The sequence below is a fragment of the Protopterus annectens genome, chromosome 1.part0 (genome assembly GCF_019279795.1).
Source record: "Protopterus annectens isolate FY-2018-M chromosome 1.part0, PAN1.0, whole genome shotgun sequence".
In the NCBI taxonomy this organism is placed as follows: Eukaryota; Metazoa; Chordata; order Ceratodontiformes; family Protopteridae; genus Protopterus; species Protopterus annectens.
In genome coordinates, this window is record NC_056725.1 from 854,524,797 (window position 1) to 854,596,885 (window position 72,089).

General features: G+C 41.6%; 1 protein-coding gene across 2 annotated transcripts; it reads left to right on the forward strand.

Annotated features, from left to right (window-relative positions):
- The first annotated feature begins 17,205 nt into the window (after positions 1 to 17,205).
- LOC122795320 (cytochrome c oxidase subunit 7A2, mitochondrial) lies at positions 17,206 to 58,105 on the forward strand. 2 transcript variants are annotated; one of them, XM_044063675.1, is made up of 4 exons: positions 17,206 to 17,341; positions 40,609 to 40,698; positions 42,036 to 42,120; positions 57,906 to 58,105. In XM_044063675.1, the coding sequence occupies exons 1-4, from the start codon at positions 17,324 to 17,326 to the stop codon at positions 57,959 to 57,961; spliced, it is 249 nt and encodes an 82-aa protein (XP_043919610.1). In that variant the 5' UTR covers positions 17,206 to 17,323; the 3' UTR covers positions 57,962 to 58,105. The 2 variants fall into 2 exon arrangements, with proteins under 2 accessions (XP_043919610.1, XP_043919611.1); XM_044063676.1 differs by lacking the exon at positions 17,206 to 17,341 and adding an exon at positions 17,557 to 17,575.
- Positions 58,106 to 72,089: the final 13,984 nt, after the last annotated feature.

A 72,089-nucleotide genomic window follows, 5' to 3' on the forward strand; every position in this document is an offset into this window, starting at 1 on the left:
AATGGATATGCTCCACCTATGGGAATCCATGTCACAGTGAGCCACACACTGTAGTGAGCTGAACCTTGCCACAACAACTGGAAGATGCTGGAGGGATGGATTCCTGTCAGACACTCCCCATACTTTGGAACAACATCCCTAACTACATTATACACAGCCCCTCACTAACACTCTGCAAGAGAAACCTTGAAGAGTAGATGGGGAACAGCAGATGCACCCCAGGGATCCCACCATTGGCTCTGCTCCACAGAGGGACAGTTAATGAATCAATGGGGTGGCAAAAGCTGACACATTTTGGCTATGCTTACGAATGGCCTCTGGCAGTTGGCCAAGTACCTACCTATGAATCTATACATACAGTATCAGCACATGCTGATAGCTTAATTTACTGTTCAGGTGTTGACTTACCTTGTGCCAATGGCAGTTGTGTGTTCAATAGTTGAGGGCTGCCTATGTTGGATGCATACAGTAGTAGTATACATGACAATTTATAGGTAGTCTTGTCTGTGTCATCCATTTTTACTGTGTGTGCAGGTGGAAAAAGGTGTCAGTCCCTAGGTGCCTACACTGTTAGTGTGTGCTATATGTTCCCTCCTTGCTAAGGCATGGGCATACTTGGCATGCCTCCGTCTGCCTACTGGGGTTGGCTCAGGGTGTTCGTGGTCTGAGTACCTCTGTGCCTGTGGAGCACCTGGCAATGGTGATGGGTTGTGAGGGCCTTCACCATTCTGTCCCTGCTGCAGCTGTTTCCACAGGATCATATTGTGTAGCATGGCACATACTATGAAGATGTGGGCACACATGCTTGGAGAGTACTGCAAGGCTCCACCAGATATGTCCAAGCAACGGAACAGTGATTTCAGCATCCCAAACACATGCTCTATGATAATTCTGGTTTGTGCGTGTGCCTCATTATGTTGTTGCTGCATGGGTGTGTGCACATTTCTGATGGGTCATCATCCATGGTTCCAGTGCATAGCCAGCATCCCCCACCAGGTGGCCATTTGAGATGTCCCCCCCTGGCAAATAACAGATACAGCTGTGAGGCATGCCTGATGTGGGAGTCATAATAGCTTCCAAGGCTGCAGCACACACATCCATAATAATGCCCTGGGCATTGCACACGACCTGGCAGTTGATGTAGCACCTACCCTGCTCACTGGGTGGTGACTTGATGTGTATGTGCATACAGTCTATTGCACCCAGTACCTCTGGGTATTCTGCCACACGGCGGAAGAGATGCATATTGCTGGCCAACTTCTCCTGCGTTTGGGGGAAGTATATGTGCTCATTGGCATGTGGTAATATGGCATCCAGGAACTGGTGTAGTACCCTGGATGCTGATGCTTGTGAGATCCCCATAATATCCCTAGTTGTTCTTTGAAAGCTAGTATTCTCTGGCTTACACATCCCTTTGTATCCACTGAGATGGGTTCCCCTCTGTTTGTTCTGGCTCTGAGGCATGGTCAGCACAGCTCCACAAGTTGCTGTAGGATGTCCCTGTCCACCCTGCAATGCTCTATCTCCAGATCATGTAGCCCCTGGTAGGTTACCCTGGGTCTGAACACTCCTCCTCTGGTGCCAGAGGTGGTCATGTGCATCATCCTCCACACCACCTTCAGTCTCCAACACATGCTGGTGGATCAAAGCTATGGCAGCCCCTAACATGTACATATTAAAAGTTCCCCATCTGTATTTCACCACAGGTGCAAAGTGTACGGGAATACACAAGTGTGTGTGGTGCTTTCACACTTTATACTATTGTGCTATGGATGCTGCTGATGTGATTGGGTGTGTATGAGCTATTCCAGCTGCAGAGTGTCTTAATTATGGGTTTTACAATGATTACTGCATGTTTTGGGCCTTTACTATGAAGTTATGCTTGTCTGTCTTGATTAATCTGTTGCCCTTTAATTCACTTTTAAACCTGGATCCCCTCCCATTATCAGGCATGCATCCACCTGCCGTCTTTCTAGTTTTGTACTATCCCTACCCAGTCATGGCAAAATGTGTCTTGTAGCCGATGTACTGCAAACTGGCTTTGTTCTGCTTTAACACTTCACTGTTTTCTTTGCAGTACAGCCCCCTCCCCTTTCCTGTTCTGCAGGTAGCTACTTGCTGCCTTGTTAGCTGGTGTCAATGGCCCACTGTAGGCTCCTGGGGGTTAGTCGTTTATACTCCAATTTCCCTGCTGCAGCATTTCCTTATTTCTTTCACATATCCTTCCCATTTCAGCTGCAGTGCACGCAAACCCGTTTACAGGGTTTGACGCGTTTTCATCTCCATTCACATGCATACTTACGTTACCTTGTGTACTCTCGGCTAAGCAAAGCTATGGCCAGTTAAACACACCCCTATCCTGCAGTTTTGTCTAGCTAGGGGCAAACCGGTTTAGCAATGCTCCAATGTGCTTACAACAATGGCAACACACCCCTCTCTTGATGTCATCTTTATCTCAAAGGCACACCTCGGTGTTATAACACTATGCTGTGAGGTGCATCCTTACACCAGCGGGGAATCTGTGATTCACTATTACTCCTCTTATTTACATGGCATTGCCTACTAATTCCTAGCTACTCCATATAACACTGTCACCGCCCCTTAGCAACCCTTGCTCCATAGTATGGTGTAGCATGCCTGCCATTGACTATTATGGGGAAATCGTGTTACATTGCAGTTTTATTCTATATTTTTTATATTTTCCTTGTGATTCCCTTTGCGCGCTGCTGTCCTGCGCTTCTACGTCGCAATAGTGCGACTATATATATATATATATATATTAAATGTTAATTTTATATTTTGTACATTTTTTATGCCAATGGCTATATATTTAGCCATTGGCGTATATTACCAATATAATACATGTGTTTGGTCGGCTGTCGTGGCTCCGATTTTATGTTTGCAAAAATGTAAACAGTTTTCTACGGTTTACATTTCTGCATGCTTACAGTACACCTCCACCACTTCCTGGATTGCTACATACCTTCATTTGCATGCTGCACATGGGGTAATTAGCATACAGGGACCCGGAGTTGTGCGGGTGTAGTGTACGCAGGAAGTGCATGTAGGAACAGCTCGTACTCAGATCGCTCGGCGGCCATATTTGGTGTTAGAACACAGACAGTACACCTGCACCTGGCGCAAGCTTTATGAATCCCGGGGACTGTGTTGACAATGCATATATTAAAGAAAAAAAAAAAGAAACTAAGTGAAGCATCACAATTCATCATATTTACACTAACATCAGTGCAGTTAATAAATGTAGCCATTAAATAAGAATTGTTACAGGTACCACAGCTAACTTTCAATCTGTAAATGCACTGTCAAGTTCTTTTTGAAATGAGTGAGGGCCTGCAATTCCAAAATATGGATTGCAAGAGAATTTTGTGATGCAGGGGCTAATTTCACTCCATTTGTGATGTATCGCTTTTTTTTTTTTTTTACTGTTCCAAACATACCCAGGGATTAAGAAACACTGCATCCATGATTGGAACCATGCCAGCACTATCTACCATTGCTTGCACAATGAGCCGCATTGCATATTAGCTTTGCATGCAGCCAAAACTGTGTACAAACAGCAGCTTCTAATTACAGCTCCAGCACAAACCTGCAGCCAGATTGTGTTAAATCACCTCATGGCCAGAAGGAGACATCAGCTAAATAGAGTTGATGGGCATGGATGAAAAGGGAGGGGGAACACTGGTTTGGGGGACAGGATCAGGTATTCCAAGATGCAGCATCAGCTTAGACCTGGTGGGAGATTACTCATCACTGTGGGAAACATTAACACTGTAAACAAAACAAAAACCTCTGACTTAAGAAATGACAAACACTAACTTGTTAATGTGCGAAGCATTCAGATAAAAACCCTTCTTCAGTGCAAAAAAAAAAGTCAAGAGTTTTTTTGTTGCTTAAATATTTACTCATGACTTGGTTTACCTCAATATTTGATCCATTTTTTGCTGCAACCATTACCACTGTGTCACGCCTCAGAAGGCAGAGTCAGCACTGGGCAGTGAAGTGACACAACCAGTTCCCAGAACATTACCTCCATGCAGCCAATACAGGCATCCAACCTCCTGTCTACTGTCTCCCCCACAAGCTCTGCCAGTTTCTGATGGGTGACAAAAGTATCACCTCCCCTTGGACTGCTATCAGCGAGTACTACTGTACCACCCTCTGCTGTAGGGCTCCCTGACACAGGTGGTGCAGGAAAGGCAGGAGGTATGGGGGCAACTGTGGCATGTAGGAATCTAGTTGTGCTGGGTGCCTCTAATGTTGTTGGCAGTGTTACTACCGTCACATTGTTTGGCCTCATCAGGCCTTCTGGTGGGTTAGGCCTGCTTGCTATGCCACTGCATTTAATAGTAACAGAAATGGAGAGTAACTAAAAATGTATGAAAGAGAAAGAATTACAACAGAGATGGTGTGAGGAGAAAAATACTTAATTGTGTTGATACTGAAACAGTAAAAGCATAATAATCTTCTAATAGTAGGACTTGCACAGGTACGTCATCAGTGTTTGTCTGATTATAACAGGGGGTCTCGGCTAAAAGTCATCCTAACATGCTGCCGGACCAAATCCAAGTCAATTCTTCGAACTTGATAAATGAGAATTTGTTGAGACTGCATCTTGAAAAGAAAGAACTAGACTGGCAACTTCGACTAACAGCCTGTAGAGATCCAGGGTTAAACGAAGTTTGCTCTATCACATGCATATTGAAACTAAAAAGTTTACTTAGGTAATCAGACCTAAAGCCTAAATAGTAGTAAAAAGTAACTAGTTGAAAATTTTATTGGGATTATGAACTATATTTATTAACCTATATTATTAGAATATTTAGGATAAAAAACAAAACGTTAAAAAGACTAAAAACTAAAAGTATATAAAGGAAATCACTGATTAAATTAATTAAACTCAAAATAAGGAAGTCAATCTACTATAGAAATACTAAAAAAATGAAGTTTTTATTTTTACATAGTAATGACCTTTTTGAGCTCTTGATATGCAACATATATAACATCCAGTAAAACAAATTTGATGTAAAACCTTTTATACATTTTTTAAAAAATATTCCTTGTTGATTTCCCTTGTTTTTCTAAGACATGTAACTTAAAGGGATCTAGAAATGTTTTTACAGTTGGTTCAGCATGTTTTCGTATACAAAAAGACAAGCTTTTTACGAAAATTATTTTAAAGTTTTACTATTGTGTACAGAGGAAATATAGCATTATTTTAAACTGTTGTGTTTAATCGAACTAGGAACTGATGACATCCTGATTGATTAATTATTTAAATGTAGACTGGCGGGAAAGCCAGTGTTTGTCTGAAGAAGTTTGGACACTGTGCTAAACAAAAAACACTGGTTAGCATTTCACGTTATTTATTTTGTTCAATAAAAAGACTTTCTGGTTACTTCACATAAGTCTGTGAAGTTTGTTCGAAGACTTGGCTTGAAGAAGCGTTCCTTTTTGTGGATTGGTGCCTGTTCCTTCTTCCCTTGGTTTTCACATAGTGTACTGCAGTTTCTTCTTGGTTCTCATGCTGCCTGACATGACAGAATAATAACTACAGGATGTATTTATCAAGGCAGCACATCTGTGCTTGTGGCCAGTGATGCTATTTGACTTTTAACAATAACAAAACTGTACACACATACATACCTGTGGTAAACAAATTGATTACACACTAAATATGTCCAGCACAGGTGATATACCATGGACAAGTACTTCTGTCTGCATGTAGGATACAGAGTATAGCGACAGGGCTTTGAGTTGGTCCATGTAAGACATGTTGTTTGGGCCTTACTAAAAGGCTACAAGGCCTAAACAACGTGTCCATGTAGGACATGATGTTTACGCCTTGCATCCTTTTAGTAAAGGCTTTTTAGTGTAGGCATTCCAGTTGTTTATATATAATTATGTTTGTTGTTTTCTCATTGGCTAATCCTGAAAATGATCCATCCAAATCAGCATTCTGCAGAGATCAATAAATGAAAACAGTTACAAATTTACACACACACACACACACACAAACAATGAACTGTCCCGCACATATGAACTCTCAGAGCTTCTGGAAGTGTGATGGCCTCAGAACACCTGGATGTATAAGGAAATTTTGACCATGGCTCAGTATGGGGTCCCCATTCTCTGCCTCTGGCATTGTCCCTACCTAAACTAAAACCAGCCCTGTACATACACAAACTCACAATTGAGGGTATGATAACAGTAAGCAGGAACTGCTAATGGTTCTTTAAGTATGGAAATATCTACAGGAATGTATGGGGGTATAAGGGGGTGCCAGGCTACTCTAGAAATCAAACACTTAGTACATTTACAGCACTTAGCAAGAATTTTACTGGCAATGGAGATGAGGTACCAACATTTTTCAGATGTTGGTGAGAGGGGTTTGCAAAAACTTACAATCAGAGCAGGACTAAACAGTTAAGTTATCCTGTTAAAATGAAATATTGAACCAACAATAACTATTTTATATAGATATATATATATATATATATATATATATATATATATATATATACACACACATACACACAAATAGTGTACTGGATACTAAAACGACATTTAAAAAAAGCAGCCATTAAGCCCAGGAGAAAAGTATATTAAATCATATGCTAATATGGTTATTGTTTAATCAGGTACCCCCGGCAAGGTTCACAAAGGTTTGGGCATTCCTTTTGTGATTGACAGTTGCTCTTTTCTGGTTTAACGGAGTGCGAAAGCAGGGCACCTAATTATTACAAGTACAGTTGTGTAAAATCTTACCATAACAGTAGATGTCCCTGCCTTCATCGCTGCAGTATTCATTACTTATGGGATTCCCTGCAGTGAAGCCCTTCATCCAGCCAGTTTACCAAAGCCTACATTTTCTTTAAGGTACATTAAACATCACTGACACACTTCTTGCATAACACAGAACACAAAGGTGACGTTCAGGTGTACCATCCTCAGAACTGATTGCCTCAGTAGGATCATCAGTCCAAGGAGAAACAAAGAGAACCTGCACATCCAGGAAGGAAAAATGCTGCAGTAGTGAAGGCAAGGAGATCTACCATTATGGTAAGATTTTACGCAACTCTACTATGTCCTTACATTCACCGCTGCAGTATTCATTATGTACTATGTACAGGAGAGTGTCAAATGTCAAGAAACTTGGGAGGGGGAAGCAGCAGTAGAGCCCTCTAAGAAGCTATGAATAATGGCATTAGCAAAACCAGCTCTAGCTCTGGAAATACCAGCCAACTTGTAATGTTTGGTAAAGGTATGCACAGTGTCTCTGCCCTTAACAAAAAGCACCAGAAGAAGCCACAGCTCTAGTAGAATGAGCCTTTACAGAAGGAAGGGTCTCGGCAAGAAAAGTGTAACAAAAACAAATAGCCTTTGAAATCCAAGTAGAAACTGGAAACAGCCAAACCTAAAGACCTAGGATGAAAAGAAACAAACAACTGATCAGATTTCCTGTTGTCTTATCCAAATAAAATCTGAGCTGTCTATGCACGTCCAAGGTATGCAGCACCCTCTCACTATCAGATTGCATTGAAGGGAAAAAAGTAAGCAAATTAATAGATTAAGTGACAACTCATTAACCACCTTGGGCATAAAAGGAAGGAGTAGTATGCAAGGACACTCTGTCCTCATGAAATATCAAAAAAGGTGGACAGGCAACTCCGGACACCCGTCTGGCAGAACTAAGAGCTAACAAAAGAACTGTCTTCCATGAACAATGTTGCAAGGACGCTGAAACAGCAGGCTCAAAAGGAACCACAGTCAATTTCTCTAGAATGAAATTAAGATCCCAGGGAGGAGGAACAGGCTTCCTGGAAGGTCTAACATTAAGGACGCCTTTAAGAAAATGCTGAACCTCAAATCTAGCACTATCAGGGGAGTTAAAAGTAGACAAGCAGAAAGAGCTGATAAGTGGTTCTTAATAGAAGAACAGGCCAAACCAGCAATGAGCAACTTACACAAATAAGAGACAACCAAAGGAACATCCACAGTAAGTGGGTTCAGGTCATGAGAAAGACACCAAACAGAAAACCTCTTCCATTCAGACATGTAGGATTTCCTACTAGTAGGCTTCCTGGCCTCCTACAGGACCTGCGGCACACGTCCTCAGAAAAAAGATGTCTATGAGGGATCAGATCAAAACCCTATCACCCACAGTGTCAGGTAAAGTGTGGACAGGTGGGGATGCAGGAGAGATCCCTTGTCTTGTGTGAGTAGATCCACTCTGAGGCAACTTGTGACTGCACTTGGCAAGAAGTAGAGGGAATCAGTGCTGTCACGGCCAAAAGGGAGTAATCAACAAGATTTTGAGACCATCCTGTTGAATCTAACAGGACTCTCGGAATGAGAAGGGGAGGGAATGCATAAAGAAACATCCCCTTCCAAGAAAAGAGAGGGCATCCACCTTCCATACCAGAGGACCTGGGACTCTGGCACAAAACAGAGGAAGTTGTCTGTTCAAGAGGGGAGGCAAAGAGACATTTTGTTACATCACAATTATTTTTTATTTGGGAATTCCTATTATAGACAAAAGAGAGGTGTTGCGATGGGGTCTTCCGCAGCTCCCTCTTACGCCAATCTGGTTATGTCATGGTGGGAAGATTCCTTTTTGAACTTGCTGAAGACTAGTTTTCATATGTTATTATATTTTAGATTTGTTAATGATTTGTTTTTTATTATTGAAGTAATCAAGCTACTATTGACAATTTTCTTACTAAGATCAATCACCAGGTTGCCTTTTTGAAATTTACTTTAGGGAGTTCAGGATTGTGTGTTAATTTTTTGGATGTTGCTTTAAGGTGGGACATTAATGAATGCAGATTTAACAGTAAGATATATCGTAAAGAAACCTTTACAAATAGTTATCTTCATTTTGACAGTGCCCATCAAAAACATACCATTAGGAATATTCCTAAGGGACAAATCATCAGGGCCTGCCAAATGACTTCATCTGAAATTGACTTGATGGATGAAATTGTTTTCATCAAAAAATTGTTTCTCAATAGGGGGTATCCTTGTTCTATGTTAGACGAGATCATTACATTTGTACTGGGCAAAAGAAACACCAATTATCCGGCATTACTGGATTACAATGGGGTCAACAATTCTGTTGTATTAATTCCTAAAACATCTACTAACCAGGGGTTAGATGGACCTGTTTGTTCTTTGGGAATGAGTATTGACGGGCAGGCCATAAAGAATTTGATTGAAAGAAATTGGAAAATTATTCAAGGGAATGCTGACATTTTTAGAGTACTTGGTGAGAAACCGAGTTTTGTTTTTAGAAACACTTACAACATTAAAAAGGCATTAGAGGCCAACTATACATCGACAGTTAACACCCGTACTAGTACCAAGGGTGTTTTTCCTTGTTACAACTGTAACATGTGTAGGTTCTTGTCCGTAGGACCATTGATAGTTATTGAATCTATTGACAGGACATTCCATGTACCAGAATATGTTGACTGTTGTACCAAGGGGGTTATTTACATCGGATTATGTTGTTCATGTCCAGCATTTTATGTTGGAATGACGACAAGGTGTTTAAAAACACGTATCCGTGAACATGTATATAGTATTAAGACCCATGATGTATCAAATGCCTTATTTAAACATTCAGTTGTGTGTGGGAATTTTAAAAAAATTTTATTTACTGTTGTGGAGGTTTGTAAATCTGATGGGGGGGTGATTTTAGGAATTTTGTTGAACAAAGGGAAGCACTGTGGCAGATCAGATTAAAATCTGATCAATTTCCTGGTTTAAATGAGACAGTTAACATCAAATGTTTTTTAACGAATAGCAAATTATGTATTGACAAAAACATTACTGCATCTCTGTTCATTTGATATATACTAGCACCTTAAAGTTGTATTATTATAATTAATGAATTTTTATTATTGGTTGATTGATTTATTGATGTGTTATTTAAGCACAGGGTTTTTTTCTTATTTTGTATTCTGAAGAAGTCTTTCGACGAAAGCGGTTATTAAATTGATACTACGCTATTTCTTTGTGGTCTATGCCTTATTGAACTTTTATCCACGAATTTGTCTCCTTGTCTTGGGTTCCAGTGCTGTGATTTTTGGCAAAGAGATCTACTTGAAGAGTACCACACTGGTGAATAATGTCCAGAAACGCATCCCTGTGAAGCATCCATTCGTGGGATTGAGTGAAGGACCTGCTCAGAGTGTCTACCATAATCTTCTGATTTGAAGGAATATAAACTGCTTGAAAAGTCACTTGATACTTGACAGCCAGATCCCATACCAGAAGTGCCAGCTGGCAAAGAAAGCACAATCTTGTTTCCCCATGTTTTGTTGTTGATGGTATTGTCCACGAACACCTTGAGAGCCCCTGGAAAGAAAAGAGGATGAAAGGTCTGAAGAGCCAGCATAAGAGCTCTCATTGCTTTGACACTGACGTGCTTCCTATGCTGACAAGACAACCACACTCCCTGAACTTTCAGACAGCCAAATGTTGCTCCCTGTCCCACATCCGAAGCATCTGTGAACAGAGCCTGTGAGGGAAGGGGAGGATGAAAAGGGAGCCCTGGATTCAGAGACAACTGCTGAATCCACCACAGAAGTTCCTTCTTGAGACAAGGGAGAAAATCTACAGGATGCGCATGTTGAAGCCACAATGACTTCATAAATCACTGGAACTTCCTCATGTGGAGTTTGGCCAAAGGGAGCATCAGAATGGCGGAAGCCATGAACCCCAGCACTCTCAAACTTCCTGGCTGTAACGGAGGCATGGGGAAGTATAGTCTGAAAGTAAGAAATGAGAGTCAAGGCCTTTGGAGGAGGCAGGGATGCTAGCATTGGCACTGTCTGAATCCTGCAACCCAGAAAGACATGATCCTGAGGAGGAGTCAGGGAAGACTTTTTAAAGTTTATCATGAACCCCAGGCTCTGAAGAAGAGAAATGGTAAAATGAAGATTTTACAAAAGAACCTCTGGAAAGGATGCCTGAATCAGCAGGTCATCCAATTAAGGAAATATTTGAATCCCTTAAAACCTGCAAAAAGCAATCACAGCAGCAAGGCATTTGGTGAACACCCTTAGAACAGTAGAAAGGCCAAAGGGCAAAGCACAGAACTGAAAATGGCAGGAAGCAACAGAGAAACACAAAAATCTCCTGAAAAGAGGATGGACTGGAATATGGAGACAAGCATCACTGAACTCCAGAGACCTCAGGAAGCAAGAGAGAAAAGAGGGTCTGAAGGGACAACATCTGAAAGGAAGGCACCCTCAGAAATGTGTTTAGATGAGACAGGTCTAGAATTTGTCTCCAAGCACATTCTTTTCTGGGCACTAAAACATTACTGAATAAAACCTCTTCCCCCTTTGGGACACAGTCACCTCTTGACTAGTACACTGAGACAAGAGATTTTGAAGAACCTCTGGGAAAAAAGGAAGTTGTTCCCTAGGAAGCTGAAGGAGGATGGGAAATCTACACCATGAAGTACCCCTGATGAATAACTGACAGAACCCAAGAATCCTGGGTGATTCAAAGCCAAACAGGAAGAGAGAAAGAAGAATGTGGCTGGGAACAGGTGGATAATCAGACAACACCTGTTTTGTCAGGAAAGGAAGACTTTAGAATCCCTGCAGTCTGAGTGGCCTTAACAGGAGGAGCCCGTTTACCTCCCCCTTTAGCAGGAGGGTGAGATTGCCTACGAACACTGGCCCTCTTCAAGAGGAACCTTGAGGAGTGGATGGGAAATAGAAAATTCACCCCGGGGATCACTCCAGCGGCTACTCGACAGAGGCACTGGGAACCAAGGTCAGGTGGCACAGTGTTAGGGTAATCCTATGGGCTAGGGTTGTAAAGGCTCCAGGGCCATTAGCCTACTACACACTATGAACAAAGACTGGCTTAGAAGGGTAGTATCTCTGAAATGTAGGCACAGGAGAAACAAAGACATGTTTAAGTTCCTGTAAGGCCTTCCCCTTCTCCTGAAGAGACAAACTTTTGTATCGGGAAGTGGCTGCTGGTTTATTTATTATCCACAGGGGCATCAATCAACTTAGCCTTAATATCATCAGGTAAAGGTTGAAGCTTAAGCCAAGAACACCTCCTCAGTACTAAGCCAAAGCAGCAGCCCTAGAAGAGGCATCCGCTGCATCATAACTACATTTGATGGAATGATGAACTACTTGAGAAGTCCTTAACAAGGAAAGAGCAGAAGACTTGCTCTCAGATTCTGGAAGATCAGAAAAAAGCCGACAGGCCTGAGAAAGAACAGCCAACACATACCTAGATATATGGGTCTGATAATTAATAGCCCTAAAAGCTATAGTAGCTAAAGTATAAACCTTCTTACCCAGCTTGTCCATGGTTCTGCTGTCCTTGTCAGAAGGCAGTAACTTGGACAAAAGAAGCAATTGAGACACAATTAGGCATCTAACCAGGCTAGTCGCTCGGTACTTGTTAGCGGGTATTAATCTATAAATATTGAGTACTTTTCCGTTAATTACCCTACCACGCGTCTTGGGACCCGGACTGGCGTGTACTTTACTTTTAGTGACTAGAATTTACGTTGCTCCATGACAAATAATGGTAGAAAAAGTATGAAATGGAATATAGAAAGTAGAGTCCGCCTTTTCTGTTAAGGTTGACAAATCAAGCAGTAGGGACTGGCAGTCAAATGGAGATTAAGGTTATTTATTCAGGCACAGCTGAACTGAGCTTTCTAACTGCACTCATACACAGCCGTTGCTTTTGACCAAGTTCTAAGCTTGATATTAGAAAATCACATTCTGCCTCTCGGCAAACTCCACTTTTATTACACAAATTAACGACATTATGTGGGTCCCCTTAGTCACCCATGTTTACATGCACACTACCTTGTCACTAAAGCTGTGCATAAAGAAATATTTCAGTCGCGTGGCCGACGAGCCAAAAGCGAAAAGTACCGAATTGGGTCCCTTAGGCAAAGCTCATGACTCTGCTAATACTGTTCTGTGTCCTTAGACAACTCAGATATTACCTGTTTTGACTGAAGACTTTTGAAATATTTTACTTGCTAATATTTTAATCAGTAAAAACTATTTCCGAGCATAATACACGAGTATTTTACTTTCTTTAATGCATTGCGATATACATTAGATTTGATGCAACCCTGTACACTTAGGCAAATGCAATGACAAGACTTTAAGAAAGCATGGAGCCTTTTATTAGAAAATAAATGTAAATTATTGTTTTTGTAACGTTCAGGGTGAGAGACGCCACTCCGGGTCCCACAACGCGTGGTAGGGGTTTAACAGAAAAGTACCAAATATTGTTCTGTTGTAAATAACATTCAGCTGTGCATTCCCACCACTGCTATAGGTGTATATAAATGACATTAAGCTAAGCATGCCTATCATTTTAAAACGGCGTTCATAACACACACTTTCTTTAGCAGGGGGCACGACCCCTGCACCCACCTTGTGTGATGCCCTACTTCAAAACTCCAAGATCGCACTACATCAAGAAAGAGGGTAAATAACGAGTACACAATGAATGAGTGAATTCCCCTCCTTGACCAACCACTTACTATATGAAGCGCAGGTACAATAATATAGCAATAACCCACGTCTGGGTGTGGGTAATGCTAAATTTACCCACGGTTGGCGTGGTTTGGTCCCGAGGCGAAGCCCAAGGGACCAAACAAAGCCAACCGTGGGTAATTTAGCATTACCCACACCCACGTGGTTATTGCTATTATATGACATTATTTAAGAAAAGAAACTATTACTTTTCTTAAATAATGGCATAGTATAATGCCTGTTTACTGCCCTTCCGCAGATGTCTGGCATCCGCGGCAGTTCTGATGTACGGAGCTGTTGGCAAAAGCAACGGAGAAAGCAAGATCTCCGTTGCTTTTTGAATGTTCGCTATGTTAAATGAGTTTAACATGGCGAGACAGTTTAAAATAAGCAAGGGACATCTCCGTTGCTTATTTTAAAACTGTCTCGCTATGTTAAACTCATTTAACATAGCGAAACACTAAAAAGCAACGGAGATCTTGCTTTCTCCGTTGCTTTTAAACACTGTCTCGCTATGTTAAATGGGTTTAACATGGCGAGACAGCTTTAAAATAAGCAACGGAGATCCGTTGCTTATTTTAAAGCTGTCTCGCTATGTTAAACCCATTTAACATAGCGAGACAGTGTTAAAACGAAGTTATACTAATGGAAAAAGTCCGGGCGACGGACCTTTTTCCATTAGTATAACTCGATGATAACGGCACGCTGGCCAATCAGCGTGCACGTTTTGGGGTCATGGTATAATATAGCAATAACCCGCCTGGGTGTGGGTAATGCTAAATTTACCCACGGTTGGCGTGGTTTGGTCCCGAGGACCAAACAAAGCCAACCGTGGGTAATTTAGCATTACCCACACCCAGATGTGGGTTATTGCTATTATATGACATTATTTAAGAAAAGAAACTGTTACTTTTCTTAAATAATGGCATAGTATAATGCCTGTTTACTGCCCTTCCGCAGATGTCTGGCATCCGGCAGTTCTGATGTACTGCGCGCCTGCGCGGTACATCAGAGTTGTGTAAAGCAACGGAGAAATCAAGATCTCCGTTGCTTTTTGTCTCGCTATGTTAAATGAGTTTAACATGGCGAGACAGTTTAAAATAAGCAACGGCTCCGTTGCTTATTTTAAACTGTCTCGCTATGTTAAACTCATTTAACATAGCGACACAAAAAGCAACGGAGATCTTGCTTTCTCCGTTGCTTTAACACTGCTCGCTATGTTAAATGGGTTTAACATGGCGAGACAGCTTTAAAATGAGCAACGGAGATCTCCGTTGCTTATTTTAACTGTCTCGCCATGTTAAACCCATTTAACATAGCGAGACAGTGTTAAAACGAAGTTATACTAAGGGAAAAAAGTCCGGGGGACCGGACCTTTTTCCATTAGTATAACTCGATTTACAACGGGCACGCTGGCCAATCAGCGTGCACGTTTCGGGGGGGGGGTCATGGTATAATACAAAATTGTTTTTAAACCACTTCACTAATCAACAAATTGAGTATACATCTCATGCGAATCATTTGTCGTTTGTATACCACATCACAGGGAATGTATGTGTCAATCACTCCGGTCACGCCCATTCCTGCGGGAAATGGTCAGTATAGTGACGCAAGAACATCATCATGTGGTTTTAAAAAAATATTTCCAGTGTTAAAGGCGGTTTCTCTTTAGTCTGCTTAAGCTCCCGCAATCACCTTTTGCGACTCCTTTCCAGTACGATTATTTTTTATATTTAATTACAGTCAAAACAAAAAGGTAAATAAATATTGGGTTTCAATGATGGGGGCAGTTTTATGCGCTTTACAGCCAGTCATCTCAGCGGTAGTCTATTACACTTAACCGCTAATTAAAGTATTGTTTAAAGCGGTTTCCATAAGTACTTTACTTATAGCAATAAAGTTACACCATTTTTTGTTCAAATATTTGTATTAAATCAAAACACGTGTATATTACAGTCTAAACATTACACCATTGTTGACTAAAAATGTGGTGATAATGGACAACACTGGCGTAAGTGAAATTCCAGAATACCGAGTGATAAGCCGCGGTGGTGCCGCTGTTAGCGTTGTCGCCTCACAGCAAGAGGTTCACCTGTTCCATTCTCGGCTGGAGCGCCTTTTGTGTGGAGTTTCCATGCCCTCCCCGCGGTCGAGTGACCTTAAAGGCATGCAGGTAGGTGCGAGCGTGAATAGGCGTGCCTTCGTTGGGCCTCGGGCCGGCAACTATAAAATCCACTACCATTCATGAGCGGACCGGAGTTCCGCTGTGGCAACCCCCAACAGGCCACAGCGGAAGACATACATACGTGGTTGGGTACTCTCATCATCACCTGAAACTGCCACCAAACAGGATACCAATAAAGTTTTTCATTACTACCAAATATATCTCTTGGCTGTCGTGACATTAATTAAAAAAAATCTTCACACTGAATGCGTAACGAAACAGTAAGGAGCATGACATTTTTAAAGACTTGCAATGAGGAACACTCCTCGTAATTAGGTACTCGAGTGGTAATGACTTCTCAACCAATCAGCGACAAATCCAGACACTCAAGAACACTAAACTATTTGTACTATTGTAGGGTTGCCACCTTTTCAAATGCCCAAAGTGGGACATTTTTGGTACAAACATCAGATTTTGCAGGGCAAAACATACCCACGGCCAGTACAAATGACAGAACTTCACTTTTTTTCCTAAATAAAAGCTTATTCTTGTAGCATTTTAGTTGCTTATTCTGATTCTTATAACATGTAGGTGTCTCATATACAGAATAACTGTTTTATGCAACTATTACATAAAATATAGGAAATATTTTTTCCTAAAATCTCAGGACATTTGGGATTTTTTCAATTTTTTTGCAGGACACAACTGCCCAAAGAGGGACTGTCCCTCGCAAAGTGGGACAGGTGGTAAGCCTATACTATTGACACTGACTGAATAACAGAATGTAAATTAAACTGTATGTTTTTTTAACATTAATCATTAGTGCAATCTACTACTTTTCTTCAAAATCACTAGTTTTACGAGGGTAGAGCTAAATTTTGACTCAACCAGGGACGTCCTTGTAAATAAGCTGAGGTATACGAGTAATATAAGAATTGCCCGTTTATTGACGCTGGGGCCGAAACGGTAGGAAGCAACTCCTCGATGTTACGCAACTATCAAAGTTCCGAGAGATATAGAAAAACACCAGTTATTGCCAAAAGTGTTGTATATCCACGATAATTAATGGGAACGGATACATTTCGACTACCTAAAGTTTAGACTCATATTTGTGTCCCGGCCCTCGTAAACATTTTTCTAAGGAAAAAAAAAACGAGAATTACAAAAAATGCGTGATGTTACAAAACCTAACTTGAAGTAAATTATAGTAATATTAAAAATATGCCACCAGTTTTGGTTATCTATTTTTCTCGTCATTTAAGCTTTGTCTTGTCCAGAATTCTTCAACAAAAAAATTGAAAGGCACGCATAAACTGCTTAAATATCTTCTTATTTTTCGCTTTTATTTTATAAAAACCTTCACTCCCCTTTATTCGCTTTTCTTTAAATGTCAGTCATCAACTAAACAACATGGGGCGTGGAAAGAGGCGGGGTAGTTTTTTGCTTTTAGTGGAAAGAGGCCTTGAATCATTGCCATGACGTAAATAACATGTAATTGGCGCTCAGATTTGTGGGATACTGGCTTTTGAAATCGTTTACTTCCTTTTCCGTGTTCAAGTGTCCTTGTATAGTATTATACTGTGGAAGTGGTTGTACCAAGATGTTCAGAAACTTGTTGGTAATAATTTGTAAAATTATGTGCTTGTTTGGTTAAATGTGGTGGTATCTGGGTGCTGGGATAGAACGTGTAAAATGTCTGAAGGAAGTGAATTGTAAGTGTTTCACAGGTTTAGTTCTCTCCTTGGTAGCGGTCACGTACACCATGGATTCCTGGCCTTGTTCTCCTGTCAAAGTATTGCTTAACGTTTCCTTTGATGGATTTTACGTGTGTTTTAACTGAACGTTTAAGATGGTTTGTAAAATATTTCATGAAGTCTTTGAAAATGTGTATTTCCGCTGATATCCCACTAGACGCGAAAAGTGTATATCTGTATTCTTTCAGCAGTTTTGTGTGTAGACACCTTGGAAGTATGCTACAATATTGGGATAGTGTAAGCACTATTAGTAAATACCACGCAGAGCATCATTTTGATGCATTCTTTTGAATAGCTGTGTTTGGGCTGAGTAGTGAGGAAATTAAGCTGTATGATTTAACCTACACCGTTACTGTTTTTCTAGCCGTTTTGCTGTTCGAAGTATTTTGAGTATATATTGATATTGATTCTTGTAATAAATGCGCAGTGATTGTAATAGCCTTTTGATAAGTTAGTTCTTAAACAGTTTCGGTTATGAACTTTTCCAGATTCTCTTGTGATATGTTGTATTACTGCACTTTTTTGTGTTGTAATCCGGAGGAATTTCAGCGGACGGATTGTGGGTTACAGGACAAGGGCAAATGCTGTGTATAGCCTGTTGTTTTGAAGATGACTGTGCACTCTCCCAAGGAGACAGTAATTGTAGGTCAGCATAAAACCATGGAGTTGGGAGGCCAAATTCCTACTAACTGCGGTATTACATTGTCTTATTAATTAGCATTATCTAATCACAGATCCCGCAACCTGGTGTATTTTCTTACCTGTGCACACTTTTATTTTCTTCTAAACTGTGCGTCCTGGTGAATGCTGCAGTAGTAATAAAGGTAGGCCAGAGTTTAGGGTTGCCACCTTTTCAAATGGCCAAAGTGGGACATTTTAGTGCAAACATCAGATTTTACAGGCCGACACATACCTATGGCCAATACAAAGGATAGAACTTAACTTTTTTGCCAAATAAAAGCTTATTCTTGTAGCATTTTATATGCTTCTGTTTCTTATAACAGGTTTTCAGATAAAGAATAACTGTTGTATGCAACTATTACATAAAATATAGGAAATATTTTTGTCCTAAAATCTCAGGACATTTGCCATTTTTACAATTTTTTTGTCAGGACACAACTGCCCAAAGAGGGACTGCCCCTCGCAAAGTGGGGTAGGTGGTAACCCTACCAGAGTTTTCTTGTTTTGTACTCTGGAATTTCTAGGTATTCCTTGGGAAGCAGGAAGGTAATTCCTTCATGGTGCCTCTGCCCTGCTGCAGGACGGACCGCATCTCCTATGTGAGGTACCTTTTGGACCATTCTTAAAGTATCCTGATGTTTGGAGTGATGCCATTGCACCTAAAGAAGTGTGTCCTATGCTCAGTTTTGAAGATGCTGAGCGTTTTTTTCTGCCTTTTTTAATTTTTCCAAGTCTTTTGGCTTTCTAATACTATGATGGGAATGGACCCTAATACTATGACAGGAATGGACCCCATTCCTAAGTCACAGTATGATTAAAGTTCATAAAATTTAGTGTTTCAGTCTGTCAGTCATAGTGCTCTTCACAATACCCGCCCAGTAATGACTCCTGCAGTTCGTATGGAGTTATATGGACAGGTAACTTATCCAAATACGATTGTAAAGTCTTTTTTATAAGAACTGTTGCTCTTGCTACTGTTGGAACTGTTTGGGTATCTTTCTCCCACATTACTCTCGTTTCTGCCTGCAGATCCTGATATTTTATGATTTTGTCTCTGTATGCAAGACGCTGTAGTCACTGGGTGTGGCAATTTCAATGATCGGTGCTACTTTTGTCTTTTCTTGGTAATGGGTAATCCCATGTGATATAAACTTCATTTTCTATGATGCTTTGTGGCTAGTGTTTTTCAGCCACTTCAGTACTGTAATGTTTGTACAATCCTTAGTGCAACAGTCTCGCCACGATACAGTCCTTCTGTCAGTGTGTCACAGCCAGCAACAAGGTGAGTGACTTTTTCCAATTCTGTTTTACAAAACCTATATTTGTCTGTTTCTCCCACATGTTCAATGGACTTTGTAAACCAGCCTGTACATAGCCCACCATCTTAGGCTGCCAGTATTAACCTTTCATTTCTTGGTTTGATTTCGCCTCTCCTTAACTATTCCTGCGTTCGTTCCTGAGCTCTTCCATTTTGTTATACATTAATGTGGGATACTAACAAATGCTTTTTGTAGTCAATCCATGCCATACTTAAATTCTTCCCCTTTTTACAGTTCTCCACTAACTTTATTTAATAACAAATTATCCTTTGTTCCATATGACTTTCTTTTATTGCCCTTTTGTTCTACTGCCATAATTGAGTTTTCTTCTAAATGACTGTAAACTCTGTCAGTTCCCGTGTATAGTTTATACATAGTCAGAAGGCAAGTTATTGGTCTATTGAGTAGCTTGCAGGTTTCCTCTTAAGCAAGAGCATTGTTTTGCCTGTTAGCCAGTGTGGTGTCTGTTCAGGGTGTACATATAAATAGTTCTTGGTCATGGCTAAATCCTCATGCAAATATGTTAATACTTTTAACTAAAAGTTAGGTACTGCATCTGGGCCTGGGATTTTCCAGTTAAAGGCTTTTCTTAACTTTGTTTCTGTGGCTGTTCTCCAAAATGTATCCTACTTTCTCCTTTTTGTGGTCTGCGTTCCTTTTACCTTGTTTGCCAGTTCTCTGTAAAACTTTTTTGGGTCATTGGTAACTTGCATATTTTGTACTTATCTGTGTATCTTGTAAGCTTTTCTGCCTGTGCTGAAATTTTTAGTTCATTTGCGGTGGTGCATGCTAATGCTGTGCTTTGCTTTAATCACATCTATATCTCAGTATTTTTGTTCTATTCCCTCTTCTATAATCTTCTAACAGTAACACTTCTCTTAATTGCTTTATAGTTTTCTCTGTTTGATGCTTCCATGATGGTATTAGATTTCTCCCCTTCCTTTCCCTCACTATCCTGTGTTCTTGTAGTAGAACTTTATCCGTTATTAATTCAGCAGCACAGTAGTATATCTGTTCACTTCTGTTATATCACATTGATCTCTATGGACAGTCCTAATTACTGCATTCATTTGTTTTATCAGACTTCTTACTTTTTGGGCTTTATTGACCTTTTCCAATCTATTCTTTCATTGATCTTAATGTATCTATCCATGCCCATTAAATCAAGCACCTCTTCTTCTAGCTCATTTTCTTCCAAACTGAGGGCACATCCCTTATTTTCAGTTTCATGTGGGCATTCTATAGAAAGTTCTATAACATCTTCTTGTGGCACATTTTCTTCCGTTTCATATACAGAGCTTATCTCCCCAGGTCCCTAATGAAAATGGCCATATAGCTAGTTAGACTAGCTCGGTCAACAAATGTAAAATAAAATTCATCCTGTGTCATCTGTTGCTCTGTCATGTGGAAACTCACTGGCCTATCACTCCTCAACATTGACTGCATCAAGAGTTTCCACAGTTTCCTGTTCCTTACTTTGCTGTCTAGCTTCATGTGAACGTTTATACTGGTTTCCTGTGGAAGGCTCCAAAATATCTTGATATGGTACCTGACCAGTTGCTACCTTTTCCACTGGTTTCCTCTTAATTTGGATATCCATTGCTCTATCCTGTTGTGGTGCTTTCTGCATTTGATTTTTTACACTAAATTCTTTTTTGCAGCTGCTCCATAACCTCAATCTCCATTTCTTTGACTTGTCCATTACTAATCTTTGTAATTTTCTTGTAAAATTTTCCATATCCGAATTCCTTTGCCTGTATTTCTCTTCAAATATCTTTGGTGCTGCTCTTTTTTTGTATTGGTTTGGTTTGTTTTCTCCTTTGCATAAATATTACACCATGTTAAATCTCCTTTCCCATGTCCAGATTTCTTCTTCACATGTCTCCTGATGTTGTTTTTCCTTATTATGGGGACTCGCTCAATCATGCTGTAATGTAGTCTGTTAGACTGTCTACATTAAATCCTTCACTTCGCAGGCACTCAGTAACTTCAATTTTTATTTCTTTAATTTCTGCTTTACTAATCTTTTCCACATTACATCTTTGTGCTATTTTTTTTATTGTGAAGTGTTCCATATCTGGATGCTTTTACCTATTTTTTTCTTTAAATATCTTTTGAGACTGCCTTCTTTATATTTAACTGCTTTCTCCTTTGCATAAATATTGCACCATATCAAATCTTGCTCTTTCCCATGTCCATATTTCTTTTTTTGTATTTTTCAAATAGCTCTAGGTTTTTATATTTTTGCACTTCCTCAGATGCTTCTGTTTCCAAAGAGATCAAAATTTCTTGATCTATATGCTGTAACTTTTTTTTTCTTTCCTCTAATTTCTCTTAATCATTTTTGTATATCTTGTGTCTGGAAATTCTGGGCTTTTTACATAATAGTAACAGTACTTAATTTCTTTCTTATCCTCAGTCTACTCTGTCATCTTTATGGCTCTTCTTTGGCCAATTTCTGTGGACTGCTACTTCCTTCTACAACAGTGGGCCCATCTTCCCCCTGAGCCTGGCCCCTTTGTAGGAATGTTTCCGTATTTTGAGAATTCTACACTGTCATTTTTTCCCGTCCTGGCACCAGTGTGCCTACCAGGATTGGACACTTTTTTTAACTGATTTTTGTCCAGGATATATGCTATATAAATAGTCTATATATCAGTGTCGCCTTGTGAGATTTTTGTGAAAAAACAGGGTCCACCTTGTGAAGGTACTCAAGACTTGAGGGTGAATTCAATTTCAGCACTACTACTACTACTACTCCTTTACTTGCTGACATCTTTCCATTAGGACCCCAATTTTTTGTTTCCTGAGTGAGCCCAGATGTTCTGTTGAGGAATCTCTGTTTCTGTTCATAGTATCACCTTTTACACCACCCACATATGACCACTGGTGAGAGAGCATAGGTGGACAAGAATAGAAGTTTCCATCCTGTGGCTGTTGCTGATTTTCCATCATAGGCAATAAATTGTTTTGTTACCCCTTTATCCTTTCAGTCTGTTACCTTTCTTTATGAATAGTATCTCAAGATACTTAATCTTGTCTTTTAGCGTAGTGAGGGTATTCTGTTTTTTCTAGATGTGGTTTTAATGCTAAGAAACAGAGGTCCTACTAATTTTATTTTATTTATTTTTTTCTTTGTCTGACATTGCTTGCAAGAAGAATTTGTCTGCTTGAATAGTGTAGGGCAGATGCTTTCTTTTACCCTTTGTTGTTTGTCACAACTTGTGCAACTTTGTATCCTGACAGTATGGTTTGCTAATGTCTTTTAAAGTACTTTCCTCAAAAAGGTATCTGGTGAGATTTTTGTGCAAGAACTTGGATGAGCTGTACTAGAGCATTAAAACCATTTCTCATTTTTGGTCACCAGTATGTGGCTTTTTGTTGTGCAAATCCTACTTATTCAGAACCATGCATATTTAAGTGATTCAGTTTCATTAGCACTTGATGATTCAAGCTGACTCGAGAAATGTGCTGGGACCTACCCTAAGGTTGTGCAATCTCAAGAGTTGTATTAAAATGTCATGCTTCCCATGTAAAGCATTTTCGTTTTGATCCCATTCACTGAATTTGTTCTGCATTGTGAAGTCTCTGAAAAGGGATTATATAAAGGGTATTGTATACTATCCTTGTATGTTTATGTATAAATTCATTTAGTGAATGAATCACTTTGTTTGAATGCACATTTTTTTTTGTTTGAAGCTTTAATCTTGCGTCTACTCAAGATGGGTTGTATACCTGCATTAACCAAGTTGTCCACTAGGTTAAATAAATTAAATGCCCACATTTAAAGTGAAAGTGCTACTACCAGTTTGAAACAGGTGTCAGTTACAGATCTAGCAATGCTACTAAATGGGCTGACAACATCCATGCTATACTGGGTGTGGCGGACAGTATGAAAAGTACTATATAGCTCCAAGTTTGTAATAATATACAATTACTTGGTGTAAAGTTAATATACATTTACTTGGTGTAAAGTTAATAGAGTTATTTTAGGTTATAGGTAAAAAATATATATATATATATATATATATATATATATATATATATATATATATATATATATATATATATATAAATAAAATACATTTCTATATGTATTTATTTCTATATATATGTCTGTATGAAATATATATGTGTTTATATATATTTATGTCTGTATGTATGTATGTGCATCTCTGATCAATACTAGCAAAAAACTACGATCACTCATAAAATCATTTAAGGCCAACTTTGAGAGAAAAATCGCTAATGACACAAAAGACAATCATAAGGCCTTTAGCTATGTTAGAAACCTGGGTGGAAACTCCCAGATATGCTCAGAATTAGTCCAAAATGATAAAATCACTGAACCCACAGACATTGCCAACATACTGGCAGACAGGTTCAGTGCAAATTTCTCCCCTCCCTCCCCCCCAAAAGGAGAAATATCTATCCCACCAGAGTCTAGCCTCCCAAACATCTCAGATGCCCAGGTGAGAGCTGCTCTCTCTAAAGCAAAAAGCACAGCATCAATGGGACCGGACGGTGTCCCCGGCTGTGTGCTACACGAACTCAGAGGAACTAAACCCACACATAAGGCTGCTGTTTAACCTTAGCCTTACTACAGGATATGTACCCAAAAAATGGCGTACGGCAACTGTGGTCCCACTCCACAAAGGCAGTGCTTCTACGGACCCTGGAAATTACCACCCCATAAGCTTGACGAGCCTTGTCTGCAAAGCTATGGAGAGGATCATAATGGAACTCATAAAGACATTGGGGACCTACAGACACTGGATCCTACCCAGTTTGGCTTTGTCAAGGGCAGATCCTGCCTCTTTAACTTGGTCGACTTTTTCGAAACAGTCACTAAGGCCATTGATGAGGGTAAGGCAGTTCACACAGCCTACCTTGACCTAGCAAAAGCGTTTGACACAATACCCCACTTGGGCATCATAGAAAAGCTCACCAGCTTAGATGTAAACCCATATGTCACAAGATGGGTTGCAAACTGGCTCAAGGACAGAACACACAGGGTTAGAGTTGCTGGTGCCATGTCAGACTAAGCCGGTCACGAGCGGTGTCCCACAGGGCTCAGTCCTGGGCCCCCTCTTGTTCGGCATTTATTTTTCTGAAGTGCAGGCAAACGTAGCGGGATTGTGGCTGACAAAATTTGCAGATGACTGCAAACTGGGCACCATAATTGACACTCCATCAGACAGACCTCCAGAGAGGTCTCATAGAAATGGATAACTGGTGCCAGAGCCATGGCCTTAAGCTAAATGCCAAAAAATATATAGTCATACCCTTTGGGGAAAAACAAGGTAACCCCTAATTACCACATAGGTGGTAATCATCAAACACTGAAGAAGTTATCAGGGACCTGGGGACCCAAGTTGACAGTAACCTCTCTTTTGACACTCACATTGCCAAAGTGGTTAGGAAGACCTTCTACATTGCCCACCTGATCATGAAGGGATTCACATCCAGATCAGGAGAGGTCATTGTACCCCTGTACTCTTTACTCATCAGACCAATGATTGAGTAAAACGCCCCATTCGGAATGTACCTTACCCGACACCTGCAGCAGTTGGAAAGACCCCAAAAGTTCATCACCAAAAGGATAAAGGGGCTCAAACATATGTCATACGATGCCCGACTGAAGAAACTCCAGCTCTATTCAGTCGCATACTGTCTGCTCAGAGGTGATCTGTGCCTGACATACAAGGCCATGTCCAACCCGGAATTAATGGACATGCTCCACCTCAAAAAAATCCAAATCCACCAGAGCCACGAGAGCAAGAGACTTAAACCTCAACACGGATATAAATGGGACGTGCTGGAGGGACAGATTCATCACCCAGAGACTCCCTACACTATGGAACAGAATCCCAGTCCATGTGAGGCAGAGCCCCTCACTGACTCTGTTCAAGAGAAATCTTGACGAGTGGATGGGAGATTGTAGGTTTACCCCAGGAATCATCTCTGTATCACTGCTGGACAGAGGCACAGCAAACTAATGGGTATAGTATTCTCATCCTAAGGGGTGGTGAAAGCCACACACACTCTGGCTAGGCTTTTAAATGCCCTAGGGCAGATAGCCTAGTATGAACCTATATATATTTATATGTCTGAAGTCTGACTTGGAGTCTGCTACTTTTACTGTGTGTTCTGTTAGTGAGCCAGTTGGACACCTATCTTGTGACACAGGGATTTATGCCCAATTTAGTGAGTTTATCTGTAATTCCAGAGTGCGGGATGGTATCGAGGCTAGGTCAAAATAGGCTGTGTGCACTACCGTGCTGTGCTCTTGCCTTTTCTCACACTGGACAGTGCTGCACATTGTGTGGGGTATCCTTTTGGTTTTCAATGAATGTTTCTCTCTTGCCATCTGCTTTTAATATTTTGGTTGTAACTGTTGAAGGAAACTGTCAGATAAAGGCAAACTGACCTGTGTATTTTGTCCAAACCAGGCATTGTAGGTCGCATTCATCCTTTTCTGAAATGTTGATCTCCACAGCTACACATTACTTGGGGGAAAATGTAGAACATGTTTTCCCCTACTGCTGTTCCACTGTGTGATGTGTTCAGAAAAAAATTGTAAATATACATGTGGAATAGGTTCTGCATAGTATGGAGGTGACATGATTTACTTTGTTTAATGGGTGTGCTGAGCCCTTCTGTAGTTAATTGTTAGTTTTCTGGCAGCCAGAAACGTCCAAAACAGTTTGACTCATAACCACGCAAAACACGTTGCAGTAACTTAATTTATTTAGGTGGTGCGGAAAGCATATTAAGGCTTTTTTAAATATTTACAAAGTCTGAATCGGACAAGCCACAACCAAAAAACCTGTTGCCCCGTTAATGGAAAAGTAGCAGTGGTGGTGCTGCGGTAGTGTTGTCTCCTCACAGTAAGACGCTGTCTGGTTTGATTCACTGCTAGAGTGTCTTCTGAGTGAAGACGTGTGTGAATGGGTGTACCTTTGTTGATGGGTTGTGCGTTGGGCATGGCAAGCTGGTACATAAAAAATCAACTTCTAGTCAGCGGACCAGAGTTCCGCTGTGGCGACCCCTAACCGGGAAAAGCCAAAAGACGCAAACAATGCATGAGAACCAGAAAAGCCAGGTCTAAGACTATTTCACTGTTTTTTAAAATTCATGTCTAGACATTTATGTATCGGGGACTGGTTTCCCCAGTCTCTAGCACAAGGTTTATGTTCTCTGAAAGGAAAATGGGATCCAGTCTATGGTATTGGAGTATAGCACACCATCCTAAAGGGGGCCATCCTTGAAAATAAACTTACTTGAATATTCTTTGGGTAAGAGTTTAGTTTAAAAGTAGAGACATGCATCATACATTGGAAGGAAGGCCGTTAAGTTTCCTAGATAACCTGGCCTAGTTTTTTATACAGCCACCTCTACCATTGTTATAGTTTGAAGAAAAGTAGTAGTAATTTTATTAGCAAAACAAGTTTTTGCCTATTTGTAAAATCCGTTTAAATGCCATGTATTAAAAAAAAAAAATGCAGAAGTTCTATATTGATTAAAAATCTGAACAGGTAAACTTGCATGTACTCAAATTTCAAAAGGCTGCATCCCAGTCCTTGACATACTCTCCTCTGACAAAGAAACTAAGGAGATTATTGATATTAATGTTATAATTGTTTTTATATATATATATATATATATATATATATATATATACACACACACATATATATACACATATGTATAGGTGTGTGTGTATATGACGTAGACGCAAATATAATGCAGAAAAATGTTTGAGGGGTCAGACATTTGGATTGGTGGCTCATACACCTTACTTTTATATGATCACGGATATTACCTGCGCAAGCTTAACTTTTTTACTTGCTCTTGTCCATGTCAATTTCCAGTTGTTTGCACTTAATGACTTCTGCTGAATTGTTAAATTTGTTATACTTTGGCATCTCCTATTTGCAGTCAAGTATCGCAAAGCAGTTCCTCAAACCAGCTGTCCATTCAGTGCTTGTCTTTTTAAACATGTAAACTTTATCAGGCTATCCTAGTTCAAACTTCATCTCCAAGTTCTTCAGTTTTTCCAACTGTATTTATGGAAAAGCATATAAACAATTTTTTTTCCCCTTTGATTTCCTCCTCCCCCTTTCCCCATTTGCTTGTCTGTTTCTTGATACTCTTCTTTGTCTTGCACAGTAGGCTGTCTACCTTTTTGGTAATTCTTTTGGGTAGTTGTCTTACTCGCCATCTCCATTTCTTCATTCGGCCTATACAACATCCAGTGCTTTCTAATAAACTTGCAGTATAACTGGAAATGACTGTGTTGTACTCCTCCAGTTAAACTGCTTCCACGCATTAGACCATGTTCACTTCAGAATAATAATGTTCCACAGAAAAAAAGGCATCCCTTCCAGTGACTTCATTTCTGTTTTTTCCTTGTGAAGTCAAAAGATGTCGTCACTTTACTTTGGTTTTCCAAGCGTAGCATCTTCTGGTAATGGCAAATGCCTCATCTGCTTAGTGCCCAGCAAGGCTCAGTAAACCGATCCATTCAGTCATCTTATTTAATCCACTCCAACAAATTCACTTTACTGTTCCTTTTTAAGACAAAATGCGGTCTCAAGATTCCTTTTCCTTTTATTCCCATTTTTAATAAACTGCTCTTCTGTTTGTTCCACCTGCTTCTTACCTTATTGTGAATCTCTTGCATCTGTAATTTGGCAGTGTCTGTTGCTTAGAGAAGCAGTCTGGCTCTTTGGGCATAGCATTTACCATTTAACTGTCTTGTTTGAGGCTTGTATGAATAAGTGCTGTTCATATGACCTCCAAGCCACTTTTTAATGCAGCATTTAGTAAAAACTTTTTTTTTTTTTTTTTTAAAGCAGGTAGGTGTGGTACATCATGGAATTCAGTGCAGCTCTTTCTTGTCATAATCTTTCGGCTGTTCCTGTTAGGGGTTGCCACAGTGGATCATCTGTTTCCATTTCCTTCTGTCCTCTGCATCTTGCTCTCACACCAACCACCTGCATGTCCTCTCACCACATCCATAAACCTTATCTTAGGTCTTCCTCTTCATGTTACCTGGTAGCTTCATCCTTCATCTTTTTCCCAATATACTCAGCATCCCTCCTCAACACATGTCCAAACCAACGTAATCTTGCCTCTCTGGCTTTGTCACCAAACCTTCCAACGTGGGCTGACCCTCTAATGTACACTGTTCCTAATCCTGTTCCACCCTCGTCACACCAAGTGTAAATCTTAACATCTTTAACTCTGCCACTGCCACACTAACTCCTGTCTTTTTGTCAATGCCACTGTCTCCAACCCATTTAACATAGCTGGTTTCACTACCCTCTTGTAGACCTTCCCTTTCACTCTTACTGGTACTAGTCTGTCACAAATCACTCCTGACACTCTTCTCCACCCACTCCATCCTTCCTGTACTCTTCTTCACCTCTTCCACACTCACCATTACTCTGAACTATTGATCCCAAGTATTTAAACTCCTCCACCTTCGCCATCTCTACTCCTTGCATCCTTGCCATTCCTCTATCCTCCCTCTTTCACACACATTTTGTCTTGGTCCTGCTGACCTTCATTCCTCTTCTGTCTAGAGCATATCTCCGTCCTCTAGGGTAGTCTCCACCTGTTCCCTACTCTCACTACAGATCACAATGTCATCTGCAAACATCATAGTCCACTCGGGCTCGTGTCTGATCTAGTCTGTCAAACTGTCCATCACCATTGCAAATAAGAAAGGACTCAGAGCTGATCCTTGATGTAATTCCTCCTTGTAATGTCACAGTATCATGACTATGTTCTCTACTGAAATGGCTTGACGAAGTCTGCATCAGACAAGCTACTTTAATGTGAGAATAATGCAGTTTTTAGTATCCACTTTAAATGAAATAATCGAAGGAGGTATCTGGTATGGCATGGAATTAGATTTGAAAACATATTTGATGAAACATTTTTAAGTTTGTTTTAAAATGTAGAAATGTAATTTGTTAGCAATTGTTATCCAGTACAAGGCAGTTTAGCAAAGGGTCTGTGTGCTTGGTGCTCTCCTAGTTTCATATGTACTTAGTAGGCCAGTGATATTGGATGATCATAAGAAACCTAGCCTTGCTTACTGCTGGTGGCTTTTAGCCCTGCTATTTGCGTTCAAATAGCCCAGAGATGGACAGAACAAAAGTATGTTGGATCATTCTCTCTATCCATGAGGGACAGGGATGCTAAACTAGGGTGAATGTAGTTTCCTTTACATTCATTCATTCAAATCGCATTTGATTGGAGTGAGAATAGTTTTCTTTATATGGTTTGGAGGACTATTCCCTAGAAAGTATTCTCGGATACACAACTATACCTCCGACATGTTCTATTTATGTGCAAAAGACTGAGATCCTTCAGTGGACATTCATGCTTTCTTTTAGACTTGCAAATGTGTAATATGTCTGACCAGATAGGGTCTATTGTAGCTGTATACACAAAGTAGAGGTTACCTCTCAGAAGCCTGTATGATACAGAGGTGAGAGAAGGCTTTGAGATAGCTTGCATAGTTATTCTTTAGTGAGAAAGCTTTATGGTTCATTTGTCATGCGTGTATGAACAGGTGTGTATATACTGAAAGGGGCATTATATTCAGTGATTGGCTTGAGAGCAGAGTGCAGAGGAATGATTACATTCCTGAATCTGGACGTCATACCTTTTTTAGGTACAAGTTGTGCAATGAAAATGACTTCCTTTGGAATAATAGGTATGTTGTGATCTCTATCACAAAGGCTAATAATGCAGGGAAAGCGCTCTACTCCCATACAGTTTCCAGAAATTGGCAGAAACTCCCTCAGATCGCACCTTCTTAGTACCCGTTTATGCCCTTGTATCACATAACCCTACCCATACTATTAACTCTCCAAACTCCTCTGATCACATGCTGGATCTCTAATCCCCTGTAGGCTTGGTTATCTGAAAGGATACTTTTAACTGTAGAATCTTACTAGATATATTTTCTTCTCTTACCAATGTATAACTGACATTCTTTTTACGTATGTTCTATATCCTTTTACATGGAGTGTTTCATTAATTTCTTGTTGTATTACTATGCTCAGCATATATGATAAAACCTGTTTTGTGTATTATTATGCTGGATGTACTGTATTTGTATAACTTGATGCTGGAGCCTTTCCCAGGGACTCTGCTGAAAATGGACCTGGTCCAGTCGGAATTTCCCAGTTAAATAAAAGGGCAGCTGTTGACATGGGTTCCCATATCTGTGACTATGGGATCAATTTTCAGGGGGAGTATTGTCAATATACTTGCCAAAGTACACTTTTTTGTACATTTCTTAGCACTTCTGTTTATGCCATGGTTTTGGCAATAGGCATTTGAGGAAAGGCCTGGGGGGTGGGGGTTCAACATCTTTTGGGGAGTTTGGCACAAAGTTTAGTCACTTGCAGATTAGGTCACTGTCACACTGCCAGTCCAGCTATCGGGGGGAATTTTGTAAATAATGCTATGTAATTTGTGAATATTGATGATATGATTTATACAGAAGGGTCTATTAAGTACTGAGCTAAAATGTTACCAGAGCATGCCCTTTTGGAATAGAACAGGAATGTACCACCACTATTGTGGCTGATAGGATGTATATGTGTAATGGAAACTGGAACGCATTATGTTAACTTGAAAATGCAAGAGGTTAACTTGACCTATTTTCTCTGAAATTTTTTTCAAGTTAAATTTATTTTTTTAATAATTACTGGGCCATAAACAGACTTATCTCTCTGTTTCAGTGCAGTAAAAGAAGTGTTTAGAGCTGGATGTTTTTGTATGGTCCTTGAGCGTTTATTATGTTTGAGATGTATGAATTGTTTTATGATTTCCAGGATCTGCAGACATTTGAGAGATGTATTTTTCACAAAGATGCTAAATTTTGATAGTTTCTGACAGTGGGGATTTAGCTTGGGAACTGAAAGTCTGTTATCAAAAAGTGATGTCATCCAAGCTGACCCAGCAGTGTTATTTGATATTAATTTAACTCTGAGAAAGATGGTGCATTTTGTATTTATCTTTGATCTGACTACATCCAGTCATCACCACATCTGCACTTGCCTTGCTGTAAGTTTTTTATGGCATAGTAACTTTTAGATTCGGATAGGAATACAGTAAACTGTAGCTTAGATGTTTTCTTTATTTCAGACTGTACTGCAATGTTTAAATATTTCTTGTGATTTTGAACACTGATGTGACTGATACTTAGAGTATTGTCTTGTTTATTATTAAATATATTTAAACCTCTCAATGTTTGGTCAGTTTAGAGATATTTAAGCTCTTGGCGTACTTGCATAACTATTTGGTGACCCTGTACAGGCCACTCCTAAATAGCTTTGCTCTCAGACTACAATTTGGATTAACTGTAACATTGCACAGTAGGCTTGGACACCATTTGCTAAGGGCCTTAAAGTAGCTGATGAGGGGTTTTGGTGGCAGGGATAACTAACTTGTAGTCTGGACAGAAGGAGGCAAAGCTAGTAAACCTGTGCCAGCCTTTCTTGGGTGTGTCAGTTACTTGGGCAGGTACACGAAGCACTGGTTAGATGGAGTGTGTTGGGAGGACCTGGTTTGGAACCCAGGCTAAGGACTCTATTCTGTAGCTGTGCCGATGGGGAGTGTTGTTGGAAATCTGGAGAGAGGGAGAAACTGGCCCCAGACTGATCTCTGTGTGCTCTTAAGGGAAGTTGCATTTTACTGTGTGTGTACTTATCCTCCCATTGTGTACATCCCCCGCTGTTGCCAGTGGTGAGGATTGGAGTTCCTTGATTTCTCTGCCATTGTTGGGGTGTGGTCACTGAAGGTGTTTGTACTCTCAAATCAGCCACACTGTGAACATTCAGAGGTTTGTATGGCTTGGCTTGCTTGCTGGTCAGCAGGAGAGTATGGCAAGCGGACAAGGAACCCATTGGCTGAGATGTGCCAGGCTAAAGGACTGGTGCATGCCAACCTAAGGCAGAAGTGATTGTAGCCTCGGGCACTGCTACATCGCAGACCAGCAATCAGGAGGACAACTAGACTGGCCTTGGAGATGTACAACTCCCAGAAAATGGACAGTTCATCCTTTCCACAGAGGACTTAAAAATCCATCTGAAGTTAGAGACTTGAACTGGAGGCCAAACGGTTGGGAATAGAATCGGCAATGAAACTGGAGGCAGAGACAACAAGAAAAGGAGATGGTGACTTTTCGTCAGGGTCATGGAGGTAATGGGGAAGGGAGTAACTGAGCCCCAGAAGCAACAAAGGTCAGTAAATTTCTTCCACAATTTACAGAGGGGGATAATTTGGATAGTTTCATATGTTTGAAAGGGTATGTAAACAGTATGTTGACCAAGGGCTTTGGGTACAGTTCGACTCCCTTACTCCATGATAAAGTTGTAACTTATTTCTAAATTGTCCGATACGGAGTTCTTAAATTATAATAGTAAATTGTTTTAGAATGTTTTGGGTTAACACCTGAATCTTGTAGGAAAACGTTTTATAAGCATGATGCAAGGCTGATGAAAGTGTGATATATTGCTGAACTAAGCATTTTATTTTCATAGGTGGGAGAGTGGATGTCGGGTCATCACCTTTTGAAGGGCTGGCAGACCTTTTGGTGAGGGGACAAGCCCTTGGCGCTTTGCCTGAAGACATGAGAATCTGGTTAGCTGATGGGCAATGCAATACTGCAGATGAGTTGAAGGGAGACCTGTACCTAGCAAGCAGGGTATAGCTGCACAGGAAAGGGATACCCAGTGCTGCTCATGGGTCTAAGGGAACCCATGGTGGGCAGCCCAGACTGCCCCAACATAGTCTGCCAGTAGCAGGGGAAAGCCACTAGTCCAGGTACACGTCCAAGGGTTAAATGCTTTAAATGCAACCAGTGGGGGCATGTAGCATATAGATGTCCATGGACGCAAGGTGGGGAACCAAAGGTGGGAGAGCCAGTAAGTGGGAATGGCAGAATGCCAGCAGTAGGCTCGTCTTACGACAAGGATATCTTAGTAAATGGGAAAGAGGCCACTGCTAAGAGACACTGCATCTGATCTAACCACTGTGAAGCCTGCAATGGTTAAAGAGGAGGCCTACTTGCTTGGGCAGTCTATTCCAGTCAGAGCTTTAGGAGAGACCCCATTCCAAATACTTTGGCTAGGGTTCACCTTGACTGCGATGTTGGAAAAGGAAGCCAGCAAGTAGGTGTGTTTTGAGGATATTCCTGCAGATGTCCTGACTGGGAATGATTTTGATAATGCAGTATGTTGTCTGCATGCAGTTGCACACAGTCTGGCTTGGAGACTAGCAGGTGGGTCTGGTAGCCTGGAGGAGGCCCAGACAGACTGCACACTTGCAGCCAGGACTGGTGAGGTGGTTACTTCAGGGTGGGAGCTAACCAGTAGCAGTGAGACTAAGTGAGCCACAGCTACTTTTGGGCACTGATGATCCCTTGGACAGAGTGACTGCAAGGGCAGAGATGAGTAGTAGTACCCAGGCTGACAGTGAGGCACTGCTGTCAGAGGATTCTAGTTCTGTGGAGGGTGAGCTGGGAAGAGTTACATAGAGCCGAGACATGCTCAGCTGTCAGACCTTACATTATAAGGTCTCTGGGAGGTAGCCAATGAGGTACCCGATTCTCAAGGGGAAAAAAAATCTGTATACTAGGACAAAAGGCTACTGTATAGAAAGTGGACCCCGGAGAGAGCGCTAGAGGGTGAGAAGTCAGCATTTGGTAGTGCTCAGAGCTTACGGTCTGGCAATCCTAGCCATAACCCATTATATTCCCTTTGCAGCTTATGTGGACAAAGCATACCAAGAGATGTATTGTGTAGAACTTTTATTGGCCTGGGATTTCTAGAGGTGTAAGGGTGCTGCAGGGCCTGTGAGCAGTGCCAAAAGGTAAGCAAGGCAGGAGACTAGGTGAAGGCTCCTTTGATGCCTTGCCTGTGATTTGAGGAGCCATTTCAGAGGGTAGCTATGGATATTTTTGGGAGCTGTTGAGTACCCCAGGTTCCACAGGGAAAAAGTATATATCCTAGCGGTAGTAATTATGCTTCCGGATACCCTGAGGCTTTGTCCTGTATTGAGGCTGACAAGGTGGCAAATGCTTTGAGACTTTCAGCAAGGTCAGTTTCCCAAAAGAAATACTGACTGGCAGAGCAGAGGTACCAATTTCATATCAGACCTGCTGGCTTGTCTGTGGAAGCGCTGTGGGTTGAAGCGCCTAAAGACCACTTCCTACCATCCCCAGACTAATGTTCTTGTTGAGAGGTTAAACTCTGCACTCAAGATGCTACGGGCATTTGCAGACCATTTCTAAGAGGGAGTGGGGCAAATATTTGCCCATGAGGGGGTGTACTCGGTCACATCTCCTCGGAGGAAGAAGAGAACCCAGTGATATCTCAGTCATGGGCTCCAATCCAGGGAGGAATGCTGTGCAGCTGTAGAAAAGGAATGTCTAGCCATAGTGTGGGCACTGCAGAAACTTCAGCCTTATTTGTATGGGAGGAAATTCACTGTAGTTACAGACCACCATCCCTTAGCATGGCTACATCAAGCCAGCCAGCAAAATGCCAAGTTACTAAGCTAAAGCTTAGGGTTGTAGGCATATATGATAATGTAGCACCACAGTGGGTTTAATGCCAATGCAGATGGGCTCTCAAGACAGGGAATGGGATGAGGAATTTCCAGATCAACCCTGTCAAGCAGAGTTTCTCAAGGGAGACTTGAAAAACTAGCTTGAGTGTTTTTTTTTTTTGTGGGGGGGGGGGTTCCCACTGCCAGCCCAGCTGTCGGCAATTTTGTAAATAATCCTATGTCCTGTGCGAGTCATTTATTCACACAGAAGTGTGTGTAAAGTACTGAGCTAAATGTAATCACAGCATGCCTTATTGGAATAGACCAGGGATGTACCTGCACTATTGTGAATATTTACCCTCCTCAGAGTGATCGGGTAGGTTTTTCTTTAATTTTTACATTTTTATTTTCGTTTCTATGTTTCACAGTTTCATTCATATGGTGTCGCCCATATGGTGTTTGAAGTCGTGAAACTTCGTTCTTATAATATATAGACCCTCTGCAAACATCTGAGAGAGGTATTTTTCAGAGCTGCTAAATTCTTTGTCAATGGGGGTTTAGCTTGCTAAGTGACAAAAAGTGATGTCTTTCAAGCTAACCCAGCAGTAATATTTGATATTAATTTAAGAACTCTTGAGAGCGAGACAGTGCTTTTTGTATTTCTTTGACCTGACAACATCCACTCGTCACCACATCTGCACTTGCCTTGCTGTAAGTTTTTTAAGGCATGGTAATCCTTTTAGATTCAATTGTGGCTGGTCTATTTAGAGAAATATGACACTGTATAGCCACTCCTAAATAGCCTTGCTGTTGGTCAGACTACCATTTGAAATAGTAACATAAGGGCCTTTAGCTGATAAGGAGTTCTGTTGGCAGTGATAACTACCTTATAGTCCTGGGCAGAAGGGGGCATAGCTAGTAAACATGTGCCAGCCTTCCCAGGCGCATTTGTATATAAATCAAATCTTTGTGTGTGAGCTACGTGACCAGGGACACGAAGCACTGGTTGTAAAGAGCGTGTTGGGAGGACTTGGCTTGGAACCCTGGATAAAGACTCCCCACTAGCACAGCTGTAGAGTGGAGTCTTTTTGGGGATCTGGAGTACGAGCCCCAGACTGACCTAATCAATAAATAAAAGTTTTTGGCCGGTATTCAAAAAGCTGGGGTGGGGGAGTGCAGGCAGTCTCTGGTGAAGCAATGCAGACGGTCTACCACTTCCTCCCAGGCTGATATATATTGGATCTCCTTTTAAATGACGCCAGAAGCCAGTTGTTGAAATCCATCAGTGTTTCATATCTCTTTCCATATTGTCCTGGAAGGTGCATCTCAAGTCATGTAGTTGTGGTATAATGACTCGAGTGCATGTGTGATTTGGTGAGTCTTGATACCATGATAGGCAACTGACTGTGACCCTCTCCTAGTGCAGGCTGGTGAGTGATGCATCCATGTGTCTCACTACGGAATCTCCTATGACCAAGGTGCTGGATAGTATTGAGATTTGCCTTATGGACATATGAGTTGAGACAATCTCTTGGATGCAAGTTTCATGACAAGCCCAGAGTTTTTTGAGGCTGATGGGTACTAAGTTTCCCGACTACTTTTAGGAGGGCTTTGTGTTTTAGGTAGGTTACTTTTAAGAGCCTCAACAAAAGTATGTCTGTGTTGGGACTGTATAGTGTGGTGGTGTGTATTTCTGATAGTCTGCTAAATGAAGTACTTTTTGTAAGAGTTTTGCCTCCTTACTTATGCAAGGACATTTTTCACAGTGTGGTGTTATATTGTAAGAACATGAAGACAGTTACTGCTTTCTCAGGATGCCCATTTTGGCTAAGCTGGCTACAGAGACGCTCAAGTGTCCTGGTTCTTGTCTTGGCACCTAGTAGAAAATTTAATATTTGCTAATATACGATTTTCAAGTAGCATGTTTTCTAGTCTCCTTTAACAACTGCTGCGCATCCTCAAAAGATAGGCTCCCTTTTTAGGCAGCCATCGTCAAAGTAGTTGGCTGCAGACATTTGGAATTTGGGATGTATCGAACACCACCTGTCTCTTGTGAGCATGTCCAGTATGACAGGAAAGCTGTTGTACTTGCCATTCTCCATTTCCAAAAGGAGACTTTCATTTGACTTGAAGCATCCTCTGGCGCAGTACTGATGGACCTACCGCACCTCCACAAGTGGCATCAAAAGTGCTTGTTCAGGGATCTGAACCACTTCTGTAACAGTACAGTTGGAGAGTTTTTTCTGATGTTACCACTGCTGTGGAAGAGACTGTCCCCTGTATGTCAGACTAAGTTTATCCTTGTCCCTAGTAGTGTAACCTGGATCTGTGGATAGCAATGAGCAAGTTTACTTCAGGGCTACCCACTGTACTACTCAGGTGCTGCATTTGTCCACAAGTGCTCTTCCTGTAATGTTCTAGGGAATGCCATTGAATATTTATAATTACTGTCTGACTCTGCACTCTTCTATGGGTAGTATTCTAAATGTACAATGTGGAACTAGGTGTGGTAATTTTTAATGGGATAATCTGCTGGATTTAAAATGGTTTGCAGGGGTGGCTAACCTAGTGTTCTGTGAACCTACAAGGGAAAGCCACCCTTGCCTGGACTTAGGAGTAGTAGTCACCACAGTGATCTTTAGGGAGTCTCTAAATTTTTGTAATGACTGTGAATGATATTGGAGGTGGTGGAAAAGCATGCAAGAACATTCCTGTCGAAGGAAAAAGCATCCTTTTTTTTTTTCTATGACTTTTCTATTGAATCCTGGTGCAGAATTTTGCCCACTAATTGCTGTAATGAAGCAAAAAGGTTGATTAGTTCCTGGAAGGCCCCCTATTCCCCCTATTTAGATTTTCATTTGAAGGTCCTACTCTGCTTGTCTAACTCAAACATTCTCTGGATACAAGATACTTTACCTGTAAAGTGATAGTGATACTGTACTGAAAAGCTATATCCCCAGCTACCATTATTAATCTGCACAGAGTAAGAGCTGATTCCTCTCCCTCTTTTATGCACTACATATCACTGGTGTTGCGTGTAATGGTCCTGGGGAGTAGGGCAATATAAATTTTAAGAAAGTTGAATGCTTGACTGCCATCCTCAAGTTGTTGTGTGTGTGTTTTTTTGCAAACTGCACTTTTATCCTCTGGCACTGCTCTCTAAGCGGTCTTTGGCAAGTATGTGCTAGATCTGGAAAGGAAATGGAAGACCTGGATTCAGATAAAATTGGTCTCTTCTGAAGTATGTTACTTCTCACAAAATCCCAAACTGCAATCTGGAATGTCAGAGGGGATGCGGGTTGTTCATTTGATAGTGTGTGTGGTCAACATCTGTTGGTTGCTTTTGATCGATAGTTGTGAAACCTTGCAGAATTCTCCAGTTTGAGAATATTATTTCCCTGATTTTTGTGCTGTCTTGGTTTAGTATATTTAATTGGTGGGGGGGTGAGGACTACCCCTTTGCGTAAAAAAAATATTTCCGTTTTGCATCCGCAGAGGTTCTCTGCACATGCCTACTAGCAGGTAGTTTCGTAGTTTGACGTATTCGTATTACTACCAAAGCACATAGAATTGTCAGGAGATGTTAATGCAGGGACCATATTGGTTTTTAGGTAACATTTGTGAAGTTTTGCTGAAGGACTTGTTAGAATCATAGATGCCATAAAGGCATATTATCCTTTGAAATTTCCTTTTTGTTGAGTGGAAAAACTCCAGAATAGATCTAGGTATAGATCTGTTTATAGCTGCTGTCTGGACTGAGAATCTAGGAGGCACCCCCAGGAAAACAGTCCTTTGAGGAGGGTAAACGGTCCTTTGAGAAGGAGTCAAACAGTTTTGGAGGTTCTCCTGAATCCCCAGTCTTAAGAGGGTCATTTGACCCACCTGGGACATTCAAGGCACTTTAATGACTCTGCAAATGTAAGCAGGTTGTCGAAGGAAAAAATATGAAAGCCTACTGTGGACTGCAAGGTAATTACTAGAGCTAGACACTTTTTTGTAAATACTCTTGAAGCAGTGAATAACCCAAAAGCGTGATTTAATGACAACACTTTAAAATTCTGAAATCTGGCATTTTATGATTATGATCATCTTCTATATCTAGATCACCAAAATCTTAAATGGGAAGTAAGAGGTAACAGGTTGTGAAGACACTTTTTGGCTTTTGGAACTGTTGCATTCTTTTAAAGTGGAAAGATATAGGACTGATCTCCATGAAGCTTCTTTGACTCCCGAAACATTGAATAAAAGCTTTTTGTCTGAGAGAGGTTGCTGCCCGAGTTAGCAGATGTTGAATGGCAGGATGGGAGGTAAGGAGGAATCCCCTGAAAAGGAAGGGAGAGATTCTCACTGCTGTTTTGGTCAATGAGAATCGCCCTTGGAATCAATGTCTGATACTGTCTATTGCCAAAGACAAGGTTTTAGATTTCTGTGAATAAAGGCTTGTCAGGGTGTGATGGGGGAGAGAATTCTGACGATAACACTGTTAGCTGCCCCTTTACTGGGTCTTCCTCCTTTTTGATAAAAGTTGAGCTTTTTAAGGTGCTCTCTTCACTTTCAGAAAACACTCCTGTTAGTGTATAAAATACCTTTTCCAAGCTTAACTTCACAAGTTAGCCATGTGATTATTCGGGTTATCTGCCTCCCTTCCCAGGGGAGCTTATTTGCCCAGCAGTGGAAAAGTGTTAGCCAGTGATATATCCTCAAAATGTCAAGAGGTGCACCCTTCAGGGACAGGAAAGCCCTTTAGGGCTTGGAATACAAACCACTTTTTTTCATTATCTCTGTTCAAGCTGGTTGATAGTGTTGGTGCGTGAAAGGTGCCATTAAGCTTTGGCAGCTGGCCAGATGTTTATATCCTTAGTTATTGTTCTTTACAGTGGCAGTGAATCGTGAGACCTTTTTAAACAGGGTACAAAGTCTGTGAAAAAATGCTTTTGGTATAGCAGGCCACAATTACAATTTTTAGTATTAAAGAATTTTTTTTTTATGGGGCAGTATAGTATGGCACAGAAAATTGATATGAAAAAAAATGGGATTTCAAAACTATTTCCTTTTATAGTGGCATATTTCAAACTGATATGTAGTCACTATCACCGACTGGCAAGCATGAGGGAGTGGGTAACCCTAAAGCTCCTACAGTCTTATTCATAGTCCAGCAGCTTTTTCAGATAGCGGAATGGTTAAAAAAAAAAAAAAAAAAAAACTTTAAGATTTGGTGGGGTGTTGCAACCATATATATTACTGCTATATAGGAGCAACTTTGTGGTACTTCTGTTATGGAAAAGTGAAGTCCATGTCACTGCAGTCCATTTGAAGGATTGGTGTTTATATTCTGTGATTTGGAGAGCTCCATTCCTCCCCTTTACATTATTTTCATTTACTGCACACTAGATCCACATTTTTCCAGTAAAAGGTGGGAGCTAAGATGTGCTGAAAGATCTGTCGGCGTCTGGCTGTATTTTATTATCTTTTTATTGGGTGATGGATGAAAGACTGCTTTAACTGATCTTTTGATTTACAATTCATTAAGTGCATTTTTTTTCTCCCCCTAGGCTTTGCGTCACTTGTCTCAAAGAAGTATCAGCACTGCTGCTCGCAGACAGCTGCAAAATAAAGTTCCAGAAAAACAGAAGATTTTCCAGGTGAAAACATTTTGACCTCTTAACTTCTTGGTGAAAGAATTCTGAACAAAGCCGAAAAAGTAATGGGGGATATGTAGCCTGTAACTCAGTCTGTCATTGTTTTAGTCCTCCATGATTTGCCAGAAAACCATATTTTGTGAGGTAAAAAATCTGGGCATTTTTCAAAATTGTGGCAGTTGAGAAGGGTATGGTTGACCCTTATTTCAACATTGTTTTGGGTCATTTTGCTGCCTTCAGGGGATGTTACTAACACTAAATTACACTTTTATTTACCCTTGTTTTCCATGACCTGAACAGAGGTTTTCAGCTGCTGTTGCCCTTCTGTGTGAAGTTAGCATTGGTTTCGCACCACTAAAAATACTGGTAAAGGTGTATTACAAATCGGATATAGCCAGAATTTTTCATGCGCACTGTTCAGCTCTTGCTTAGTTGTGCCGCTAAGGAATTTTGCTGCATAGCGATTTGTGGACATGTACCTAGGTTTTGGTATTTATTTATTTAGACTTCCCTGGTAGCGTGCCTTGTACAGGGGGCTAAAGTCATGAAGTGTTGACAGGCTATTTTCTGTGGTCCATGGTTTTCACTCCCCTCACCTTTTCTAGTTTCCTACTGTGACTCTTGAGTCAAGTCCCTTATCCAAACAGTGCGCTACCAAGGTAAGAGGTTACTACACCCATTTGTTTGTTAATTATGGTGCGAGTGTGACTTGGGTGTTCTAAGAATCTGTTACCAGTGTGTGACAGAAGTATTTCCTTATCTTATCAAGTGACACTTGCTCTCTTGGCAAAAGAACAAACAAAAAAATATATTTGTAGGATGAGCATTCCAAAGAAAAGGCGAATGAGATGGCGAGTAGAGGAGCGGAACTGTGAAAATTACAGAAGTCTACTAGAAACCAGTAAAATGCAATCCTGTCCCAAGCTAGTAGCGAAGTTTACCTTGCCAGACACAAGGTGCAGATTAATTGGCTAGGCTTAAAATGTCTCTCAAGGGCAATTGGCCTAGTACTAACGTATGAACTTGTATTAATCCTACAAGAAGGGAGTATGTCTGTTCATTGGGTTCTTTTGTGAGAGGCTTCTAATTCTCGTGTTTTTGGAATCAGTCTCCAAAACACGTTCTGCAAATGTTATCAAAACTGGTTCCAGAGCCTTATTGTATTTCTAGTCCCCTAGAGAATAGTCTTACTTTGATCTTTGTAAGATGTGTGTTGTACGAGCAGTTTATAGTATTGACCAGTGAAAGTGGCTTTTTTAATTCAAGATTATGGACTTGTATGAATGTTTCAGTTTTGTCCAAATTTGCAATATTTTTATTTAATGCAATGTGTATTGCAGGAGGACAATGGAATCCCAATCCATTTGAAAGGTGGTACAGGAGATGCTCTGCTCTACAGGTTAACTATGGCTCTCACAGTCTTTGGTAAGAAAGTTTTCTGTGCTTTGCAGATTGGCTTACATAGGGTTAAATCTGTCCTAGGTAACAGAAGATAATTTTACCAAGCAAAGAAATGTGCAGGAATGAATGCTTGGTCCAAGTCTGCTGTGCTGTATTGTCTTTCTTTCAGAAGCCTTTATTTTCACACAAAGTGAGGCTTTTCTGGAATGTTGATTTTGAAAAATGCAAGATTGTGTCCCACTGACGGTGTGAAACTCCTGAAGTGATTATTTTATGATAGCAAATTATTTTCTTTAACGTTTCAACAATGATGCATTAGTAATTGCCTTGCCATTGACTTGCATTTCCACTTACATTGTATAGAAAATGTAAGACCTTCCCAGCTTCCGTCCCTTTATTTTTACAAGATTATTCTGATATTGCATCAGTTTGTTCAAAATATGCACTTTGAATGATCACTTACACTTACCTGCTACTAGCAAACATTTTCCTTTGCCTTAGAATATGTTTTTCTAGTTTGGAGCTTAAATACTCTGCTTTTACAGCACATGCATTGATTAGTTTCTAAAATTGTTTAGGCTTTCTGTATTTGTCATTTTAGTTTCCAGTACTGGATCATTTCTCTTCCTTACTGAAGTCGCAGCATGTGTTTGTAGTTTTGCAGTCGGACATTTTTCCATACTTGCTGTTTATCGCATACTTTGGAGTGTAATTTGGTATGAAGTGTTTAAAAGGTACAACTAGGAAAAGGGGATTGAAAATCCTGGTGATCTGTCTTAAATGAAAAATTTTAAAAACTCTGATGCTGTTAATTTAAGTCAAAAGGGAAGATGGTGGAGGTACTTGTAATCTGGTAATCATTTCCTGTCGAAGCTCTGGGAAGAATGAGAGCTGATTAAAAGCACTAAAAAGTGCAGAAAGAAGAAAAAGAAGAAAAATTATGGGGGAAGGAGAGGGGCACAGTATGTGCTGCTTTGAAAATGACCAAACTTGATATGTTTACCTCCTAAGGCGATACCTGCAACTGACTGACAGTAGTGGACTGCAGTTAAGAGGGTTTATTAAAGAGCACTTCTGAACAGCCTGACAAAGGATTTGCCACTTGGGTACTCAGCTTAATTTTAAAGGTCTTATTGATGGGAGTTATGCATGATGAAGGATTCATGGTGAGAGATGAGAACACATTCGGTCAATGTAGCTTTTACAGGTAAAAGGTGTGATATGCACAGGGAGTGCAAGTCTTGTAACTGGTATTGGATTGAATGTCTAAGTTTTCTGCCTTGACAGCAAAAGCCTCAAGTCCACAAACTCTGTTAAAGTGGAACCAAGTGCAGGTCTCAGACAAACTTATGCAAAGTGGAGCTGAAGGTGAGCTCTGCAAATTTTAAACAGCAAGCATGGTTTTGTGCACATCCCTTGCAAAGGAGTTTTAACCATGTCTGTGCTCTTGTAGCTTGTGTGCTGGAGGAAGAAGTTAAGGAAGGAAATGATTTGGCAGCGGTGGCTAACCTACCTGGAGGGGAAGCTGTTGGTTGACGGTCCTGTGCTTTTAGAGGGTTGACAACTGTATTTATTGCATTAGGGACATTGGTGATGAAAGCCTTGACTGTGGATTCTAGCATATTCATGGTACAAGCATAAACCTTTTGTAAGCACTCAGTTTCATTAAGTACCATGCATTGCTTTATTCTTCCTGACTAGGTTGGAGGGGTGATGTGTGGAGCATGGAGTCTGCAGAGTTTACTGGGTTACCTGCTGTAGTACCTGGATTTAGGGCATTGAGGCTTAGTCATCCAATGGGCCAGTTTGGAATAAGTTTGGTTTTCAGGGGGATTCTAGATAAAGAAATATATGCATATGTGTATGCATTCTTGTCATGTGTTGTACGTTTATTTTTCGGAGACTAGGACTTGAGTTTCTTTAAAAATGTTTAACTTAAACCCCCAAATTTCCTTTGAAGCTGTCTGAAAGGGAAAAGAGTTTTTCTGAGAGTAGGTTTAAAAAATGGGCCTAAAGGAGACTTTCCACGTGCTATGTGGTCCTTTGAACTTTCTACTGAGAAGCCAGTCTTAAAGAATGTCCTTCTGAAAAAGTGGCAGAGCATTCCAGGTATTCCTGAGATAGCTAGGTTTGTCAGTATCCTTAAATGCGCTTTCCTCGTCTTTCATGCTCCTGCAGACGGTCCTTTAGTGCATTTTTTTCTCTGAAAGAAATGGTTGCATGTGGAATGTTTTTTTTTTTTTTAATTATAGGACTGTGAATAAACGTAGCAGTAATGGAGTTTGTGTGAACAATGGCTGTAAGAGGTGTGTGTGTGTGTGTGTGTACACAGCAGTAATCATTCAGAATAATTTAATGTAGCTGTGGCAGGAACTTTGTTGCAGTGTAGTTTCCCTGCCCCCATCCCTTTGGCAGATGGGGCATCCAAGAGCTGGAGTGGGTACTGGTCCGCCTTACTTTTGGGCGCTCTTGGTTGAGTTTTTCTGGAGGAACCATGTTTCTGGGATAAATTGACTTAAGCTGAGGAGGGCAGTTTGTGGGATGATTCTTCTGAAACCCTGGAGACCTGTAGAGGGAGCAGCCTAAGTTACTGGTACTCCTTGAAGAAAGGGCCAGTTTGTCACTTAACTTCTCCATTTATGCTGTGGATGTGGTAACCCATCTGAGGAAAGAGTGCAAAGATCTGGATGTCAGGCTGGACATTTGCCTGCTGCTAAGTCCCAAAAGTTATGACTTGCAACAGTGATCCCATTCAAATATTCATCTGTTATGGCAGGTTCCTTACACAATTACTTCATGGATATTAAGTCAGCTTTGTTGGAGGGAATTGAACTGTCTTGTTGCAGCTAGATTCGGCTTGAGGCAAAATGAGGGGTTATTCTGAAAACCTAGTAGATTGATGGTTTGGCAGATTTTTCACTTTACTTGAGGTTTGAGAAGCCATACTTTTTTTTTTTTTGTATCCATTCCTGTTTACCATCAAGTCTTCAACTAATGCCCTAAATGATCCTAAACAGTACTGGTGCCAGTTGAGGAAGGGCACTTAGAGCCATACCAAGTTCATGATCTGCTGCTGTACTGAGAAAGATCAAGTGCATTTTTAGTTCTTCGTTCAAGTTTGGTTCATGGGTGTGAAATGTAGCCACTGGGGACTTGAAGTACTAGGCCTGGAAAAGACCTTTCCCTTGTCTGCTTTTAACTTCTGTGAGTGATCCTATGTTAGCTTTGCTGGATATGGGTGGTGTTCCCTGGGGTGATGGACAGCATCGAAACTGGCAAGGGTAATGAGCCCTTCTGGTTCCCTTGCTCTCCCAGATGTCTTAGAGTTGTAAGGAATCCCCAGATGAGGACTAGTATGCTTTGGAGCCTCTTCCTTCCCTTCAGTTTCCACCATTTCTTCAATAAGGAGTCATTGGATACCCTTGTTATCCCACATTTGTCTTTGCCATAGCCTTTTGCTGATTAGACGTTTTTGTCAGGTATCCATTTGGCAAGTGTTATGCAGGCTGCTGATAGTTAAAAGGACCCCACAACTCTTTTTTCCCCTGCTACATTACAAGTAGCTTGTCTAAACTGTGGACAGGTGTGGCAAGAGGTTGCATTCCTTTGCCATGCTAGGGTGGTGGGGGTATTGTCTCATCTGTCCAATTTCTTGTCATTCCTGATGGAATCGGCAGTTCCGGAATATGGGCTCATTGAGGGTCACTTCCAGAAGTCTAGCTTCAGAGAAATGTAAACGTAAGTGCACATGTTCAGGTAATTACCACTAAAGGAGTAAAAGGAGACCGTTGTAGTAATCTGTCAACTATCAGAAATGTAGTATTTGAGGTATAAAAAGAAACTGGGATACAAGTATTTAGTAGAGTCTTTGCAATGCTGTGCTTTTAGCCATTATCCTTGAAGTAATTGCATGCCACTTCATTGTGGATATCTTTAGATGGGTCAGATTTAGATGGGTAAGATTTGAATGTTTTTATTTCAGTGGGAGTTTTAGGGCCTACTTTGGAAAAGGCGTCTGTTGTGACAGTTTGGGATGTGGGCCTAGGTAGAGTAATCCCATTTGATTGACTTTATCAAGGAATAAGTTTAAGGGGAATATCCTCTGGCAGTAGCAGTCATTTAGTACCTTGATATCAAGGAGCCTTTAAGATTATTTGATCTCTTGGTGACAGGTAGCCAGTTTTAATTTTCTGAGAAGATTGTTTGAGGATCAACCAGAAGAGCAAGTCTGCATATGTTTGTTTTCTGCAGCATGAAGTTTGTGTATTGTGAGCTTGGTGGAAGACCAGAAATGGTGCACCTTTTTCAAGTTTGAGGAAAAACTGTACATTTTTGCAAAGCAGCAGGCAGGCCTCGGAGGCAGGGAGTTTCATCCATCTATTCCATTCGCATGATTTTAGCTGCACAAGAACTAGTCTTAAAAATGTTCTTAGTGTGAGTGAATACAACTGTTATGGTTTTAATTACAGAAACTTGTGGTAGTCTGTTAGAGGTTGAGAAAAGTATTAAGTTGGTGCTCTTTATTGTTAATGAGCAGGTGGTGGCTCTCTGCCCAGATGCAGAGATCAGTGTGTGTGTTGGAAGGAGCAATGCAGTTTGGAGGTAGTGGTATGATTCAAGAATAATGTTGCTGGCACAAAATGTTACATTTTAATACTAGGCTGTGTTTGAGGATATTCTTTATGAATTAGTAGAGTAAAAGAGGTCCGAGAATAGATTGCCGAGTGGCAGCTATTGTACTGAAGGATGAAAAATTGGTTATTTTAAGGGGGTTTGAAAGGTTCTATTGTAGCTTTGAAGCCATTTAATCGTGCTGCACCCAAAGATAAATTTATGGATTTTAAGTAGCTTTTGGTTGTTTTGAAGGCCATAGTCCTATATGAACTAAGATAGCTGTAAGGAGACTGCTAACATTTGAGAGATTGTCAGTTGCTGTCAAAAGAGATACAGTAGTAAATGCATTTCTAAAATGCTGTTGACCAGAGAAGTCCTAATTTTGTCTACGGAAAGAGATTGATTTGAAATCTTTTTGGGAGGGTCCATCTTTGGAAGTGGAATGAGAGTGCTTTAGTAAAGTGGGGACCTTTCTTGAAGGAAGTGGAAGTTTGAAGATTCAGGTGGGGGGGGTTGAAGTTTCTCGGGTGGGGGGGGTTGAAGTTTCCCTGCTGTTGCGAGAAGCGTGGGGTGTATAGTGCCAATATCTTCTAGAAGATGAGTTTTAGGTTACTGAAGTTTTTCAGATCTCTGAGAAGTAGAAGGTGGCAGACTATTCGACTAATGGATAAAGCATTTGGGTTAAATTGCTATGTGGTGTATTTGATTGGAGGAGGGGAAAAACACTTGGTAATAGCCTGGATGTAGGAGATCCGAAAGGTTTTTGTAGTGGGAAGATGTTTAATCTTGTGGGTGGTGTGTGTGTGTGTGTGTGTGTGTGTGTGGTGTGTGTGTGTGTGTGTGTGTGGTGTGTGTGTGTGTGTGTGTGTGGTGTGTGGTGTGTGTGTGGTGTGTGGTGTGTGTGTGGTGTGTGTGTGTGTGGTGTGTGTGTGTGTGTGTGTGTGGTGTGTGTGTGTGTGTGTGTGTGTGGTGTGTGTGTGTGTGTGTGGTGTGTGTGTGTGTGTGTGTGGTGTGTGTGTGTGTGTGGTGTGTGTGTGTGTGTGTGTGTGTGTGTGTGTGGTGTGTGTGTGTGTGGTGTGTGTGTGTGTGTGTGTGGTGTGTGTGTGTGTGTGTGTGTGTGTGTGTGGTGTGTGTGTGTGTGTGTGTGTGTGTGTGGTGTGTGTGTGTGGTGTGTGTGTGTGTGTGTGTGGTGTGCCTATCCCAGATGACTTGAGAAGGTAGCTATGGCAGGGTCCCAAGAAAGCTGATGCGGATGGTATTGCAGTGGTTGAGTCCCTGACAACAATATTGGTAGATGTTGTGCAGGCTATGTACAAGGACCCAATGACATGTTTTTAAACCATGCTCAATCTGAGGTGATCCCAGTGGGAGTAGGTGTGTATTACGTCTTCAGCTCTGAGCCCACTCCTGTTTATACTGGCAATGGACTACTTTAGCAAACATATTGGTGTAGACTGATCAGCAAAGTTTTTGTATCCAGATTGTGGCATTAGACAGACCTGAACAAAAACGTGAAAGGATAGGGATAAGAATGCACAACTGCCAAAGCCTGAAAGTCTTGGAAGCAAACGACTAACGGCTATACAGGCAACTTATCTATTCATCTAAAAAAATAGATCAAGTATGACAAACATTCCAAGCTCAACTACAAGCCAAACACCAGAACAACTCGAAAGCCTTTTGGTCAGCAGTAATCTTGGCCAATCTGTACAACCCTCAGTAACCAAAAATACCAGTATTACCAGTCAATTCAACTTGCACTTTATTAAAACTGTAGCATCACTTATTAGTAACAGCCTAGCGATAACACTCCTCCCTGACAGACCCAAAATTTCTTATTGTAACCTGGTCTCACATCGGTTCCTTATTAAGTGATCGAAACCTTAGGTTATCAAACACCTAAAGGTGGATCACTAAAAGTTGAAGTCTGAAAATTGCTAACATCCGTTTCCACACAGGGAAATGGGTCATTTGGCCGTTACATGGATTTTGTTCTTTCTCTGCTGTAGAGCGATCTCAGAGTTGGTATGTTTAGTTGGGGGGGGGTTGGGGGCACATCCCCACATCGGGGGGGGCACAGATCCCCACATCGGGGGGGGGCAAAGCCCTCCACTTTATTTCTGTTTAGAACTTTTTATTTGGCTAATGGCATTGTTTACTTATGTGGAAACTGCCATTTTCAATCTTGGGTTCGACCTATAGGTGTTGAATAACCTAAGGTTTCGATCACTTAATATAGACCCTCCCATTATTCCAAAAATTACCATTCTTGCTCTAAAACAGTATATCAGAATGGGAGCAGAGTCTTTAGCATATCCAATTTCTAGCCACGTAATCTGTTTTCTATACAGGGGGGGGACACTGCATTCTTTGTTGAAGAGTCTTGCATTTTACCATTGCACAAAGGTGAAATCTTCACTGACACTTTTAGTTACAAACCTGTAGCCATACTAAACATCTCCCTCTCTCAAATCTTGGAAGAATGCATACCTCTCTCAAATCTTGGAAGAATGCATACAAGCCCAGATATTTCGTTGCATTAGATGTGAACTTGCTAACCCCCCCCCCCCCAACTCAGCATGGCTTCTGTCCAAGTCAATCACTAGAATTGCCCCTTTAAAAGCAGGAATTGTGGCAACTCTCTCTGCAGTATTCCTTGACATATCTAGTTAGTTTCTTCCCTGGGACTTGGACCAAGTGTCGTCTCCTGGTTCAGTAGTTAGATTGCAGGTAAAATGAGATCTCCCCTTTCTTGATGTAACAGTTTGAGTCGCTTCAGGGCTCAAGTCTAGGCCCTATACTAGTTAATATTTTCACAAATAACTGGCACTGCAACTAAACATGCTTTCATCAATTAGTACACTGCCAATTCCACTGCTACCTGTTCAGAAAAAATCCTGGGAAAGCTGAAAGAGCTTACTCAAGAATCCCTTTCTTCCGTCTTTGCTAGTCTACTCGCCTACCGCTAAATCCCCAAAAATTTAAACTCTATCTCGTTCACTCCAAGGCATCTAACGACCCAAAAACAACTTCTCCATTTTCTCTATGCCAACTAAAATTTAATTTAAGATTGCAAACTATTAGATGCAGTCATTGACAGTATGCAAACTATTAGATGCAGTCATTGACAGTAAGCTAAAATTCAACATTTACATACAACAGACAGTAAAGCATACCATCAAAAGCTAGACTTCTACTGGGCCAAACCATAACTCTCAAAGCCAGAACCATTGCATTCACCTATACTCCCTGCTCTTCTGTATTCCACACCCATGCTCATTAACATTCAATCTACCTTATTTTCTAAGCTTGAGTAGTGCTATAACAGTGGTCAGGTTTGCTCCTAACCACAGGTACAGGATCCATCACTTTATACCCCTCAAACAGCTCCAATGGACAGAATTGAAACCTACCTTAACTCCCATCTATTAGATAATAAATTTAACTGACCTGACAAATGTCTGTCTAAACACCCCCCTGTACTTTGCCCAGCTAGGTATCTGTGATCCTGTGGGGAAACTATATTTGGAAATAACCAAGTCCAAGAATTGTGCTGAAGACTCCCTATATTCCTCAAACCTCTCAAGTTTAGAATTTGTATTCCCGTACCCATCATACAAACTTCTGAAGCAATATCTCTGATGCAGATTGTGCCCTTGTACCCCTACTTAATTCCAGTCCCCATTAATCAAAAGTAATCTAAACCCACCTCCACTCAAAATAATGTCCCCGTTTCATTTCATTTTGCTAACATTCTAACAAGTAAATCTGTTGCATCTCTGCTACAAAAATTCTTTTTAATTGCAGCTTTTTTTAAACATTGTAGTTAATTGTAAACTGATTTTTCTGTTTTTACAACTTTGTGCAATAGTAAATGTCTTTGAATGTCATGAAAAAGGGTGCTTTGTATGCCCAGTTGACTGTCCTGGTAAACTAACATGGGGTGAAACTGAACATACATTACCATTGTAAAGGCAGCACATGGGGGGGAAATTGAAAAATCTATTTTTGAAGGTGAAAATTAGTGGAACAAGTTAGCAGCTTAACTAACTTGGGAGGCATGGTTGAAGAGCAGTATGAAGCGGTCAAGGCCAGAATCTGAGGGGTTGCAGTCTGACACATCAAGGGTAGTGCATAAGAATTCCCAAAGAAAGTAAACAGTAAGGTATACAGAACAGTGGTGCCACTAGTATTCTAGAACGACTGTTCAGTACTATTCAGAAACGAGCATTTACCAATAGAAAAAACTTCCGGCTACTGAAGTACTGTTGAATGGCCAGACTTTCTATTGGTATTTGCTGAGGGACGGAGCAAAATGAAACTTCTGGTTGTGTTCAACAAATCATAAATGTAACTAATTTTCCTTCTATTTATGCACTGTCCGTCAATCTAGGCAGTAAAAAAGAGTAACATTCTCTTTTCCTCATGATCAAACCGCACCAGCAGTGGATACATCCTGATAACCCACACAGTCATGGATTATTGCTTAGCTACAGTATGGTACAGAACCCTGGCAGTGAAAGCAAAACAAATGAGAAAGCAAGAGGGGATAGAGATGTCTTGAATGGGTAGTAGGATTCACACTGTGGGACAGATGAAGAAAAGTCATCGGAGCAAAAGCCCAAATGGCTCCAATTGCTAAGAAGGTCAAAGAAACTGATTTATGGTGGTTTGGACACAATGCAGGAAAGCAAAGGGTGAAGATTTTTGGTAGGTGGGGGGTGGAAGTAAGAGGCAGGGTGTACAGCAAAGAAAATGGATGGATTGTGTTAGAAGACCTCCAACAGCCGGGCATGACTGTTGAAGGTGGGAGAGTGGCAGTGAAATAAGAGGGAGAAATAGCGACAGTTGAGATGATGAGATGACACCCTGACCCCAAGTAGAAAATGGGGAGAAACTGGGGGGGGGGATAAAGCCTAACGTGTAGGCTTTTGCATTTTCCTGAGGTAAATACCGTGGAAAGTGTTTTTTTTTTTTTTTTTTTTTTTTTTTTTTTTTAAAAACTCTACTTTAGAAGTGTGTAGCTATGTTACCCTGGAAATAGTGATTTGGAGATTGTTTTATCTTTACAGAAAATTACTTGCTAGCCAATTTATAGGAGTTACTGCATCTGTTCTGCCAGAGATCATGCATTGACGAGCTGTTTTGGTATGACTACTGCTTCTTGAAATCATAAATCATGGCTTAAATGACAAGCATAAGAGGTACAATCCATAATGGTCTAAAAAGTAGTTCTCATTTGGACGTATGGGCTTCTCCCCCTACCTCGCTTTCCCAATTGTATAAGTTCTGGTCTGTAGTATTCATTGTCTTTTACATAGTATGACAGTTGCTGAGCAACCTAATGCTTGTATTCGTAAATATTGTTGAATACGCTCTTTGCTTGGAACAGAAGAGGCATCTGTACCTGCATTCATGTACAAGGACTTAGTATTGGCTTGTGCAGAATGTCAACCACTAAAGTAAAATGACTAGGTACAGCACTTCGTATAACATTGATAATATAGATTCTGAACAGGTCAGTTGACCAGATCTGCATTTCCAGGACAGTCTGTAAAATGACAGCTGGGCTGGGATATTTACTTTACTAAAAGTGGTAAGGGCATGCATTGCTCTGAAACACTTTTTTTTTTCCTCTGGTTGCTTTACATACAGTGCTTGGTTTAGTCATTGCTTTTATTTAAATATTGAATTGGAAAGACTAGAGTTTGTATTCTAGCTAGGTTTATTTTCCATTTGTCTGTCCTCTGAAATTGGCTTGATATGTCTAGATCTTTGCCACTGCATGCATGACAAGTTAGAAGCACATTTTACCAAGTGTGTATTTTTGAGGCATATGTTAGAGTTGAGATTCAAATCATGCAGTGTAAAACGTTTTAATAATCCATTTTTGGAGTATCATTATGTGGTGGAAAAAAATCTGTGCATTTCTTTGGGTATGCAGAGTCTAGTGAGATGCATGCTGCATCTCTTAGTACAGAACCCTACCAGCGTACCACTTAACTGTCCTTTTTACCCACAGTCCTACAAATCCTGTTTGATCCCCATGTATAAGCTTTCAGTACTATCCATCCAACACTTCCTGCTTGCAGCAGCCTAAAACATTGTCATGTTAAGCCCGAAGTCTTGTCTTACAAGAAGCAGGAAGTCTTGCATCCTTCCCTTCTTTTGGAAGTATTGATATTACTGCTTCCTTCCAAGAAGCAGGGTCTTCTCTTTCCAATATCTTTATTGAATAAAAGCACCCACCTCTGAACAGGTTTTTTTTTTTTTTAAGCTTCCAAAACTCTATTGGCAAACCATTACTTCCTGGGGACCTGCCTTTTGCTATCGTCCATGACACTTCCCCTTCTCTAGTAATGGGGGCATCCGGGCTTTCTGCATCTTGCTGGTCGAACTCCTTAGTCAACCTCCACTTGCCTCCTGTCCAAGGTTTTTGAGTCTTAAATCCCTCTAAATTATTCCCTAGTGTTACACTCGGCCCTTCCCCCAATTCACGTATCCCTTTTTCTACCGCCTGTTGTCGCAACTAGAGGGCCAATGCCTTAGTCATCTTCAAACTGCATTTGAAATGGACCCCTTCCACTGCTATTGTTTCACCATATTCTTTCATCCTGCCTTGTGTCCTTTCCCTCTGCTGCATTCTAGCCCTCCATAATTGCCATTTTGCAATTTTACCAACTCATTCATTTCCTTCCCTTTAGTCTGTCAGCCTGTTCCCCCTTGCCCCTTACTTCTGTTAATCTCTTCCTTTTCCTTTATCATTCCATCACTATGCTCCCTCAACAGTCATTGCATCTCTTAATACTTTCCCTTGCCTGTCAACTTCCATCAATGTGCAGGAAGCTGCCAATTTTTTTTTTTTTTTCCTTTCCCCAGCCCACTTTCACTCCAATTGTTACATGATCTGAGAGTGTTATAGGTTCTGCAATCACTTCTTATAAAGTCCAGAAATTCCTTCGGTGTGTGTACGACTTCTCAATCAAGAGTAAGTGAAATCTGGCCCCACAACCTTCCCATTCCTCAATTGCCTTTCATCTTCCCATTCAACAGTTCCAAAATGTCTTTCATAAATCTCCTCCCATTGCCAACATTCTATCCCTACCGAGGCCCTGAATTCCACTTCACCATGATGTTTTACTGTCCTCCAGTATAACACCCCCCCCCCCCCGGCCTTCCTGAAGTCTTATTTATCCTAAAATTGACTTTTCTCTGATCCCTGCTTTGGGAGAGATTTAAATTACCACATAATCACTTTTCTCAAACAATGTCTTTAAAGCCAGCATACTTTACTTCCCTTTTGTCTTCTCTATTCTGTCACATACAGAGGTAAAGGCTGTTGTCTAAAACAATTCCCTTGTATTCCCCTATGTCAAGTTCCCCCATGTCAAGTTAGTCACTACATTAAATTTGTTCAGCCACTTGCCTACACATGTTTACAAAATCTGCACTCCTTAATTGCCCTTTCACCCATTCTGGTTTAGTACTGCTTCTGAACCATTCCTGCTCCATGTCCCTGACATTTGGATATCCTCCTTTATCCATCCACTCTTCTTTCTTTCACCAGCCATCATGCCTCTGCAATTTTTCCTATCACATGCCCCACATACTCCGGAATCATAAGTATTCCCTTTATCATTGTGCATGTTTTTTTTATATATTTATCACTTTTGTGGGTCCCATTATACACCTGAGCCGTTGGTGCTGTCATAACTGTGACAGTGCAGAAGCATGCAGACTCCTCTGCATGCACCTGTTTCCCCCCTCAGTCTTAACCCCCTCTCTCTATTTATAACCTTGCCTGACTTATTCTATAGCTCGCCCCCCTTCTCTATTGCCCCTCCCCTTCACTGACCACTTTTTTCTGAACACCATCCTCTTCATTGGTACCACTCTGCTCATGCAGTTTAGTTCTGGCAGTGCTTCCTTCCCTTTTGGAGTGGAGTTGAGGATAAGTAGTAGGAATTCTTATTTCTTGATCACCCAATCTCTCCCGAGATATACAAGGAACATTTTCCTTGTGCTTTCATATCCTATTCCACTAATCACTCTTTAGATAAAACAGGTAAACATGTTTACAGTACAACTACAAGCTTTCCCATCCTGTGACCTGCTTTCCTTCCTGTTAAACTCCTGTTTAATTCTTTCTAATTCTTATCAAATGTATATTCCCTGCAAACAGTCCCCTGCTTTCCACCAAGAGTACCCATTGTTTCCTAGTTTTGAGACATCATTTCCTTAATCCACTACCTGCAATGCAGGACTCAGTCATTCTCCCTTATCTCCTGAGTGGTATAAACTCTGCTGGAACTTCTCCCTCCCAGCTACATTATTTTCCGTTTGCTAGAAACACCTTGGACTGCCTAAAGTTAACTTGCATGCTTTCCCTCCATTTTAACCCCCCCCCCATTTCACACACAACACAACTATATAAATGACAACTTGCAAAATGAGTAAAATGACTGCGAAGAAATAGGCTTATAGTTAGTGATACTAACTTTCACACTTTATTGCATATGCAAAGTAAACAGTGTCTATTACAGCATGTACTCCCTTTCTCAGAAACTACGTTTGGTACCGGTCGTAGTATTTAATATCCAGGCCCTACCCAGCTGCTCACTGGGCCTGTTATCCCTCCCAAGTATGTAATTTCCTGTTTGCCATCAACTTCCTCAGTTACCCAACATTGAGCTGATCCTGTGGTGTAGGGGGAAGTCCTGACTATGACCTGGATGACCATGTTTCAATTGGCACCTCGGGCGCTTGATTGTGTTCCTGTCCTGGGGAAGGATACATGCTGATGTCTCCCCAGTAGAGTTGCAGTGGAGGCTGGAACCAGGGAGATTAAGGTGTCAGGCTGGTGGCTGGTCTAAACAATTCAGTGCCAACCTTTAGGCTGAGGGGGTGTGGAACTTGACTTCCTGAGCCCAGTTAGTCGTAGCATGTGTGCTAGATGCATAGGGTGGGGGAGCAGAGACTAGTACCGCACACCATTACTCCCTTTCCTCAAATTAACAAGTACATTCTCTACTACTGTTGCTGGTTACCACTCTGAGCCCATCACACAACACCTGCAACATAATCAGCACTTGAATGGATGACTGGCCATGTGAAGTGTCAGTAATTAATATAGCAATAACCCACGCCTGGGTGTGGGTAATGCGGGATTTAACCACGGTTGGCGTGGTTTGGTCCCAAGGGCGAAGCCCGAGGGACCAAACAGACAACCGTGGCTAAATCCTGCATTACCCACACCCAGAAGTGGGTTATTGCTATTATACAATGACATTATTTAAGAAAAGAAATAATTACTTTTCTTAAATAATGGCATTGTATAATGCCTCTTTGCTGCCCTTACGCAGCTGTCTGGTATCCCGCGGCAGTTCTGATGTACTGCGCATGCCTACGCAGTACATCAGAGCTGTTGGCAAAAGCAACGGAGAATGCAAGATCTCAGTTGCTTTTTACTGTTTCGCTATGTTAAATGGGTTTAACATAGCGAGACAGCTTTAAAATAAGCAACTGAGATGTCCGTTACTTGTTTTAAAGCTGTCTCGCTATGTTAAACCCATTTAACATAGCGAGACAGGTTTTAAAAAAAAAAAGCAACTGAGATCGCAAGATCTCCGTTGCTTTTTACACACTGTGTCGCTATGTTAAAGGAGTTTAACATAGTGAGACGGCTTTAAAAAAAGCAACTGAGATTTGCGTTGCTTTTTTTAAACCTGTGTTGCTATGTTAAACTCTTAACTTAGCGAGACAGTGTTTTATACTAACTGAAAAAGTCCTGGCGACCGGACCTTTTTCCGTTAGTATATTGAGGATTTTACAACGGGCACGCTGGGGCTGGCCAATCAGCGTGCCCATTTTAGAGGAAGAATTGTATAATTGCATATAACTAGTAATAACATCCCACAGAATGAAAAGCTAAATGACAGAAATAAAACCTACACCTAATATCACTAATGTCAGTTAACATTTCCATTTTACTGTAAATACAAAAAGAACTTGGCAGCAACACTAAGTATTTTGACATTTTTGTATTCACATTCACTGTACCTATCTCAAGTACTGCTAATAGTCCAAGTTCAGCCCCTATTCAGACACTAACCAACCTGACCATAAAATCCATATCTGCCTTCAAACTACTACAAGGCTAGTATACCACATCTTTGTCCTGTGAGCAACTTGTCTTATTTCATGAATTTATCTCCAGCTTCTCATGCTCTATTTTAAAAAGAGGAAAGTAACTATTCATCTTCCAAATCCAACATCTTCTCGCTGCTATTCTTACTCTTCCAGTATTCCTTTAAGTCTGTAGTTAACTGCTTTGCTAATACAGTTTAGTGCCTCATCTGGAGCAGTGAGAACTTGGTCATTCTTTGTTAAAATCCTAAAGTAAACTTAATCTCATTCTCCTTTCAAGCTTGAATCACAGGAAGAAAGGCATTTTTGTTCTCTCGTCTCTAACAAAGCCCATACATCTTCTACTTTTCAGTTTCTTTCCTGGTTGCCATAACTCTAATTTTTCCCAGAGAGCACCATGATCAGTCCATCTCAGAGCGGCTTTAGCATGAGGGCACTATGCTGTCCTTTGTGCCCTCTCTACAAATGTTTGAAATACCAGTCCACATTTCTTCAGTCCCACCACCACTGCTGCTACACAATCACCTCCTTCATACTACTTTGGGATGCCCATCTTTTGCTGGGGCCCTATCTGCTACTCTTGCAACTCATTTTCTGCCAGCAAATCTTGCAAAATTGAATGCTTATTCAGACTCACTTTTTTCTCCCAGCTTGTTCTCCTGCCCTTGTATGTTCATTGCTTTTTTTTCCACTCATCTTTTGCCATATAATCTCCAAAGTGACTTGCTCGCATGTGGTTTCCTTATTAGCTCTGTCTCATGTGCTCTTGCTTCTCTGATCCTCCTGATGTTTTCCATTCCTTGCTTGCAGGGTATTCGCATCTGGAATGTATTCATTTCCGATTTTTATTCCATCGCAAAATGATGGACTTCAGCTGCTCTTTCCACTTGTCTAAAGAGCACTGCAGAACTGGATGAAACTGGTGTGTCCTACTGGAAGTGTCCTGCTTTAATTTCTTTATAAATTCTAAGAATGTAGTGCATGAGAATTGTGTTTACTAAAATTGAGACACAAATATTGACAGTTTTTTTTCTTTTATCTAATTGCAGGAACTGGTTTTGCGATATTTGAGTTGGTCAGAGCTGCACTTCCCAAGAAGAAGTAACCGGTTTACAGTTTGTCTGCCTTGCCATCTTGTGGTCCAATGCTGAACTGTGTCAGGGAGAAAAATGCTTGTGGTTATGTTCTGGGATCAATATTTATTAAGCTGTACTGTATGAACTGCAAGCAATAAAGGAGATTTACATGACACTTTGTATTATCTTTTTAATGTGTTGGTTTCTGACAGTGAAGTTAGTGGAGTTTTCCCTATATAATAAAACTAATCCATTTAGTTATAGTTGTCGCTCATCCATTTAGTTATAGTTGTCGCTCACTAATGTTCATCATACTGATCACTACTGCAGTAGCCTTAATTATATGGGTTATCCTGCCAGGGATAGAATGGCTAAACAGCTCTCAGAGCTTTCGGGGCACCTACCCAAACTATCAGGAAGCTCCAGCTAAACTGACAAGTTTGGGTGCAAAGCCCATCAGAGCTTCTCTACAATTGAAGAGTGCTCCTCTGAGGCTTTTGCGGATTGATGGTTGGCTTGTGCTGTTTCTTTGCTGGGCGGATAAGTTCCCCTTGAGGGTGGGACCCTTCAATTCGATAATTTTATTATATTTCCTCCTCTTTTAAAACTAGGAGTTTGTATTTTAATGGTTTGGCATGAGAATGCATTTTACTATTAAACAGGAGCAAACTGAAATAACCACCAGAGACGAAATGACGGGCTCAAACCACAACTTTTAGCATACTGAAGTTTAAACTGTTTCATCTACAGACTTCCTCAGTGTGTTGGCGCATGCATGTTTGCGTAGGACTAGGGCAGACCGTAATGAATAAAAACTAGATCAGGGAGTCTTCCAGTATTCTATCCATCTGTGGGGTGTTAAAGTAGACTCCTTTGCCTCCAGTCTGATCAGTTAACTCAAGGTTCTACTCCAGGACACCATGCAGGAAGGCCTGGAAGATGGATGGCTTTTCTATGGACAGAAATGTTCCTGTATAATTTTCCACCCTTTCCACTAATGTCCAGGATACTGCTGAATATGCAGTAGTAGTCCTGTAAGATCAGTGTGGTGACTGCCTTCTGGCCCAAGCAGCCATAGTTTTTTCTTTTACAAATGGTGAGGGGCAATTGGCTCAAGCTTCCTCATAGACTGGGTTTACTTGCACAAGAACAGGGGAGTTTAATACACCCAGAAGTCAACTTCAGTTGACTCCTGGATGATAGGATGTCCTTAACTTCTTTTAGGCACCTGTTAACCGAAGATTTGGAGCAGATGCAAAATGGAAGGAAGCAAGCCTGTTCAAAAATCGTACATTATCAAATGGAAAAGGTTTTGTAGTTTGTCACCGTAGCAAACACCCATTCATGGCTAGTTGTTCTCAAGCTCTACAATATATTTGAGTTACTGTCCTATGACCTCTCTTATTAGTCTGTCCGAATGTTTATTAGCCATTTCAACATGTCAGCCCATGGATGCTTTTCAGTGCATTCTCATGTCAGACTGTTCTTGAAAAGGGTTTTGCATTGTTTGTCTTCAAGAAAAGCGGTGGCCTGTCTTGGGATTTTATTTTTGTGTTGGAGAAGCTAATACTTGCTACAGTTGAACAGCTAATCTGGCTGACCTTTGAGGTTCTTAATATGGAAAACAGGTTTTGGTATGTGTTTATTTTATTTGTTTTAAGTCTGGCGACTGCTGTTATGTTTTGCTAAATGCTCTGACTTGTGCAAGAAGGGCATCTGAGTTGCAAGTCCTTAGTGAGTCAGCCCAGTCTCATTTTCCTTTTATTCCTAAAGTGGTATCCCAGTTTACTTTAAGCCAAATTATCCATCTCCCCATTCTCTTTCCTGACCTTAAAAATGTGAGAGAATACTTCATACCCTGTATGTCGACAGATCACTCCGGTACTATCTTGACAGAGCCAAATCTACTGATCAGTTCATTTCTTGTGAGCATAAGAAGGGACAGCCTGTGTCAAAAGACCATTTTCAAATGGTTGTCTAAGGTTATCACCTTTTTGTTATACCCACCATAACAAAACCATTCCAGTGACAAGGATCAAAGCCCACTGTACCAGGGCCTTGGCTTTGTCTGTAGCTTTTTGGAAAGGATTGTATTCCAAACGCTACTATTTAGTCTTCTGTACTTATTTTTACATCTAGGTCGAGATCAAGCTTTGCTAGGCCCATTTGGGGCTTCTGGACTCTTCTGCATCTCAAATGTAGTTGGATAACCTTCCCATATAGCTACACCATGATTACTATGATGGACACAGTGCAGTTGTGCAAGTAAAACTTAAAATAACCATAGATTCTTGAATGATCACTGCTGCAGTAGCTGCTTCCTCCAGCCCCCTTGTTTTTTTTTAATGGCAGGGTATGCAGATGTTTTTTTTTTTTCATTGAGCCCAAACTTGTCTTTCTTTAGTCAGCCCAGCTTGAGCTGCCTGACAGTTTGGGTGCATGGAAGGTGCCCTGAAGCTTTGGAAGCTAGCTGGCTGTTGTATCCTTGGCAGGGTATAAGCCATATAGCTAAGGCTATTGCAGCAGTGATCATTTGAACATGTCCTGTTAATGTAAGATGTTATGTGGTCCCATCTCGCCTACATTAATTACTGATGGGTTCGGAGCCGATAATCGGCTCACTCGGCCGACTATTTTCTAGCACGAAATCTCTAATTGGCTGGGCTAACCAGTATCCCAGGATGCACCTCTCCAAACCCCCCAGATCTCGTTTACCGCTCGTTCAGTTAGGACGTGGTCTCGAGCTTGGCTGTGGCCAAGTACATGCAAGTACCTTTTTGACTAAACTTTCTAAAGTTTTTTTACCTTTCTGTCAAACACAAAAGCTATTTTCATAGCTATATTGTGTTGTGTGTTTTGAGCTGGTTATAGTTTTGTGGAGTGTGTGGTTTCCCTTGTGTTTGGCAGGCTAGGCCCATTTAATTTAGAAGGGCCTATTCCTCTCCTTCGTCTTGTTCTCTCTGATGTTCATCGTGCATACAGCTGCAGTCATAACAGATGGGTTATCCTGCCGTCAGGCGGGTCCTCTGTCAGCCGAATTCCAAAGTCTAGGTCCGGCGTCGGGTGTCGTTGCTTCTTCCCTGACAGCGTGGCAGGGGTATAAAAGAACCAGCCAACGCCATTTTCTTCAGTCTTTCTTGGCCGCGCGGTGCCCAAAGCAGAAGCAGTTCGCAAGTGCAGGTCTGCCAGCTCCTGAGATTTACGAAATATTTCAGCCGAAGCCTTCTTGAAAGCCAAGTACCCCATTGGGGAACCTTTTCTTGCCTCTGACCGATGTCAGACAGTTAATAATTGCATTTCATGTGGGAAGCAAATACCGCTTAAGGATTTCCATTCCTTCTGCATTCCTTGCTTAGGCTCAGACCACGACGTCTCGGCCTGTCGTTTTTGTGATAGATTCAACAAACGCACTATTAAGCGTCGGGCAGAGTTCGCCCAACACTATTTTGGTAAGTTTAATTACATTGTCGGATACTCCGACTCCGGTTTTGAGTAAGACACAAAGATAAGGACCGACATACGAGGTCCGTGACTTCTGCCGACACCACGTTAAAGCCGGCTACAGGTGCTCCGGTTCTCAGCGAGGTGCCTACGCAGCCCCCGAGTACCGATGACTCTTCTTTAGCAGTGTCTTCTGTGCCCGAGGTCGCAGGCTCCTCTGCCCCCAATCCAACTACAGATACAGACGCCACTCTTGGTGGGTAAACTGAGTTTAGGCAGGCCTGCCACCTCTCAAGGTGTTTTCAGGCCTTCCTCTTTTTCCATTAAGGCTTTCACAAAATCTAAAGCAGCCATGAAAACTGACAAACTCCACAGAGCCCCTCTCAAGGCCCCATGCCTAAAAAAACAGATGCTCAAAATGGCTGAGGATGGGTTGAGGATGGGTTGAGGATTTGATTACTCTTATCAGGGGTTCTCAACCCTCTTCGGACAAAAGGCCCAGATTGGAGGAAGACTACCCTCCCTCAGACCAAGCCTGTATTACCTCAGAACATTCTGAGGAACAGGAATATTCATATTCCCCTTTTGAAGATTCTTATGCTGAGGAGTCCAGTCCCTCTGTCCCCCCCCCCCCACGAGGACTATTCTTTTGGGGAAACCTTACATACGTTAAGGGAACACTTTCACTGGGAAGGTCAAGATTACTCAGATTCCAAGAAAAGGCTCAGGGATTTTCTCTTGCTTCCTCAGCACAGGCCTCTGGCTATCCCTCCTGTCTTGGATATATATATTAGATGATGTGTATACAGAAGCCAGCCTCAACCCAGATTCTTTACCTCTAGCTCCTGTTAAACCTGACAGGTATTACCAGGTTCCTGATTCACACCAATTCCTATACAAAAGCCATGCTGCTGACCCAGAAACTATTTCACAGGGTCCCAAGGGAATTAAGGCCTCTACTGCCACAAACCCATTACCTTCAGAGAGAGATTCCAGAGCTTTAGAAAGGTGGGGGGGAAAGGTATACACCTCTGCCACTTTAACCATGAGGGCATTAAATTGTCAGTTCATATGTTAAAGTATCAACAGTTTTTGTTATCTCAGTTGAAAAGCAAAATGACTTAACCTGAGCAACCAGATGTAAAGGAGTTGCAGGATTTGTTGCATAGTGCAGAGCAAGTGGGTAAAGATACCTTGCGATGTGGTTTTGATGCTTTAGAGGCCTCATGTAGAGCTGCTGTTACAGGGTCTGTCATACGTAGACATGCTTTGCTCAAAGAGCAAACCTTACCGGATCATGTCTAAGCTAAATTACTAGATGCACCTCTTCAAAAAGATGTATTGTTTGGTGTTAAAGCTGAGGAGGTACTAAAGAAAATGGAGGAAAAGGCAAGATCAATGCAAACAGTGAAATATTTCCTACAGGTACAACCTCCACATTTCAGCAGAAATTGGCCTTCAAAAAATTGGTCCTTTCTATCCACGGACAGACCTCAGAGGTAGATACAGGCGCCCGAGGGGTAGAGGGCAATCTCAAGGATCATTTAGAGCCAGACAATGGCAAGCACCTACACCAAAAGGTGGAGAAGATAGATCAGTCATTCAGAAAGCAGACACAATGACTTTCCCCTCTGTATGCAAACAAAGCTTTAATGGCAGCACCTTTAGGCGGAAAACTGGCTTTATTTAAAAAAAAAATTGGCATATTGTGACAAAAGACAAATGGATTTTGGACATTCTAGACTGAGGCTACAGATCTTTCACACCCTTCCAAAAATGAGGCATGCCAAACCTGCTACAAAATCAAAGGGCAGAGGCACAAAAGCAAATTTCAGCTCTCATGGACATGAAAGCTATTCAAGAGGTACCTGCAAAAGAACAGGGTCAATGTTTTTATTCCAGACTATTCCTGGTACCAAGGAAGGACAAAGATTGGAGACCTATTCTAGACCTATCCATCCTAAACACATTTACTTGTACCAAAATTTAAGATGCTCACATTACAGCAGCTTCTTCCCATGCTGGGCAAGGAGTCTTGGCTGGTAACATTGGACCTCAAGGAGGCATACCTGCATGTCCCTATCAGACAAGATTGCAGAAGATACCTCAGATTTCTTGCAGGTTCAATCCATTATCAATTCTCTGCATTGCCCTTTGGCTTATCTACTGCACCCAGAGTGTTCACGAAATGTCTGGCATCAGTAATTGCCTTCTGCAGACTTCAAGGGATACAAATATACCCATATCTGGACGACTGCCTGATCCAAGCGGACAGCAAGCACATACTTATGAAACACCTGGCGTTAGTAATAAAGTTGTTGAACTTTCTGGGATACACAGTCAACGAAAAGAAATCAGAAGTAATACCCTCTCAAACAATAATTTTCCTGGGTGCCATCTTGAATACAAACACCCAGATGGCCTACCTCACGCCAGAGAAGCAAGGGCAACTATCTCAATACTTCAGAAAAATGGCAACCTTCACCAGGCTGACTGCAAGGAAAATCCTGCAGGCTCTGGGATTCATGGCATCTTGCATCCTGCTGATCCCATGTGCAAAGCTGCATATGAGGAAACTTCAGTGGTACCTAAAAAAACTTATGGTCTCAACACAGCCACAGTTTGGAAACAATTATACCACTCATTCCATGTCTTCAAAAAGGGATTTCTGTGGTGGGCTCAAGCATGCCAAAGAAACAAGTCTCCCCTTCTGCATGCCTCAAGCAAATCAAATCACAACAGACACCTCGGACTACGCCTGGGGGGTGCACATGTCAGATCAGTGCATTCAGGGCAAATGGTCCCAAAAGGAAAAGCACCTACACATCAATCAAAAGGAAATTCTAGCAGTACAAAATGCTGTTATGGCCTTCAAAGACCTACTGCATCCAGGCCAGCTATTGATAAGGACAGACAACACCACAGTGATGTTGTACATAAACAAACTGGGAGGAACTCCTTCATACCCCCTGTGCAGACTAGCCATATCCCTTTGGAACACGGCTCTGGAATTGCAAATCCAACTTCAAGCACAATTCCTGCCAGGGAAGGAAAACATGCTGGCAGACAACCTAAGCAGAAATGACAGATCCTCACGAATGGAAGTTGCATCCAAGTTTTCGCAAAGATAATTCAGGCATGGGGACGGCCAGACATAGATCTCTTTGCTACCCACAAAAATTACCAACTGAAAAAAAGTTGCTCAAGGACCTATCATCCACAGGCCTGGAAAGTGGACGCACTTTCCTTCAATTGGACAACATTGACAAGTCTATGCCTTTCCACCTCTTCCTCTGCTGCCCAAAGTTCTATTAAAAGCCAGAGCAGAGAGGCCAAAGATGATGCTCATTGATCCAGACTGGCCAAGACAACACTGGTATCCACTCCTGAAGAGCCTGATGCATTCCCCACCATGGACCCTGCCTCTAGTGCCTCTTCTGTTGACCCAGCACAGTTTCAAAACTCTTCAGTCAACTGAAAACCCTCAATCTAGCCGCATGGAGGATTCCTTGATTTCCCAACACTCTCCTCTCCCAGGAGGTGCAGGATGATATCTTGGAGGCCAGAAGACCTTCTAGAAAAGCCTACTCTGCCAAATGGAAACTGTTTTGTGCCTGGAATCAGAAAAAGGGCCAGAATCCTTGGGTACTAAATTTACCTCAAATTACAGTACCAAGCTGAGATATTAAAATGGTGGACTTCCTTCTCCAAGATCCATGCTTCATCCATTTCTGCACAATACAACACTGATCCTCCTTTATTCTCTCATCCTCTCAAGACAGTTCCTCAGAGGGGCTAAGAATATAAAACCCCCAAGGAAACTACCAGTACCTGCTTGGGACCTCAACTTCATTTTAGAAAAACTGACCCTGCCTCCATTTGAGCCAGCTGCTTCAACAGAACTGCAATATTTGTCATGGAAAACAGCCTTCCATGTTCATCGTGCATACAGCTGCAGTAATCACATATGGGTTCTCTGCAGTCAGGCGGGTCCTCGGTCGGCCGAATTCCAAAGTCTTGGTCCGGCGTCAGTTGTTGTCGCCTTCTTCCCTGACATCAGAACGACAGGGGTATATAGTTAAAAGCCAAGTTCCCCAGTCTTTTTTGCCGCGCGGTGCCCGAAGCAGTTCGCAAGTGCCGGTCGGCCAGCTCCTGAATTTACGAAAAATTGGAAACCGAAGTCTTCTTTAAAGCTAAGTACCCCGTTGGGGAAACTTTTCTTGCCTCTGACCGATGTCAGACAAAGTTAACAATTGTATTTCTTGTGGGAAGCAAATGCCGCATAAGGATTTCCATTCCCCTCTGCATACCTTATTTAGGCTCAGACCCCGACGTCTCGGGCTGTCGCTTTTGCGCTACTTTCAATAAACTCACTAAGTGTAGGGCGGAGTTCGCCCAACATTATTTTGGTAAAGCCTTTGATTATAAAATGTCATACTCCTGCCGTTTGTCCAAAAATGAAAGGACAAGGACCGACACGCGAGATCCGTGGTCTCCACCGACACCACGCCAAAACTGGCTGCACGTGGTCCGGTTCTCAGCGAGACACCTATGCAGTCCCTGACTACCGACGACACTTTGGCGGTGTCTTCTGTACCCGAGACAGCTGGTACCTCGGCCCTAACTCACTACATCCACCGAAACCACTGTGAGTGAGCCTCCTAATGTGGACAGGTCCACTTCCACCCAGGGTGTATTTAGACCATCTTCTTCCTTTTCCATTAAGGCCTTCACTAAGTCCAAATCAGCCATGCATCCCAAGAGGCCTGTTGCACAGGGCCCATCCCCAGGCCCCATGCCTAAAAAGCAGATGCTTAAAATGGCTGAGGATTTAATTTCCTATATCAGGGGTTCCCAACCCCCTCCAGACGAGACCCAGAGTGGAGGAAGACTCTCCCTCTTCTGAACAGGGCTCCATTTTCTCAGAACATTCTGATGTGGAGGAACGCTCGTACTCCCCTTATGAAGATTCTGATTCAGAACAGTCCATTCCTTCTGGATCTCCCCCAGAGGATTTTTCTTTTGGGGAAACCTTGCACACCTTGAAGGGAGCACTTCCACTGGGAAGGCCAAGACTTTTCTGATTCCAAGAAAAGGCTTAGGGAATTTCTTTTGTTACCTCAACACAGACCTCTGGCTATTCCTCCTGTCCTGGACATACTTGATTATGTTTACTCTGAGGCTTGTCTCAATCCGGATTCCCTGCCTCTTACACCAGTCAAACCTGACTCTCACCAATTTTTCAAAAGCCATAATGCTGACCCTGAGACCATTTCTCAAGGCCCCAAGGGAATGAAGGCCTCTACTGCCAAGAATCCACTACCTTCCAAAAGGGAATCTAGATCCTTAGAAAGGTGGGGGGAAAAGGTATACACCTTGACCACTCTAGCCATGAGGGCCTTAAATTGTCAGTTCCATATGCTTAAATATCAGCAGTTTCTGTTATCTCAATTAAGAAACAAAATGTCTCAACCTGAACAACCAGACTTGAAGGAATTGCAGGATATGATACATAGTGCAGAACAAGTGGGTAAACGCACCTTACAATGTAGTTATGATGCCTTTAGAGGCCTCAAGTAGAGCCGCTGCTACAGGAGCTGTCATTCGTAGACATGCCTGGCTTAGAGAACAAAGCTTGCCTGATGTTAAAGCTAAACTACTAGATGCTCCTTTACAAAAAGATGTGCTATTTGGTACTAATGCTGAGGAGATACTACGGAAAATGGAAGAAAAAGCTAAATCTATGCAAACTGTCAAGGCTTTTCTACAGGTACAGCCACCTCGTTTTAGTAGAAATTGGCCTACAAAAAACTGGTCCTTTCCAGCCACAGACAAGCCCCAAAGAGGTAGATACAGGCGCTCAAGGGGCAGAGGACAATCTCAAGGATCATAGAGGCAGGCAATGGCAAACTCAAGCACCAAGAGGTGGCGAAGACAGTGCACAACAATACAGAAAGCAAACCCAATGACTTGCCCCTTTTCATGCCAAGCAAATCTCAGCTGGCAGCTCCCTTGGGAGGAAAGCTGGCACTATTTTCAGGGAATTGGCATATCACAACAGACAAATGGATCCTGGACATAATAAACAGAGGCTACAGATTTCATTTTCACACTTCCAAAAATGAGAGGTATGCCCAACCTGACACACAATCAAAGGGCAGAGGCACAAATACAAATTGCAAAGCTCATGGACATGAAAGCCATTCAAGAGGTTCCGACTCACGAACAAGGCCAAGGTTTTTATTCCAGACTTTTCCTGGTACCAAGAAAAGGAACCGACTGGAGACCCATTTTGGACTTCTCCATCCTAAATACATTTCTACTCGTACCAAAATTCAAGATGCTCACATTACAGCAGCTTCTTCCCATGCTGGGCAAGGAGTTTTGGCTGGTAACATTGGACCTCAAGGAGGCATACCTGCATGTCCCAATCAGACAAAGCTGCAGAAGATACCTCAGATTTCTTGCAGGTTCAATCCACTATCAATTCTCTGCATTGCCCTTTGGCTTATCTACTGCGCACAGAGTATTCACGAAATGCCTGGCATCAGTAATTGCCTACTGCAGACTTCAAGGGATACAAATTTACCCTTATTTGGATGACTGCCTGATCCAAGCGGACAGCAAACACTCTTCTGGAACATCTGGCTTATGCAACTTGGTTACTGAATTCTCTGGGATACACAATCAACAGAGAAATCCAGGCTAATACCATCTCAGAAAATAACTTTCCTGGGTGCCAACTTGGACACAACACCCAGATGGCCTATCTTACGCCAGAAAAACAAGGGCAACTAACTCAGTACTTCAAAACACTAGCAAATTGTACCAGGCTTACTGCAAGGAAAATCCTGCAGGCTCTGGGCTTCATGGCATCTTGCATTCTTTTAATCCCATGTGCAAAGTTGCATATGCGAACTTCAATGGTACCTAAAAAGCCTATGGTCTCAACACAGCCACAATTTGGAAACAATAATACCAATAATTCCATGTTTGCAAAAGGAATTTCTATGGTGGGCCCAAGCATGTCAAACAAACACAGGTCTCCCATTCTGCAAGCCTCAAGCAAATCAAGTCATCACAACAGACGCCTCAGATTATGCCTGGGGGGCACACATGGCAGGCAGGTGCATTCAGGGCAAATGGTCCCAAAAGGAAAAGCACCTTCACATCAATCAAAGAAATGCTAGCAGTAATAAATGCAATTACAGCATTCAAGGACCTCCTGCATCCAGGGCAATTATTGATAAAGACAGACCACACCACAGTAATGTGGTACATAAACAAGGAGGAACACATTCATATCCCCTGTGCAGACTAGCCATGACACTTTGGAACTTGGCTCTGGAATGGCAAATCGAACTTCAAGCACAGTACTTGCCAGGTTTGGAAAACGCGCTGGCAGACAATCTAAGCAGAAATATGACAGATCCACACGAATGGAAGCTGCATCCACAGGTGTTTACAAAGATAATCCAAGCATGGGGAAGGCCAGACATAGATCTCTTCGCCTCCCACAGGAACCATCAACTGGAAAAGTTTTGTTTCAAAGGCCTGGAGGGTGGACGCCCTTTCATTCAGATGGACAGTGTACGCTTTCCCACCTCTGCCTCTTCTACCCAAGGTGCTCTTGAAAGCAAGAGCAGACAGACCAAAGATGATACTGATTGCTCCAGACTGGCCAAGACAGCACTGGTACCCACTCCTAAGGAGCCCAACACATACTCCTCCCTGGCCTCTACCTCTAATGCCTCTTCTGCTAACTCAGCACAGCTACAAAACTCTCTTCAGTCAGCTGAAAACACTCAATCTTGCTGCATGGAAAATTCCTTAACACCACAGCAGACCCTACTCTCCAAAGAGGTTCAGGATGTCATTCTGGAGGCCAGAAGGCCATCTTCTAGGAAGACTTACTCCGCAAAATGGAAACTGTTTTGCTCTTGGAATGAGAAAAAAGGCCAGGACCCTAGAAAACTGAATTTGCCTCTGGTATTACAGTATCTAGCTGAGCTGCTGAACAATGGACTTTCATTTTCCTCCATAAAAATCCATGCCTTAGCCATTTCTGCAGAATTCAACAGATCCACCGTTATTCTCACCCACTTTTAAGACAATTCCTCAGAGGGGCAAAGAATATAAGACCACCAAGGAAACAACCAGTGCCAGCCTGGGATCTTAATTACATTCTAGAAAAATTAACATTGCCTCCCTTTGAACCAGCTGCCTCAACAGATTTGCAATATTTGTCCTGGAAAACAGCTTTCCTTCTGGCCATTACCTCAGCTCGTAGGGTTTTGGAACTACAAGCCCTCATGGCTGTGCAGCCCTTTCTTATCTTCCATCAGGACAGGGTTTCCCTTCAAACCAACCCGTCATTTATGCCTAAAGTGGTAACCAGGGTAGCTTTAAATCAAACCATACACTTGCCTACCTTTTACCCTAATCCTCAAAACAAAGGAGAAAGGCTGCTGCATTCCTTAGACATCCACGTTACTATTTGGACAGAACAAAGACTTTCAGGAAATCACAACAACTTTTTGTGTCTTATGCTGTAGGAGCTCAAGGGAAGCCTGTTAACCAAACAGACACTCTCTAAATGGATAGGCCAGTGCATACGATTTTGTTACTCCTATCATGGGAAATCTGTCCCTGTAGGCATCAGACCACACTCCACCAGGGCCACAGCTACCTCTGCAGCCTTCCTCGGAGGAGTTCCTACCAAAGATATCTTGGAGGCAGCCACTTGGGAGTTCTGTACATACCTTCACAAGACACTACCACCTGCCTTTATATTCCAAAACTAGAGCAGGCTTTGCTACTGCTGTGTTGCAGGGCATTCTGGCTCACCCCAGTTCTACCTAGTGCCTACCATCCTGTGCGTAGCTTTGGGATTCTACCCATATGCGATTTACTGCAGCTGTATGCACGATGAACATAGTACAGTTTTGTACCTGCCATAAATGCAGATGTTAGTGCTAATACAGCTGCAGTACAGGTTTCCCTCCCTCCTTTCCCTCTAGGTACAGGACTAGTGGCTAACACCTCCTCATACAACTTATTTTGGGTTATCCTCATATGGTGTATTTGCTTGCAACTACTCTTTTTTTGATAACATTGCATTGCTTGTATATATCATATATATATATATATATATATATATATATATATATATATATATATACATATATATATATAAAATTTATCTATTGCCTTCCTTTTGGGGGCACCTGACATCTGGGGCAAGAAAGACTGGAGAACCTGGTGTCGGCTGTTACTTGTATACCCCTGTTGCTCTGACGTCAGGGAAGAAAGCGACAACTGACGCCGGACCAAGACTTTGGAAATTCGGCCGACTGAGGACCCGCCTGACGGCAGAGAACCCATATGTGATTACTGCAGCTGTATTAGCACACTAACATCTACATTTATGGTAGGTACAAAACTGTACTTTCTGGCTATATCACCTCAGCATGCAGGGTTTCGGAACTACAAGCCCTCATGGCTGTGCAACCTTTCATCATTTTCCATCAGGACCGAGTTTCCTTACAAACCAACCCTTCCTTTATGCCGAAGGTAGTATCCAGTGTAGCCTTGAATCAGACTATCCACTTACCTACCTTTTATCCTAACCCACAAAACAAAGGGGAAAGACTACATTCGCAGACTACTTCGTTATTTGGACAGAACAAAGCCATTCAGAAAATCAGAACAACTCTTTGTCCTATGCTACAGGTGCTCAAAGAAAGTTCATTTCCAAACAGACAATCTCAGAATGGATAGCCCACTGCATACGCTTTTGTTACTCATTTCATGGAAAAACTGTACCTACAAGCATCAGATCTCACTCCACAAGGGCCACAGCTACCTCTGCAGCTTTCCTCAGGGGGGTTCCTACAAAGGACATTTTGGAAGCAGCTACTTGGAGTTCTGTGCACACTTTCTCCAAACACCATCACCTTCCACTATACTCTAAATCTAGTGCAGGCTTTGCCACAGCAGTCTTGCAGGGCATTCTTGCTCCTCCTAGTTCCACTTAGTGCCTGCCACCCCTGTTTAGCTTTGGGATTCTACCCAACTGTTATGGCTGCAGCTGTATGCACGATGAACATAGTACAGTTTTGTACCTACCATAAATGTAGATGTTAGAGTGCTAATACAGCTGCAGTCCAGGTTTCCCTCCCTCCATCCCCACTTGGGACAGGCCTTATGACAAACACCTCCTCATACAACCTGATTGGGGTATTCTTTTATGGTGTATTTGCTGGCACACTACTGTTTTTTGATTTATATTGCTTTGCATTATTACATAAGTTTGTTTTGCCTTCCTTCTGGGGGCACCTGACATCTGGGGCAAGAAAAACTGAAGAAAATGGCGTCTGCTGGTTCTTTTATACCCCTGCCGCACTGACGTCAGGGAAGAAGCGACGACAACTGATGCCGGACCTAGACTTTGGAATTCGGCCGACCGAGGACCCGCCTGACGGCAGGATAAACCATCCATTATGACTGCAGCTGTATTAGCACTCTAACATCTACATTTATGGTAGGTACAAAACTAATTTTTCTGTCGTTGACTTCCCTAAGGAGCGTTTAAATTAGAGTTCCTGTAGTGTATCCCACCTTCCTGTTGTGTTGAGTGTTTGGATTTTGTTGGGCATGTCTAAAGAGCAAAAGGAGCATAAACCCTCTGGGTTTAAAAAATGCTCAGTGTGCCTA

Bases quoted from the DNA above. Each gene is read 5' to 3' on its own strand.
- LOC122795320 (XM_044063675.1), top strand. The intron at 40,699-42,035 runs GTGAAAACATTT...TGTGTATTGCAG, and splicing joins AAAAACAGAAGATTTTCCAG to GAGGACAATGGAATCCCAAT. The intron at 42,121-57,905 runs GTAAGAAAGTTT...ATCTAATTGCAG, and splicing joins TATGGCTCTCACAGTCTTTG to GAACTGGTTTTGCGATATTT.